Below are 72,089 nucleotides of genomic sequence, written 5' to 3'. Positions count from 1 at the left end.
TTGCTCTTGTTCTTCGCCACCATCTCAGAAAAACAAAGACAAGATTTGGACGGAAATAGCAGGAGATCAAAGGCACAACGGAGCTAGGGTTTTGGCTGAGATTGGGGAATTTTTTACTGCAAAGGCAAGTTAAGCCAACAGTAACAGAGCAGTTATCTTTATACAAGAAAAATACACGGCCCACGAGGCCCAAAATCATGCGGATTGCCCGAAGAGGCCCTTCAAAGTTACCGTTCCACAATTACCGTGCACACAAAACGAAAAGGCAACGGTCCATTCAGACTATAACGGATACATGACGAATTAACACATTCACAAGGAGGCAACCAGGAAAGAATGATGCAACAAGTCAGTCATGACAAAACACCATAGTACAAACATACAAAAGAGCTCGGCCACATCAATAAAAACCTCGGTCACAGAGCAGAAAGGAATATTTTTTCATTTCATCAAAGGTACATTGAGATTACAACAGAATACAAGATCTGATGAATTTGACGAAGAAAGCAAAGGAAATCATTCAGCATGAGGTTGCAACCCTCGAACCAAGATGCGATATTACCAGGCAGGATAAAACAACTCGAACGTACTTTTCTCCAAAGGAAAGGCGCACATCCAAGATTGCTATAGGTCATAGAGAAGGCACCCACAAGTCATCCAAGATTGACAACGACAACCACGTCAATATGGAAGAACCTGGCACCATCTCTCAACATGTGCTGATCTGTATTGGACTGAACCTAAATGGCACAGCAGAAGACTGAATAATGGCTGATCTACAACAGACTGTCAAAGAACAAGCCAGAACACGCACCAATCATCACTGTAAGAAGAACAAAAAAGAAAGGGCAGGCACTAGAAGATGAGGCAACGCAACATGCATCACTCACATCACAAGTCCTACACCATTTGCCTCAATATCCCTTACAGCTAAATACCACCTCGAGACTAGCCTGCTACTAGTCTCTATCACAAGACCTACACCATTTACTAGCAGAAGAAAACAGAAGAAAGAGAATAGGCCCGAGGGCTTGTCGAGCTCCCAAACTATAATATCCATGACTACAAAAAGAAGAAGAAGAAACTGCATAGCAGGGTATCAGCAATAGGCCATATTTATAGCACAACTCAGATGCACATATGCCAGACTCATGGAAGAAAAAAGAACTCCAAAAGGACAACCATGTGAACCACTGTAGAGCCAGGACTTCAGTAAAAAATTAGATGTGACTAGACCATCACAAAGGAACAGTACATACCTAGAACAACCACAGTACAAGATAAAGCATATCCAAGAGAATATTCCACAGCAGCAATACAACCCATGAAGACACATTGAATTCTCCAACAACCAGAATGACAGCAGCAATAAGCAGCCGAACAAACAACTCGGAGACATGTGAAGGATCACATACAAAATTACAGTGTCAAAGGATTACAGTTGAAAAAGAACTCGAACGGAGAAAAATTATAATTCTCATTGATCGAAGACAAATACAAAGGTTACAGACGGCCAAACAGGACCGGATAAACTCAGACATAAGATAGAGACAAGATTCTTAAATATTACAACAAGGAACCTAGTGGCGGCAGCAACGGCAGCTCGGACGCAGAAGAACAGATAGAGCAGCATGATCATTACCAACCAAGCATAAGCCCGGGGGCTGCTCAACCTCACACACCAGCATATCTACGAATGAAGAAAGAATTGAAGAAGAATTTTTCTACTCAAGGCAGAACCACAACCAACAAAGAAGGTATTTATAGCAAACCAGAGGTAAACAAGGCTAAAGATCACAAGAAAGAGAGAGGAAAAGAACAAAAGAGCAAAGCAACAAAGGCGAATAGTGCCCAAAAGCAAGATTCCTGACAAAAAGTAAAAGAAGATGCTCACTCATGGCTATACAAAACCCATCCGTGACCAGCAAAAGACAAAGACCAAAGGAGTACAAATCAAGACCCTTCTTCCGGCTTCTTTTCAACAGAAAAGAACCCGGAGAAGGCTCGGGGGCTGCAAGTACCTACCACAGAAAAACATATTTTCAAATTTTTTGACCCTCCAGCTTTTTTGTACCAAAAAAACAAGAGGCTCGGGGGCTACACTCAATGAGTGGCACTCAAAGCAAAAGTGCACATCAGCCAAAAGAAGAATCAAAGAAGACTATCTCAAGATTTCACTTCAAGAAGGACTCGGATCAAGACTACAACAACTCGGCCCTTGAAGCTCAATCATGAAATGCTCGGGGGCTTGTCGATGGGGAACCCTACGGGCCCCCCATAGACCATACTGCAGGGAGGTAGGCCTTGGTAACAAGGCCTACAGCCCAATCGCCAAGAAGAACGCAAAGCAAAGCAACGTGCAAAACCGAAACTCCAACGCAAACTATATAAGGAAAGGCGCCCAAAGCGTAGCTTAGGACTCTGACCTTGTATCTGAATAGGACACAAACAACGCCTCTCAGCGCCTGGACTATAAAGGGCTGGTGAGGGTACCCATTGTAAGAAGAGAACGCATACCCGATACTCCAAGCAATACAACGCAAACAGGCTAACGCCAAAACTGGACGTAAGGTTATTACTCGACCAAGTCGAGGGCCTGAACCAGTATAGATTGTGAGTCTCTTTGCGTAACCACTGAATTTCGCTATTCGCCAAAGCCCGAACAACTGTCCCAGGTACCCCCATGGCAGGCTATCAGTAGTAAAACATCGACAGTCTATAGAGCTCCCAGAGCCGCTCGGAGCCGATCGAACACGTCCGATCACACCGGACCGGATGCTCCCAGCGTCCGATCAATTATAGCGCTGAAAACCTGAGACTAGCTAGTTCACATCGGACGCGTCCGGTATGGAGACCGGACGCATCCAGTCGCTTTCTGTAATCCTGAATCGGGCTATATCACTTTGACCGGACGTTGAACAGTAACTCGTCAGCATCCGGTCACTCCATTGAGCTAGAGTCCAGTCACTTTCACTTAGTCGCTCACCTTGGGTCCAAATATCGAACGCGTCCAGTAGCCACACCGGACGTGTTCGGTCACTTCTATCGGACTACCCAAAGTCTGGATAAAATACCGAACGCGTCCGGTAGCCACACTAGACGTGTCCGGTCACTCTGTAACCAGCGCGACTAACTCCTTTTCAACTCTATCTTCTTTACCCTTACTCAAATGTACCAACCACCAAGTGTATCACCTTGTGCACATGTGTTAACATATTTTCACAACTGTTTTCAAGAGTGTTAGCACTCCACTAGATCCTAAATGCATATGCACTATTATTCATATATCTTAAATTCTAAATAATCCTAAGATGGAACATTTTTGGTAATTCATTTGTACCTTTGATTGGTGGCATGCTTATTAAGAAGTGAATCTAAGTTCAGAGTACTCTATACTGATGATTTATTTGTGCCTTTGATTGGTGGCATGCTTATTAAGAAGTGAATCTAAGTTCGGCGTACTCTATATTGATGAAAGTGTTACTTCTTCGTGGTAAGGTTAGTCCCAGTCAATGGTGTTATACTCATGTATATAGGTTTCCATGTCAAATGGAGGGTATAAATTTTATGGAAAAGAAAAAATCTACAATGCATAGTATTATGCTACAATATCCAACACTATCAAATTAATTAAACGATTCATATCTTGGCATATGAAAGCTAGGTGCAAACTATTAAATTTAGTACTAAATGGCTGGTTTCATGCTAAAGTTGTATCTCATTCTCTTTCAAAGTTAATGCTCAAAACATCCCTGGGTCATCTATTAAATGTATATGATACTGTCCACTAGGAGTAGCTTGATCCTATATCAATACTATCACCTCATATAACATCACCTTCACCTCTAGTGTTTTAAAAATAATGTTGTGATGTTGTGTCTATGAGAGTGGAGGTTGAACATTCACTTTAGTGCCAAAACATAATATCGTGATAAAACTGTATCTTGCCCATGATATACTTTCATTCTCTCTCTCTCCCCCCTATTTATTTATTTGTCACGTAGAAAATCCTAAATAGCACCTAATTAGTACATATAATACTACCTATTTGGAGTAGCTTTTATTGTTTCTAAGATGCATATTGACATCAAAGCATAGGGTGATATCTCCTTACCATAGCAAGTGTAGCAAATGCGATGCTTGTTCTTATAAGATGCTTTCTCATCTTGCTTCTTGCTTGCCTCCTTGCCAATGATCCTCTTTCTTGATGACATAATAAATCATTCATTCTTTATGTAAGGACATGAGGCAATTTTACGTCCCTTCTCATTGCATCCATCACTTGGATATGAGGATATGAACTGTAGACAACAGGAACTACACCAACTCGTACTGCATATCTCACCCAATTTAGTGGAAACATGCTAAAGATGAAGCTCTTGTCAATCTGGAAGGGCAAAGATCAAACCCAAATGTAGTTTATTTGCCTAATAAACTATATTAAACAAAACCAAAATTGAAAGAGAATAACCCAGTCTGCAAGCTTTGCAATAGCCAATTGGAGATACCCCGCCAACATGTTCGATCGAAAGGAACACACTACATGCAAAACAAGTGCCATTGACGACCAGGTGGATCAACTAGAATCTCTAAACCAAAGAAGATTAATCTATAAATAACTGGTGGAGGAAAAGTTAGAAAAAATAACCACAAAATTTTTGATGATATAGTAATATAGTTTTGATGACGGTATACATATTTGGAAAAAAATGCATAAGACAACTTCTCAACTCAAGCTTTAACCATGAATAACTTGCAAATGTTTAATTTTGCATGCGCACGGTGTTAAACTTTGGGCATGCACATAGACACATGCGTTAAGCTATATTGACATTAGAAGGGCGCTGGGAATCAACACCGGTAGCGGCCGAGATGTGAGTGGGGCAGGGCGGCACCGCTGAGGTTGTGGGAAAGGTCGTCAGTTGGGCGGTGTGTATAGTGGGGATGGCAAATTGCCAGCTAGAGAGGAAGAAGGAGGCTGGGATTTAACAATGATGCTATTTGGTAGATGGTTTACATTGACACTATTATGTTTTTGTACTAATGCGGCGACCACTTCATTTTAGCAAGCATCAATTTGAGAGTTGGCAGGATTTCCATCTTTGACTCTTTGAGAAAAGATAGAAAAATGTACCAAAATTTCATCAACGTGTTACAAATGTAAGTAATTGTAGTTCAATACTTGTGACACTATTTTTCATCTGATTATCATTATAGTGAAAGTGATTATTTTGTTTCTTAAATAGCGCGTACAGATGGTACGTTAAAGAAGGTGGGGTGCATGACCCAGCGAAGAAGAAGATGGATGTTTGTGTAAATCAATGGGTACAATAATTTTCTAACTCAAATAGCTTCTCATATTCCTTATATAAAACAATGTGTTTCACTATATTATTATTTTTGCATGTCACCGACCTGCAGTCCTCGAGGCAGCCTACCGAAAGCGTGTTTTGTGTCTACTATGTACGTCATTGGATGAGAGCCAACGGGACTGTCGACGAAATCTGATCGGTAGTCTACCGAGGGGTATGCCCATGGTAGTAGATGAATCAGTGGAGGTGTGCATGAGAAAACCGAATGGTGACACAGAACGCAAGAGATAGCGATTAGACAGGTTTGGGCCGTTGGCTTGACGTAATGCCCTATGTCCTGTGTCTTTGTGGATTGTATTGCGTGTGTTTAGATGAAAACAAGGGGGGTCCCTACCCACCTTATATAGCCTAGGAGGTAGGGTTACAGATCAGTTGTTTCTATCCTGATCGGTTTACAAGTTAGAAAGTTACAGATATCACGGTAATCTAGCATATCCGAGCAGATTTTGTAGATTGCCAAGAATCATCACATAGTCTTGCAAGGCATGCTGACTTATGCTGTACTTCACGCGGCGTCATCTTGCATGCTAGGCCTCGATTAGCGGCATGGCCCATGTGTGGTCTCATGGGCTGGGCCTCCCCTAGCAGCTCGGCCCATGTGCAACCCTATGGCTATCGGGGGGTTATACCCTCACAGCTAGTCCCCGAGCACCTTGTATCTGCCGAGCAATGTCGTCTTGAGCTTGTCTTAGCAGTCTAGCTAGTCGTCAGTCATAAAAAACAGACGTCTGTCTAGATTGACTGGTAGCCAAGCTATTGAAACAGGCATCCGAGCTATTGAATACGTCATCCGACCTATTGAACATGGTGTTCAAGCTGTAGAAATAGATGTCCAAGTGTTTTAATCTGAGAGCTGAGCTCGGGCTCACTTGAAGCTTTAAGGTTTGCCGGCAGGATGTAAGGAGCTTAAGTAAAAAAATTGAAGTCTCAGCCGGTGAAGTGTACACACTTAAGTGCCTATTGCGATGGCTCTAACGATGTGTTCATCTGGGTAGAGTGGAGGCATCAGATGATAGACTTGACTTAGTCGAAACACCATGGGAAAAAATAGTACATGCACCGCAAGGTGCATTGTACACAATGTAGTCCTCGAGCCTGCTGGAAGATGATGAAGGAATCTTGTAGCAGGGTAAAAGAAAAATATCTAGACCTGGCAATTAGTACATTCACCGCAAGGTGAAGTGTACACACTTAGTCCCCGAGCCTGCTAGAAGATAGTGAAGGAATCTTGTAGTAGGGTCATAAAATATCTTGACTCCGTTGAAACGACGTGTAGCATTGGACTCTATTTCTTCACTCCATGTTCAACGCAGTTTGACGTAGCAGCCAATAAGGCCCACTCGACCACCCAATGACGCGTGGAGGTTTCGGGGGAGAATGTGGGGGTCCCAAAAACCCTTTCCTTCGCCACTTCAGCTTCTTCCTTGAGCCCACACCGCATCACTCGGTAACTGCTCCGCCATCAAGGTAACCATAGGCTCATAGTCTCCTTCTAGGCCACAGATCTACTAGATGGCGCCCAAAAGAAACCACAGCAGCTTGAGTAGGGCATCGCACAAGCTCAACCATGCCAAGGAATGGGTGAGCTTCATGAGCAACGAGGCGGCGCTCAACCAGTTGGTGGTGGACGGCGTGCTACCGATAGGGTGACGGTGGGATGGCATTCGGCTCATGGTGAGAGCTTTCCTACCCCCCGCGGTGATGAATTAGTGGTTTTTGAAGATTACTTTTATCGTGGATTTGGCTTTCCGATCCATCCATTCCTTCGTGGGTTGATAGACTATTATGGGATTAGTCTCTATAATCGGGACCCAAATTCCATCTTTCATGTCTCTGTCTTTATCCATTTCTGCGAAGCCTATCTTGGCATTCTTCCACATTTTAATCTCTTCCGCCACTTCTTCTATTTGAAAGCTCGAGGGGGATCTGGATCTAGGATAGTAGGAAGCGCATACTTGCAGCTTCAGGATGGGATGGTTGGCCAGTACATATCTACCCTGTTGAACACAAACATGAAGTATTGGGCGCAGCGAATTTCTACATGCCATAGGGGGAACACCATGTGGCATGTGACATTGATCAAATTCCCGTGAGCAACGCCAAGTGGTCGGAGAGACTTGGTGTCAATGGAATGGAGCAAGTGAGAGAGCTATTGACATTGGTCGACTAGAGAAGGGTGGATGGGGTTATAGTAGCGATGAATTTCACTTTTTGGCGATGCCAGCCCATCAAGGAGAGGGCACATCCTGCATATGAATTCCATAGGGATATTGATGGGACCCGAGAGGTGCCCGAGCCAATTGACCGAGATGAAGTCATGCGATGGGTTGGGTGTTGTTTAACCTCATGGGTCCCCGTAAGATTGACGACCAGCAGCGAGCCTTTAGTGTAGGGAACCTCCCACCATGGGTAAAAGTCTTGTTTCTAGTTTTGTTTGATTCTTTTTTTGTTGTAGCATAGTCATTCGTGCTCTTGAAGATTCATGGGTAGGACCAGGCGGTGTACTTTTTGGCAGTGCCGTCAGCCGACTGGCTGAGGGGTGTTGATGCTCGGTCGAGTAGTCCCCAGCATTGAGCCAGCTCTGAAGCTAGTGGGGACAGCTTAGATGATCACGATGATAGAGATGGAGGTGAGCAGACATCGCATGTCCATGAGAAACTCTAGGGGAAGCGGCCTGTAGGCGAGAAGCCATCCCCAAAGAGAAGGAAAACGGGAGGGTCATCCCAACAAGAAGAGCAGTTGATGAGCATCGTCACTCCCACTCAGCACTAGAGGCGGCAAATGGTGGTTTCGAGCTCGTCAGATGACGATGGGCCGGTGGCACCACCTTCACCGAGGGTTGGGACACCCCCGCCAGCATGCTAGCTGGAGCAACAACTTGTGTGCACTAGGGCCAACTACCCGAGTGGCTGCTAGACACCCCAAGACCACAATTACGCCCCAAGTGGAAGCAGCACGGGTGACCACCGTAGTCTCCAAGACCACCCGGGCGGTTTCGATGGCGGCGGTGGAGATGCCGAGCGATTTGGTTGCTGGACAGACTAGTTCTAGGTAGGGGCGTTGATTCTGGTCTGCACAGCGGGAGTCCCAATTGTAAGTGTCTTATCTTGTTTGACGTATTTCTTCAGCGCAGTGGTTTATTTCTTGATGAATTTTTGTTTGTTGATGCACAGAATCGATGGAGGACCTATAGCCATCAGCTCCCCACGCTAAGGCAGAGCATGCCAAAATGGATTCAGCTGCCCCCACCACGAAGCAACCGATGATTGCAAGGCCGACAACACCTGCTATGGAGGAGCCCTCAATAACTAGATCGACCTCACCTAGCGGCGAATTGTATGTCGAGAGCGATCCTAGTGTGGAGGAGGTGTGGGGTGTGGCAGCGACATCAAGTGGCCTTGCCAGAGCAAGTACAGAGACTGTAGGTGATGCATCGACTAGTGTGATGTGAGGCCCACCTATCGTTGCTGAACAAGTGGCGGCGATGGCGGAGGCAGCACTCGAACACCCTATCCGAGCATGGCAGCAGCCGAGGAGGGCGCCTTTGCTAGTGGCCGCCATTGAGGTCGAAGAGATTGTGCGGGAGCCCACCCCACCTCCCCAACTTCTTCGCACTGTCATTCAGCATGGCGAAGAGTTTGAGGTGCTGGAGGAGGGGGAGGTGAGCGCGGAAACAAAGAAGCTAAGGGCCAATCTGACATCAATGATTGGACGTATTGAGGTAAGCTTGAAGAGATCTTTTTTGTCCCTTGAAGAACGCAGTCTGCTAATCCACTTGTCCTCTGCAGAATGTGATGAAGGTGTTTGAGCAGCGCCAATGGCAGCTGGAGGAGATGACTCTAGTACTAGAGGAGAATAAGAGTCTACAAGCGTCGGTGAATGACCTCCAGGCACGCCTGCTCCGAGAGCACCACCGTAGCGAGGATCTGGAGGTGAAGGTTCTGGCATTGGAGAAGGAGCATCAGCAAATGGAGGTGGAGAGCTAGTCGATGGCCGAACAACTTAGCCATAGCACTGATCGGTAGAAAGGTATGTCTCATAACTTTGCTTTGCTGGTAGTCAGCGTTGTGAAATGTCTATTGATTATATGCGGCACTAGAGATGGAGCTCAGCCTTTCCTAGGAAGCCTTCGGCTAGCTTCTAGAGGTGAAGGAGAAAACAGAGGAGAAAGCTAAGAAAGCCATTGAGGATCTTCAACGTGAGTATTTTTCAAGCTATTTTGACTTGTGTGGTGTTAGGCGCATGCTTAGCATACAGTTGTATTGTTTGTAGAGTATCGACACCAATCCCAGGCATAGTTCTAGGTGCTCGTGGAACAAGTGAAGGCATGTGATGATAAGCTAGAGACAATGATCATAGGAATCTAGCCCATGCTGGATTGCGTCGGTCCTGAGCAACCCGAGGGGGGACGCCTGCCCGGTGATGGGCCATACCGATCGACCGTGGATCATTGCTGGACAGCGTGGATAGACTTCAAGGAGTTCACACGCAGCGTGACCCATGGGGCCATCGTCCACACGCTCACGCGGCTGAGGTCACACTACCCTTCGATGAATCTCCAACGAGTGGTGACTGAATATGCGTAGGGCATGAACGCGGAGAAGATTGCTAGGCTAGAAGACGATGCAGAGGAGCCAGCGAAGAGGTTGGCCAAAGATGTTGAGCTATTTGTTGAGGGGGAGAGCAGTGCTCCGTAGATTAGGAAAAACTAGTGTTGGGTACATGGCAATTTTTGTTGAACACTTGTAGCTATGGTATGTTTATGTTTATATTTGATATAAAGTATCCAATCAGTGGTGTGTAGCTGAGTCCCTAGCCCTAGCTAGCTTGTTAACCATAACACGAGCCACTAGGGCCATGTGTGTGTGGGAAGAACAAGGCATCACTAAGGAATCGCTGCCGACCACCCATGACACAGAGGGCAGACGCTCATACACGTGCAGGGAGAAGTCGGAGATAGGGTCATTTCTAGAGGCGTTCGAGCATCAACATGTTTGATTGGGTATTTGCATTAGGCGTAGTTGCCGTGTCATCTTTGAGATGTTGTACATAGAATTAGAATCACTTAGCAGAAATGAAGAAACATCAGTGTAAGAAACTTTATTGAATACTTAAATATGAAAGGTACATATCTTTGAAGTGGACGCTTCAGGGGTAGAAATGTCTAAGCATGTCAATGTGCTAAGAGTTTGTGACGTCTCTTTCATCCATATCACATAGTCTATAAGACCATGGTCGAGTGACCGCCTTGACGATGAAGGGGCCCTCCCAAGGTGAGGAGAGCTTGTGCATCTCGTTTGTCTTCTGTTTTCTACAGAGTACTAAGTCTCCGACCACAAAGAATCGGTCATTGACATTATGGTTGTAGTATCTTCGTAAGCCGTCGAGGTATTTTGCCATCCGAACACAGGTGACCAGATGTACCTCTTCTAAGCTATCCACTTCAACGAGTCGAGCTTGGTCAGAGTTCTCCACATTGTAATTCTCCAGCCTGGGTGCTCGGAAGGCGATGTTAGCTGGCAATACAGCCTAAGAGTCAAAAACCATGAAGTACGGGGAGACGTCGGTGTTACGACTAGGCTAGGTCCTTAGTCCCCAGACTACAGCTGGTAGTTCCTTGACCCACTTGCCTAGGTGTTTTTGTTCCTTCTCATAGAGCTGTTTCTTCAATGCATCTAGGATCATACCGTTGGCGCGCTTGACTTGGCCGTTGGCCCTTGGGTGTGCCATAGAGACATACTTGACTGAGATGCATCTTTTGTCATAGAAATCCCAAAAGTCACTACCAATGAACGTGGACCCTAGGTCGATGATGTGCTATTCGGCAGGCTGAATCGGTGGATTATGTCATCGAGCAGCTCAACTGCTTTCTTCGTTGTAGCTTGGACCAGGGGTTTGTATTCGATCCACTTGGAGAATTTGTCAATGTAGACGTAGACCCAGCAGAAACCTCCTAGCGCGGGCTTGAACAGCTCGATCATATCCAGTCCCTAGCATGCAAAGGGCCATGATGCAGGGATCATTTGCAAGACCTGAGCTAGGACGTGGATTTGTTTGGTGAAAAACTGGCAGTCCTCACATCGGCAAATAAGTGCTTCAGCATCAGCTATGGCTGAGGGCCAATAGAAACCAGCTTAGAAAGCCTTTCTGACTAGTGGTCTAGAGGCAGCATGGTTGCCGCAGGTGCCTGTGTGGATCTCCTTGAGTATCTTCTCGCCTTCTTCCACGGAGACGCACTTCTGGAGTAGCTCCCCTTTTGTGTTTTTGCGGTACAACTTTCCTTCAACTAGGATGTAATGCTTACTGCGGTGAGTAAGGTGTTCTCTCTCCATATTGTCAGCCGGGACATCTACAGTGGTGAGGTATTTTATGAAGGGTTCCCTCCAATCATTGCTTGGCCTAGGGACCGCTGCAACAATTTGCTCGACAGGTGTTTTTTCTTCAATGCCTTCTTGTTGCTTAATGGAAGGGGCCACAAGGTCATGGATGAACACTCTAGCTAGAACTTTAGTCCGGGTTGATCCTATCTTTGATAGCTCCTTGGCTGCTTGATTATTAGCCCAGACCACATGGTGGTATTCGATGTCATAGAATTTGTCATCTAACTTTCTTATCGCAGCACAGTAAGCGTCCATTTTCTCGTTGGTGTAATTCTAATCCTTATTGAGCTAATTGATTACGAGTGTGGAGTTGTCGTACACCTAGAGGCATTTAACACCGAGCTCGATAGCTATACAGAGACCATGAAGTGCCTCCTCGTATTCAGTGGTATTATTGGATGCTCAAAAGTGTAGGCGGAGGACATAGCGAAGCTTATCCCCTGATGGCAAGATGAAATACACACCTGCCCCAGCACCATCAAAGTTGAGCAACCCATCGAAGTACATGGTCCAGTGCTTGGGGTAGTCGACTGGGACAGGAGTCTACATGTCCGTCCACTCGGTGATGAAATCAGCGGGCGCCTACGACTTGATCGTGTGGCGGGGCCTAAAGTCAATGGTATAGGTGCCGAGTTTGACCGCCCATTTAATGATGCAGCTGCTGGCTTCCTTGTTACGGAGGATGTCACCGAGCAGGTACTCAGTGACTACTGCTATGTGGTAGGCATCAAAGTAGTGGCAAAGCTTTGTAGTTGCCTCTAGATCCCCTATAGAGGTAGGGACCTCTGGCCACAGGTCAGGGGCCATCGGCACCATGTTATTGGCTTCCTCCATCACGGCGAGAGCAGCGACAATGAGCTGACATGGTGGAGTAAGATGGGGCATTGTTTTAGAACTCGTTGACTTGGACTTGCGTAGCTATGATATGTCCTCAGACCTTCTCGACCTCTGGAGTGTGAGGGAGTTTGTCGAGCTCATTGAAACTGATGTCTAGATTGGAGCTCAGCGTCTGGTAAACTGGCTAGTCGCCCACCATGTCGAATGCTTCTTCTAGATTATGTTGATGGCGGGATGGGCTGTGACCAACCTCGTCGGCTGCTTGGGCTACTTCTGCATCTCGGCGACGTTGGCGATCGGTGTTCTTCTCCAGACAAGCTTCACGCTCTTCAGTGGTTTCGCCATCCTTGGTGATGTTGTCATGGCTGATGTGGAAAATCATGCCCACAAACCCTGGAGGGAAAGTAGGGTAGCTCGACACGGTCTAGGTTGAGCCCTCAGAATAATCATCAGGGGTTTCATCCAGAATGTTGTGGAGAGACTTAGTTAGAAGATTGGAATCATCTGAAAGCTAGCAAATAGCCACCATGTTGACCATGGGCGTAGGCTGACCGAAGTCAGTTGGGTCGATCATGTAGGGATCGGTAGCGTGGTTGCGCTCAACGTGGTCGACAAAGATTTGGTGGCTGGCATGTAGCAGGAAGTTCTCTGTGAGTTCTTCGTTAGGGCCTCATAGTCAGCCAAGCGTAGGCCAGTAGCGAGAAGTGGTTGGAGCCACACCGTGCGCCCCTCTAGAGTAGCTATGGTCACCAGATCAGAGTCTGGTCGCCTCAAATGGTGTGGCCAAGTAGGTTGCTCGATTGCAGCGGCTTGGTGATCTTGGAGTGCAGGAAAGTCGTCACCCGCTCTAGATCGGTCTAGGACTGAATCCATGAGAAGCTGACATTCCGCTAGGCGATCAGTGACCCGATCGATGGATGCGATCAGATCATCACTGCTGATAGATCTCCTAACCCAGCGGTGGGGCATTGAGATCAGAGATGTCATTACAGATGTCGGTGCCATCGGTGTAGGGTGATCCTGCACCACCTCCATGATCCTCCCGTTGTCGTCAAGACCGATGACCTAAGTCATGGATCTGATCATGAAGATCTGGCCTGGCTTGGGAAGGGCAATGGAGCTCAAAAAGGTAACCATCTGGTTGGCCATGAATTCAGCATGCACACCCCCTACCTGGCGCACCACTGTCGATGAAATCTGGTCGGCAGTCTACCGAGGGGTATGCCCATGGTAGTAGATGAATCAGTAGAGGTGTGCGTGAGCAAACCGGATGGTGACATAAAATGCAAGAGACAGCGATTAGATAGGTTCGGGTCATCGGCTTAACTTAATACCCTACGTCATGTGTCTTTGTGGATTGTATTGCATGTGTTCAGATGAAAAACAAGGGGGTCCCTACCCACCTTATATAGCTAGGGGTAGGGTTACAGATCGATTGTTTCTATCTTGATTGGTTTACAAGATAGGAAGTTACAGATATCACAACAATCTATCACGACAATCTAGCATATCTGAGCAGATTTTGTAGATCGCCGAGGATCATCACATAGTCTTGCGAGGCATGCTGACTTACATCGTACTCCACGCGGCGGCGTCTTGCACGCTGGGCCTCGACTATCGGCGCGGCCCCTGCATGGTCTCATGGGATTGGCCTCCCCTAGCAGCTCGGCCCATGTGTAGTCCTATGGGTATCGAGGGTTATACCCCCACAGGGACTTACCGTAATAACCCTGAAGACGTAAGTTGCTCTATCAAACCATATCATATGCATATGTTAATTAATATGAATCTAGCTAATTTGTTCCTTTTTTGTGTACCATGAAGTAACGAGGCCAAACGAAGTAATTACCCAAAACGATGTTCAACTTGTTTAAGAAGATTTCTGGAAGTTCATGGTGTGGGAGGTTCTTAATCCGAAGGGCTTATTCTATGATCATGGCTCAAAGTTTGCAACACATCCCAAGTTTAAGTCCCTTCGCCTAAAATGCATGTATCCCTTCTTTTCATTCTTTGGACAGGAGCACAATTAATGTTGAATTGTAATTTGTAATGTACAAATACTTTGTTGATCATGTGTGTATAACTAGTGCACTATTGTGTATTTATGAAGTTAATTTGAAGCATTTACAACCGGGTCTGAAATTTGGTGGGAAAGCGCGATTTCAAATTTGGCGGAAAATTTCAAATTCAAAAATTTAAAACTGGTTTTCAGAGGCGGTTGATAACACTGTCCCTGAAAATACATTTTCAGAGGTGGTTGCATTGCCACAACTGTCCTTGAAAAACATTTTCAGGGATGATTCCATTGCCGCAGCCGCCCTTGGTGATGCATTTTCAGGGGCGGTTCATGTATTGAAACTGCCCCTGAAAAAGCATTTTTAGAGACGGTTTGCCTACTGCAACCGCCCCTGAAAATACACTATCAGAGGCGGTTCTCCTAATAGAACTGCCCCCCAAAAATACCATTTTCAGGGGCAGAGATCCTAACAAAACCGCCCCTAAAAATGTATTTTCAGGGACGGTTAAAAGCCCGTCGCTAGAGACGCCCCATCTTCACAATCGGTGACATTATAGCGGTTGGGCTGACTGTAACAACCCAAAAATCCACATACCAAAAATCACAACAACAAAATTTTTGTTTAACCCTATGTGATGTTGAGTGACACATGTAGAAGCCCAACCCTAGTTTTGGATTGGATGTGACCCAACTAGGTTAAGATCATAAGCATAGTTTGGTTTTATGCCACATGTGTAATTAAATTCCTAAATAAATAAATCATGCATGCATCCTTAGACCCACTTGTGATTTGGATTCTTTTGCCTTATGTGATGTTTAACTAACTTACTTAATATTTATGATAAACCCTAACCAAATTGGCAACAAATAAAAGAGGAAGGAAAGAAGAGGGAGCAGCAGCAGCCCAGGCCTGCTCAGGCTTGCGAACTGGCCCAGCTAGCTCAGCCGAGCCGAGCCTACCCTTCCACACACGTAGCCCATGAAGCCAGCCCAGCATCGCCGCCCGTAAGCGCACAGCCGTTGACAAGCCGAGCCCGCTCGTCAGCCATCACGCGTAGCACGCAACCACATTGCGCCAAGCGCCTGACGACCCAACCCCGCATGTCAGCACAGTAGCATCTTCTTCCTCCCCACGCCAACCTCTCCCATGCGACCGGGAGCCAACCAGTGTCATAGGCGTGGGCCCAGGGTCACACAAATCGCATGACCTTGTTCCCCCTTGCGCCGCGCCTATGCAACCGCACGAGAGCCGTTGGATGCACCACACGTATCACCACCACCCGATCGCCGCCCACCATTGGAGCCCTTGGAGCTTGGCTATAAAAGCCAACATCCGTGAGCCCTAACCCTCAGCCCGTTCACCGCCGCCACTGGTGGCACAGCACCACATAGCGTCAAGCCAAGAGAGAGGGAGGAGGGAGAAGCAAGGAGGAGAAGGAAGCCATGGCGGGGAGGACCTCGCCAAAGCCAGGAGCACCGCCCCGATCAGCTACAGCGATGTAGCTGCTCGGCATGGCACTGCATCACCTCATCACGGCCTCGCCTCGCCACCGCACCGCCATCCTACCGCCATGAACCCTACGGTGAGCCATCTTGCTGAGACCACCTCCCTAGCCAAATGGAACGTGCACCACCATGATCGAAACCTTGCTAAAGCTTTGAGCACCGGCCTAGCCCAACTGGTTAGCTAGGGAGACCGCCATGGCCACGCTTGCCGAGGCCCAAGACGCGTCGTGCGCGCTGTCATCAGCCAAAAGGAGGACCCCAGCCATGACGTTGTACATCGGAGCAGGAGCGCACATGCACGGACACGCTCACCATGGCCGAGAGCACAACCATGTCGAGAGACACACTGCGCTCACCTTAGCCAAGGAAGAAGCCCACCGGAGCCCTCTGTTGCCGCACCGCACCTCGTCGGAGCGCCACCACCTCTACTTTGCCCCCATCACCATGACCGAAGCCACTGGGAGTACCAGGAGCTCCTCCAACATGCTCACCGTGGCCATAGAAGCACCGTGGAGCTCACATGCTCCTCCAACTGGGCTCTCGCTACCACTGCAACCCTGTCCATGCACACCGATGAACCCACGCCGCCGTTCACCGTGCTGAGACCCTATGAAGCCCTAGCCGCCACCTTGAACCCACCGTTGCACTCACCGAGGCATGGGGAAACTATTGCCTACCCTAATCGGACGCTAGCGCCGCCGTGGGAGCTCGTCGGTGACCACACCGCCGGCGGGAGCCCCATCGGGGAAGAGAAGGGGATTTTCCCATCACCGAGCTCCGACCACGACCTCGCCGACCATGACCATGCTGACCATGTCCCGAGCAGCTCCGACCACGACCTCGCCAACCACGACCACGCCGACCATGTCCCGAGCAGCTCTGCCGAGCTCCGACCACGACCACGTCGTGCACGTGAACCAAACCCTAGGAAGGAGTAAGTGGACCAAGTCTTTCATAGACTGGCTCTGCGGTCTATGGACCAACACAAGCGGGTTCACCATGAACCATGCCTCACCTGCGCCCATGGATCATGGCCCGTTAGTGGCCCAGTAAGACGACATGGCCGCACCAGCACGCGCCACGTGGTAGGCCAAAGCCCAGCCCGTATCTAGGCCCAACCAGCCCAGTCAAGGCCCGGCCTGTATTGACCATTGACTGGTCAACACTGACCGATGATTGGGGCCACCTATCAGTGACTATGATCCGTTGATCGTTGACTCATATGATTGGCTTGACGATGACTTAGACCAGACCCACAAGTCAGCGACATAGAGCCGCTGGACCCACTTGTCATTGAGTGACGTCATGCGGGACCCCACCTGTCAGTACCAGAACCGAGACGATGACGTCATGCTGACATCAGCATGCCACGTGGACCAGTCATAGTGTGACACGTGTCAGCCCTGAATTAATCAGCCTTTTCCCTAATTTTAGAAATGATTAAAACTTCAAAAATTCATAACTAATTCATACGACCTCAGAAAAATACGAAACTAGGACCAAAATTCATCTAAAATCGAGCCTTACGCAATGAACCCATGTTTGAGTGCATTTGACTCTTTTGAATTTTCATTGCTTCTTTGTGCTATTCTATAGACGTCGCTAACGCGACTATAATGCAATCGTTTGCAGACTCGGAGGAGAACCAGATGGACGAGGACCGAGAGTACCGTGAGGAGTACGGAGACGACTACACTGAAGGTGCCACATCCCACCCAATCTCGTAGCACCTATTTACGTATGGCTAATGTAGAACTGCTATTGTTTTACTTTACTGTTATAATCATACTGTGATAGGACTTACATGGTAGTATGCTTACTTGATGGCCTTTACCTTGACGCAACCTTACCCCTGCATACCCTAATATTAGGCTAGACACACGCTTACTGCTATATTTCATTGCTTATACTTCTACTACGCTTATACTACGTTAATGCGTGGTGGAAACTGGTGTTATCTAGACTATGGGGAGAGTGTTGCGTGTGTGACTTGGGTGTGTGGAGGGTGAGGGTTGTGTCGACCAAGTTGGAGTATACGATAAGCCTAGGGCGAGTCTTGCCATGTGGTGCTACCTGGGCACTTGGATATGGAATATCTGTGGCGGGTAAATAGTAATTGGAGGTGTCCTTGCGTGTGAACCTCGGAGAGGTGGAGCCCAGGGTAGAGGTGCTATGGTGGAACGTAAAATGGAAACCCTAATGAAGACATTCTGGCTTGGTCAATCCCTAAGGACTTACTAGTACTCAGACTCATCGGGAATCCTTTACATCCCACTCGCCCTATATGGTGCGGGATGGTCGGACTACTTGGTAGAACAATGCCACTACTGCTAGGCGAACGTGTGCAAGGAGGTACGGGGCGCGTGGTTTCCCCCACACCCTTCCGAGACTTTAGGAGGCCTTGTGGACCTAGCTCTTGACATTCGGAGGGCCCCGGCTCTGTCTATGACTCACAGTATCAGTCATCCCAGACTAGACTTGGGATGTTCCAGGGCTGAGAGGTAGAGTGGCATCGTTCTAGGCTAGCAAGCGGCCGGAATCTGCCTAGACAGGGCACCGTCGAGGATGGCTATCTTGTGGGTATGTAAAACCTCTGCAGAGTGTTTGGTTGATCGATCGATACATATGCCGACTTGTCGGCTATGGACCTTTCTTGGATTTCGCTTAAACTAGATAGTGAGATGAGTCCTTCTCTTCTTCCCCCGTGAGAGAGTGTCGGACGTAGCCAGGGGTACGGGCCTTGAAACAGTGCCAAGAGGGAGTTGGCCTGTCGACTGAGCGATGGTATGGTGATGGTGTGGATGGTGGTATAACGATCCTAGGATCGAAACCTGGCTCTGGAAAGGGAATGGGGTGGAATGTGTGTGGGAATAGTGTTAAAACTTGACCAACTATTATTATATACTTGACATGCTAATACATAGGAAACCCTAGCCTTATAGGTTCCTTTTGATTATATCCAACTTGCATCCAATTTCCACAAAGCAATGCTCATAGGGTGGGAGTGGCCAGTACAAATCGTACTAATAAATTTTGGCACACAGGTTCTGCTGAGGAGTATAGCTCCGAGGAGTTTGACGGTTGAGGGGTTCGTGTCTACACTCGAGTTTGGCGATCTTATCCTCAAGCTGTTCTGAATGAATGCTACTTTTGATTTCGCCAATGCGGTGATGTAATAATTTATGTAATTCCGCACTATTTGTACTCTGATATTATCGTTGTATGGGTATGGTATTCGACTGGAAATCTGGGTAATATGATCTACAACGGTCTTATTACACTTCGACTCTGCGGATTTCCCTTCGTAAAAATCAGATCGCTTCACTGACCGCCCCTGAAAACCTATTTTACCTGCCTCTAAAGATGTTTACTGTAATAGTAAAGTTTCAATTCTAGAATTTTACGCGCCATGCATTCCTAAATCCATATATTCCTTTATGTTCTCCTTGCATAAGTAGGTGATGGGTTCTTTTTTCTCAAATATTCTTCCTTTTAACTCAAACTTTTCTCACCTGATTGATTCCAGTGACCTACTCTACAGTTGTGCCGCTTGATGATAAGGCATCTGGCCACTATATATCTTTATTTATTATTTATTGATTAGTTAACTCCATGGCCCAAACTTTGTAAAATAGATCATATTCTGCGAAAGCTAATTACGGGTACATGAAGATGATAACTACTACCAAATCTAGAAGATATTCTTCAGGAGAGAAAAGAAGATAAGAATACATGCTGCTTTTGCTATCATCTTTAATCTGTTTAGAAAATTTTAGAAAGTCATTTATATTTTAGATGGAGGGAGTATCTAGCATGCGCAGGTCCCCAATCGTCGTGGCGTCATTGGAAGTAGAGAGTCCAGACTCGAGAAAACCAATCGTTTTCCCTCCCGTGGGCTGTGGCAAGGTGCAGCCTTTTCCCTCCCGGGCCTGGGCCCTAGGCGATCGCCGGCCCAAGGTGTTGTGCCGTCAGAACAGATAGTACGTACTATATTATTCGAACGAACAGAACATACTTTGTTGATGGTGACGTCCCATCTGACGGCTGACGGCTTGACGTTGCTATAAAAAAGAAAGAGTAAAGTGCACCGATGTTCCCTAAACTTGTACCGTTATGTTATTTTGGTCTCTAAACTCGCAAATCGACTGTTTAGGTCCTCAAACTTGTTCATCTGTGTCATCTCGGTCCCTAAACTTGTTCGGCTATATCATCCCGGTCCCTAAACTTGCAAATCACCCATTTAGGTCCTCAAACTTGTTCAGTTGTGTCATCCCGATCCCTAAACTTGGTTTTGAGTCTCATCTGGGTCAAAACAGGGTGATCTAAAAATTTTATATCAAAAAATAATTCATAACTTTTTTATATAAACTCGAATGAATACAAACTTTATATCAAAATTGAAGCCCTCGACGCGATCTACGACTTTGTAGTTGAAAAGTTTTTGAATTAAAACTGTTTAGTGTCCTAAAATATTATTGTATGTTTCTAGATTTTGAAAATTAAAATTTAAAATTAAATTTTAGGACACTAAATGACTTCGAATAAAAACTTTTCAACTACAAAGTTGTAGATCGTATTAAGAACTATAACTTTCATATAGACCTTAACAATATTCAAGATTGTTTAACAATCTCCCTTCAACAGAGAGATTGTCGCCGCTGTCGCCTTAAGGTCTGGAGGCTGGAGCGAAGAGTACAGATACGGGTATAGGAAGGAGTGGACGAGAAGGTTGCGGATTTTTTTCTTTTTTTATTTACCGAGCGGCACTTCTGGAGTTCCCGTGCATGAGCATAGAAGATGGAAAAAGACTCTTTTTTACAAGTGGGTCCATGTATTCTAACTTTAGCATTGTTTTTTGAGAAAAATTTTGAACCTTAGGATTGCAGTCTTTTTTGACAGAGGGAGTACTATTACACTTCGACTCTGGGGATTTCCCTTCATGGAAATCAGGTCGCTTCAGTTGGTGTCAGAGACATACTTGACCATAGGACGAAATCCTCAGAAATGGACGATGGAATAGGACGTGAACAGCCCTTCTTTCGGTTATATACCGACCCTGCATTTACTTTTATGCAAGGCTTATCTATTATGGACCTGCTAACACCTGTTCCTTAAAACATGCAGATGGCAACGAACGACGACTGGCCACCTCTAAGACCGCTACCTCTGGACCACGCCAAGCTTACCTTCGACCTACGTGAGCTTGGGGGTTTTGCACAGACCCTCTGCCGAGTTCTCGTCACTTTAGGAGTCTCTAACGAGCTTGTCAAGGTCACCTGCACCGGGAAGCCAGCTCAGGAAGGAGGAATCGAAGGACCGATTGTCACCTCAGTCAAGTTCCCAGCTAGCACTACCTTACCTTCTATCTCAGCTTTCACCGAGTTGACTATAGAGGACACAGTCGAGGAGGGACTGCGAGCTATCTCACACAAGGCACTTCGTAGAGTGATGAGGGACCACTATGATCACCTGAAGATGACCGAGTTCCATCTACTTCCCCAGGCCCTCGACCTCAGCCTTACCCCCAGTGAGCAGAGTTTCGCAGCCGGCAGAGTTATCTTTGCTGAGGAGGACAGATGCCTTCACGTCTCAGCTATTCACCTACTAGAGCAGGACAGGTACATGACCCAGCTGGAGCAAAGGAGACATCAGGACCAGGCCCTTCTATGGGAGTACCAGGAGCGAGACTCACAGGGAGCACAGGAGCGAGCTAGTCTTCTTGAGACAGTTGCCAAGCTACAGGACGAGCTCAACCATTGTGAAGAAGTCCATAGAACCGAGGTTGCAGACTTACAGGACAAAGCCGCCGACCTAGGCAACAGGAACTGCTACCTCGACAGCAAGGTCGTGGAGTTGTAGAGAGAGTTGGACGACAAGAAGGCTAAGTTCAACCGTAGAGGAGACAAAGAGAGGTCCAAGGGGATTGATATGCTGAAAATTCAATCTTGGAACAAGACCATAACTCAGGATCTAGAGGAGTTTAGGAAGAAGACTGTTCACAACCAGGGTCACCTGATCGAGGCACTCAGGCAAAACGAGTACCTACAGGATAAGTGTGAGAGGGCATGGCAGGCTTGGCAGAAGTCTGACAGGAAGCGCCTCAGGGAGATGAAGGGTATGTAGGATCAGCTACCCAAGGAGATTCGTAACAAGACGAAGCCTAGGATAGAGGAGTTTGAGTTAGCCCTGACTCACCTCAACCTAGACGTCTGCCCTACCCTATCTGGAGCCAAGCCTACTGAGGAGCTCGCCGAGGCCTTGAAGTACGTGTCCCGACTTCACAAGTCTGACGAGGAGATCGAGATCGAGAACAGTCATATCCTAGCTGCGGTGTACGAGTTAGAGTAGATGACCCTGCGTGGTCAAGAGTCATGCCAGTGGCTTCCATAAGTTGTACCCCATGATGTACCCCTTATGAGATGTAATATGAGACACTATGCGTAGTACGATTCTCGCGAGTCTCCAAGTGTAGCTACTGGAGATGATGCTATGTAATAAAACCCATGTAATGAATGTTTTGGATCTTATTGCATTTTATGGACCTTATTGCTTCTTTGTAATGAGTGTTGGATAGAATAAATGTTTTTCTTTAAATCGTCAAAATCATGTAATCATACTAAATTACAAGCACTTATGGCACAAACACCAAAATTCCTATGATCCGTGTTGCAGATACCAAACCGCCAATCTAATCGCCTAATGAACCGAGGACGTGCGCCCACCTCCAAACCAGCCGAACCAAATGGGGGGGCATGGTGGCAACAACCGTGGCCATGGCTATGGCCGTGGACATGGATGGATACCCTTCAACCTAGAGAATACCCCGCCGCCTGAGGAGAACATTCTGCCACCACCACCATCGAACCTGGCAGAAGTAATGGCACAACAGACTCAACTTCTTGTAGCTCTTGTTAACGAAGCAAACCGTCGCCAGGGAGGTCAGCAGAATGACTTCCAAAGGAAGCTGGAAGGATTTTTGAAGCTAAGGCCACCTACCTATGATGGCACTGATCCTGACCCGCTTGTGGCCGATGACTGGCTCAAGGAGATAGAGAAGAAGCTTGACCTCACCACTTTCACCGATGATGAGTGTGTTGGAGCTGCCACACACCAGCTCATAGGTGTAGCACACGCCTAGTGGGATAGCTTTAGTGATTCCCATGAGGACCCTACCAACATCTCGTGGGATGAGTTTACCGAAGCATTCACTGAGTATCACATTCCCAAGGGTATCATGGTGGCCAAAGCTGAGGAGTTCCGCAACATCAAGATGGGAAAGGACAGGGTGACTGAGTACACTACTTGTTTCACCAACCTTCTATGCTATGCACCTTCCTATGTTGTGAACTCTGAGAAGGAGAAGTTGTACTATTACCACAAGGGACTTAACCCGCACATCAAGCTAAAGTTTGACGGTATTGAGAGTAGCATGTTGCGTGCTCTGGTGGATCACTACATTCAGATTGAGAAGGACCGTGCTGAAGCTGGAGAGGAGTATAGGGAGAGGAAGCGTAAGCCTAAGGAGTCCTTTCGTGGCTGTGATCGTAAGAGGTTCCACAGAGATGCGCCATCCAGGGAACGCTCTCTCCACAACAAGGATGACAACCCTAGATCGAGTAGGGGTAGTGGAGGCTACACCACCAAATACTCCTGCCCTGCTTAGGATCGTTACACCCGAAACCATTATGCTCAGGACCGCAACACTCAGGACTGTTTCAACCGTTCTCGCTCTATGAATGAACGCCCAGCATAGAACCGCTCTGCACCTAGCACTAGAAACTAGAAGGCACCAACGCCAACCCCTACAGGTGGTACGCCTTTCACCTGTTTCGCTTGTGGCCAACCAGGTCACAAAGCCGCTGAGTGCCCACAGAACTCAGCTGCTCAGAAGTCTTAGTTCAAGGGATCTGTTACCCGTGGACGTCTCAACTATCTGGACGCTGAGGAAGCACAGGCTGCCCCTGACGTGGTGTATGGTATGTTTTTAGTTAATGGCAATACTGCATCAGTTCTATTTGACTCTGAAGCAACTTGTTCTTACATATCATCCAAGTTTGTACGAGAGCATGACCTACCTATAACCCCACGTGGAAAGCCTATCATCACCAATTCCCCTTTAGGAGACCTAAAGTGCACCCACATCTGTAAGAGAGTGAGTCTTACCATTGAGGGTCTTACCTTTAAAGCCGACCTAACCTTGTTGCCTTCCACTAGCCTAGACGTCATCTTAGGTATGGATTGGCTAACCATTCACCGAGGTATCATATCATGTTCACCTAGATATGTCCAAGTGACCCACCCATCAGGCCAAGTTATTAGATGTGAACCTCAGTCTAGAAAGTCCACTTCTATACTATGTGCCCTTAAAGCCAGTTTAGAATCACAAAAAGAGGAGAAGACAGTTCATGATGTGCCTGTGGTCAGAGACTATCCCGATGTATTCCCTGAAGAATTACCAAGTATGCCACTAGATCATGATGTAGAGTTCATCATTGATCTTTTGCCGGGAACAGGACCCATTGCTAAGAGACCCTATCGCATGTCAGTTGATGAACTAGCCAAGCTCAAGAAACAACTTGATGAGCTCATCTTGAAGGGATATATCAGACCCAGTGCTTCACCCTGGGGATCCCCTGTCCTATTTGTTAAGAAGAAGGATGGCTCGATGAGAATGTGCATTGATTACCAGAACTTGAACGCAGTCACCATCAAGAACAAGTACCCTCTGCCAAGAATCGATGATCAGCTTCGAGGTGCCAAGTATTTCTCCAAGATTGATCTTAGATCTGGCTATCATCAGATGAAGATTCAAGAGAGTGACATCCCAAAGACAGCTTTCGTGACTAGGTATGGGCAGTTTGAGTTCACTGTGGTGTCCTTTGGACTCACGAATGCTCCCGCATACTTCATGAACATGATGAATAAGGTTTTCATGAATGAACTGGATAAGTTCGTGGTAGTATTCATTGATGACATCCTTATCTATTCACCCACCACTGAAGAACATGAACATCATCTGAGAACTGTGCTTGAGAAACTAGCCCAACATCAGCTCTACGTAAAGTTCAGCAAATGCGAGTTTTGGCTATAGAAAGTTGCCTTCTTAGGCCATGTACTATCAACTGAAGGTGTTGCAGTTGACCCAGCCAAGATTGAAGCTGTGAAAGAGTGGGATCAACCCCGTAATGTGATAGAAATCAGAAGTTTCTTAGGATTGGCCGGATATTATTGCCGATTTATCGAAAACTTCTCCAAGATAGCCTGTCCAATGACCAACCTTCTAAAGAAGACTAAGGAGTTTGAATGGACGCCCGAGTGCAAACAAAGCCTCCAGGAATTGAAACAAAAGCTTACCACAACTCTTGTGCTAGCATTGCCTGATATCAGCAAAGATTTTGTGATCTATTGTGATGCATCCCGTCAAGGACTTGGTTGTGTACTGATGCAAGATGGAAGAGTGATAGCATATGCATCTTGACAGTTAAAAGAACACGAGAACCGTTACCCAACCCATGATCTTGAGTTAGCAGTAGTTGTGCATGCCTTGAAGATCTGGAGACACTACTTGATAGGCAACAAGTGCGATATCTATACGGATCATAAGAGCTTGAAGTACTTTTTCACTCAGGAAGATCTAAATATGAGGCAACGCCGATGGCTAGAGTTGATCAAGGACTATGACCTAGAAATTCACTATCATCTAGGAAAAACTAATGTAGTCGCAGATGCTCTTAGTCATAAGAGTTACTGTCACACTTTGATCACTGAATCCGTACCACCTGAGCTCAAGGAAGAGATTGAAGATTTCCAACTTGAGATACTACTGCATGACTTGTTGAATGAGCTCCGCATACAGTATGATCTCACAGATCGCATCCGCTAAGCTCAGAAAAGTTGTGAAGAGATCGAATATCTCCGTAGTCTGATGAAACTAGGCTACAAGACCAACCATCAGGAAGATGAACGAGGAACCATATGGTTCAAGAACAGAATCTGTGTTCCATCTGACCCAGTAATACGAGAGGAAATTCTATCCAAAGCCCATGATTCTAAGTACTGTATCCACCCTGGAGGTTCAAAGATGTATCAAGACTTGAAGAAACACTTTTGGTGGAAAGGCATGAAGACAGACATTGCAGGACATGTGGCACGGTGTGACACCTGTCATAGAGTCAAGGCTGAACATCAAAGGCCTGCAAGATTGTTAAAGCCTCTTGATGTCCCCGAGTGGAAATGGGAGAGCATATCCATGGATTTCATAGTTGGATTGCCCCGTTCACATAAAGGCAATGATTCCATCTGGGTGATTATTGATCGTTTGACCAAGATTGCTCACTTTATACCAGTTAAGACCAAGACCGATGCCGAAAAATTAGCAGATCTATATGTTGAGCATATTCTCAGACTGCATGGAGCTCCCTCTAGTATTGTATCTGATCGTGGTCCTCAGTTTGTGTCCTGATTCTAGGAAGCTCTGCACAAGTCCATTGGAACCAAACTTGATTTCAGTACCGCTTAACACCCGCAGACAGATGGACAGACAGAACGAGTAAATCAGATCTTAGAAGACATACTTCGCACTAGTGTACTGAATTATGGCTCTGATTGGGAGAAATGTCTGCCCTATGCAGAGTTCTCTTACAACAATAGCTACCAAGCTAGTATCAAAGATGTCGCCATTTGAAGCTCTATATGGCAGGCCTTGTAAGACACCTTTGATGTGGTCTAAACCGGGTGAAAGATCGTTCTTTGATTCCGCTAAGATTCAAGATGCCGAAGAAGGAGTTGCCCAAGTAAAGGAGAATTTGAGAATTGCCCAAAGTCGATACAAGAGCTATGCTGACAAAAGAAGAAGAGAACTTGAGTTCAATATCGGAGACTTCGTCTATCTCAAGGTATCCCCGCTACGTGGAACAGTCAGATTCCATGTGAAAGAAAAGCTAGCCCCTAGATTTGTTGGGCCATACAAGATCCGCAAAAGGATTGGAAAGCTCGCTTACAAACTTGAGCTACCTGAAGAATTGGCGGGTGTACATCCCGTGTTTCATATATCCCAGCTACGCAAGTGTTTGAGAGTGCCCGATGAAGTAGTTCCAACTGATACACTTGACATTCAAGATACACTTGAGTATAAAGAACATCCTATCAGAATTCTAGGTAGAGATACCAAAGAGACCCGAAGCAAAACTATTCCTATGTGCAAGATCCAATGGAGCAATCATACTGAGAGAGAAGCAACATGGGAGAAAGAGTCTAACCTCCGGCTACAATATCCTTATCTCTTCGGAGGGTACGATCCGCTTTAATCTTGGGGACGAGATTCTGTTAAGGGGGTAGGACTGTAACAACCCAAAAATCCACACACCAAAAATCACAACAACAAAATTTTTGTTTAACCCTATGTGATGTTGAGTGACACATGTAGAAGCCCAACCCTAGTTTTGGATTGGATGTGACCCAACTAGGTTAAGATCATAAGCATAGTTTGGTTTTATGCCACATGTGTAATTAAATTCCTAAATAAATAAATCATGCATGCATCCTTAGACCCACTTGTGATTTGGATTCTTTTGTCTTATGTGATGTTTAACTAACTTACTTAATATTTATGATAAACCCTAACCAAATTGACAACAAATAAAAGAGGAAGGAAAGAAGAGGGAGCAGCAGCAGCCTAGGCCTGCTCGGGCTTGCGAACCGGCCTAGCTAGCTTAGCCGAGCCTCATCTACCCTTCCACGCGTGTAGCCCATGAAGCCGGCCCAGCATCGCCGCCCGCACGCGCACAACCAATGACAAGCCGAGCCCGCTCGTTAGCCATCACGCGCAGCACGCAACCACATTGCGCCAAGCGCCTGACGACCCGACCTCGCTTGTCAGCATAGTAGCATCTTCTTCCTCCCCACGCCAACCTCTCCCACGTGATCGGGAGCCGACCAGTGTGGCAGGCGCGGGCCCAGGGTCACACAAATCGCATGACCTAGTTCCCCCTTGTGTCGCGCCTATGCAACCACATGAGAGCCGTCGGACGCGCAGCACGTATCACCACCGCCCGATCGCCGTCCACCATTGGAGCCCTTGGAGCTCGGCTATAAAAGCCAACGTCCATGAGCCCTAACCCTCAGCCCGTTTGCTGCCACCGCTGGTGGCACAGCACCACACAGCGTCAAGCCGGGAGAGAGGGAGGAGGGAGAAGCAAGGAGGAGAAGGAAGCCGTGACGGGGAGGACCTCGTCGGAGCTAGGAGCGCCGCCCCAATCAGCTACAGCAACGTAGCTGCTCGGCACGGCACTGCATCGCCTCATCACGGCCTCGCCTTGCCACCGCACCGCCATCCTACCACCATGAACCCTACGGTGAGCCATCTTGCTGAGACCACCTCCCTAGCCAAATGGGACATGCACCGCCATGATCGAAACCTTGCTAAAGCTTCGAGCTTTGGCCTAGCCCAACTGGTTAGCTAGGGAGACCGCCATGGCCACGCTTGCCAAGACCCAGGATGCGCCATGCGCGCTGCCATCAGCCAAAAAGAGGACCCCAGCCATGACGTTGTACATCGGAGCAGGAGCACACATGCACGGACATGCTCACCATGGCCGAGAGCACAACCATGGCGAGATCACCACGTCTTCTACATTGCGGTAAAGGCAACATTGACACCCAACTGGCTCTGCCATGTCGAGAGACACACTGCGCTCACCTTAGCCGAGGAAGAAGCCCACTAGAGCCCTATGTTGCCGCACCGCACCTCGTCGGAGCGCCACCGCCTCTGCTTTGCCCCCATCACCGTGACCGGAGCCACTGGGAGTACCAGGAGCTCCTCCAACACGCTCACCGTGGCCATAGAAGCACCGTGGAGCTCACACACTCCTCCAACTGGGCTCTCGCTACCACTGCAGCCCTGTCCATGCACACTGACAAACCCATGCCGCCGTTCACCATGGCCGGGACCCTATGAAGCCCTAGCCGCCACCTTGACCCCACTGCTGCACTCACCGAGGCATGGGGAAACTATTGCCTACCCTAATCGAACGCTAGCGCCGCCGCAGGAGCTCATCGGTGACCTCACCGCCGACGGGAGCCCCGTCAGGGAAGAGAAGGGGATTTTCCCATCACCGAGCTCCGACCACGACCTCACCGACCACGTCCCGAGCAGCTCCACCGAGTAGCTCCGACCATGACCTCGCCGACCATGACCACACCGACCATGTCCCGAGCAGCTCCGTCGAGCTCCGACCATGACCACGTCGTGCACGTGAACCAAACCCTAGGAAGGAGTAAGTGGACCAAGTCTTTCATAGACCGGCTCTGCGGTCTATGGACCAACACAGGCGGGTTCACCATGAACCACGCCTCACCTACGCCCGTGGATCATGGCTCGTTAGTGGCCCAGTAAGATGACATGGCCGCACCAGCGCGCGCCACGTGGCAGGCCAAAGCCCAGCCCGTATCCAGGCCCAACCAGCCCAGTCGAGGCCCAGCCTGTATTGACCATTGACTGGTCAACACTGACCGATGATCGAGGCCACCTGTCAGTGACTGTGATCCGTTGATCGTTGACTCGCTCGATTGGCTTGACGATGACTTAGACCGGACCCACAAGTCAGTGACATAGAGCCGCTGGACCCACTTGTCATTGAGTGACGTCATGCTGATGTCATGATGGCGTCATGCGGGACCCCACCTGTCAGTACCAGAACCGAGATGATGACATCATGCTGACGTCAGCATGCCACGTGGACCAGTCATAGTGTGACACGTGTCAGCCCTGAATTAATCAGCGTTTTCCCCAATTTTAGAAATGATTAAAACTTCAAAAATTCATAACTAATTCATACGACCTTAGAAAAATACGAAACCAGGACCAAAATTCATCCAAAATCGAGCCTTACGCAATGAACCCATGTTTGAGTGCATTTGACTCTTTTGAATTTTCATTGCTTCTTTGTGCTATTCTATAGACGTCACTAACGCGACTATAATGCGATCGTTTGCAGACTCGAAGGAGAACCAGATGGACGAGGACCGAGAGTACCGTGAGGAGTACGGAGACGACTACACTGAAGGTGCCACATCCCACCCAATCTCGTAGCACCTATTTACGCATGGCTAATGTAGAACTGCTATTGCTTTACTTTACTGTTATAATCATACTATGATAGGACTTACATGGTAGTATGCTTACTTGATGGCCTTTACCTTGACGCAACCTTACCCCTGCATACCCTGCTATTAGGCTAGACACACGCTTACTACTATATTTCATTGCTTATACTTCTACTATGCTTATACTACATTAATGCGTGGTGGAAACTGGTGTTATCTGGACTTGGGTGTGTGGAGGGTGAGGGTTGTGTTGACCAAGTTGGAGTATACGATAAGCCTAGGGTGAGTCTTGCCATGTGGTGCTACCTAGGCACTTGGATATGGAATACCTGTGGTGGGTAAATGGTAATTGGAGGTGTCCTTGGGTGTGAACCTCGGAGAGGTGGAGCCCGGGGTAGAGGTGCTGTGGTGGAACGTAAAATAGAAACCCTAATGAAGACATTCTGGCTTGGTCAATCCCTAAGGACTTGCTAGTACTCAGACTCACCGGGAATCCTTTACATCCCACTTGCCCTATATGGTGCGGGACGGTCGGACTACTTGGTAGAACAATGCCACTACTGCTAGGCGAACGTGTGCAAGGAGGTACGGGGCGCGCGGTTTCCCCCACACCCTTCCGAGACTTTAGGAGGCCTTGTGGACCTAGCTCTTGACATTCGGAGGGTCCCAGCTCTGTCTATGACTCACAGTATTAGCCATCCCAGACTAGACTTGGGATGTTCTAGGGCTGAGAGGTAGGGTGGCATCGTTCTAGGCTAGCAAGCGGCCAAAATCTGCCTAGACAGGGCACCGTCGAGGATGGCTATCTTGTGGGTATGTAAAACCTCTGCAGAGTGTTTGGTTGATCGATCGATACATATGCTGACTTGTCGGCTATGGACCTATCCTGGATTTCGCTTAAACTAGGTAGTGAGATGAGTCCTTCTCTTCTTCCCCCATGAGAGAGTGTCGGACATAGCCAAGGGCTACGGGCCTTGAAATAGTGCCAAGAGGGAGTTGGCCTGTCGACTGAGCGATTGTATGATGATGGTGTGGATGGTGGTATAATGATCCCATGATCGAAACTTGGCTCTGGAAAGGGAATAGGGTGGAATGTGTGTGGGAATGGTGTTAAAACTTGACCAACTATTATTATATACTTGACATGCTAATACATAGGAAACCCCAGCCTTATAGGTTCCTTTTGATTATATCCAACTTGCATCCAATTTCCACAAAGCAATGCTCATAGGGTGGGAGTGGCTAGTACAAATCGTACTGATAAATTTTGGCACACAGGTTCTGCTGAGGAGTATAGCTCCGAGGAGTTTGACGGTTGAGGGGTTCGTGCCTACGCTCGAGTTTGGCGATCTTATCCTCAAGCTGTTCTGAATGAATGCTACTTTTGATTCCGCCAATGCGGCGATGTAATAAATTATGTAATTCCACACTATTTGTACTCTGATATTATCGTTGTATGGGTGTGGTATTCGACTGGAAATCTAGGTAATATGATTTACAACGGTCTTATTACACTTCGACTCTGTGGATTTACGTTCGTGAAAATCAGGTCGCTTCACTGACCGCCCCTGAAAACCTATTTTACCTGCCTCTAAAGATGTTTATTGTAATAGTAAAGTTTCAATTCTAGAATTTTACACGCCATGCATTCCTAAATCCTGATATTCCTTTATGTTCTCCTTGCATAAGTAGGTGATGGGTTCTTTTTTCTCAAATATTCTTCCTTTTAACTCAAACTTTTCTCACCTGATTGATTCCAGTGACCTACTCTACAGTTGTGCCGCATGATGATAAGGCATCTGGCCACTATATATCTTTATTTATTATTTATTGATTAGTTAACTCCATGGCCCAAACTTAGTAAAATAGATCATATTCTGCGAAAGCTAATTACGGGTACATGAAGATGATAACTACTACCAAATCTAGAAGATATTCTTCGGGAGAGAAAAGAAGATAAGAATACATGCTGCTTTTGCTATCATCTTTAATCTGTTTAGAAAATTTTAGAAAGTCATTTATATTTTAGATGGAGGGAGTATCTAGCATGCGCAGGTCCCCAATCGTCGTGGCGTCATTGGAAGTAGAGAGTCCAGACTCGAGAAAACCAATCGTTTTCCCTCCCGTGGGCTGTGGCAAGGTGCTGCCTTTTCCCTCCCATGGGCTGATGTCCCCCTCCAGGCCTGGGCCCTAGGTGATCGCCGGCCCAAGGTGTTGTGCCGTCAGAACAGATAGTACGTACTATTATTCGAACGAACAGAACATACTTAGTTGATGGTGACGTCCCATCAGACGTGATGTTGCTATAAAAAAGAAAAATGAGACGGCTTGATCGCAACGAAGGCTGGAGCACAGTTGCACGGAACACACAAACAAGCCTAGTCGCCGTCCAGAGTGCACCACCATACGGATGTTTCTTTCTTTATTGAGCCGCGCACTTGGCCATGAGAGACACTTCAAGAACGTCTGGCGTAAATCGCCGATGAAATTATACTACTTATATTTACTAATACAATTAAATAAATATCATAATACATGTTAGAGGATGATTTTTATTATTCTGATGTGAACAACTAAATATGTTAGTAAATGATGTGGTTTGCTAATGTGAATAGCTTGAATAAAGACATAATGAGATGTGTTAGTGGATACTGATGTGGACACTTTACATGGCGAGATAGTTGAATATGCTAGTGAGATGTTCTAGTGGATGCTGATGTAGGCACTTTGCATAAGATAAATTGTCAGCGGGGATTACCTTTATAAGAGATACTCCCTTTGGTCCATTTTATGTGGCGCAAGTCATAATGATATGGTCTCCTCGATTACACTTTGATTATTTATTTACTTTATATTATATTTTTTATATTTATAAACTTATAATTATGGGATAGTATAATTTTTTATAAATCTAATCGTATAAACTTTTATTATAATAGTTAAAAAGTATTAGCCTAATTGTTTTATAGTTTAAATTGTGCGTCAGATAAAATAGATTCCCCTCGTCCTCCGCCGGCCGCCGCCGAAACCCATCCGTTGCCCGGCGGCCCCGTTGATCTAACGGTCTGTTCGCTTGCTCGTATATGATCGTGGATTATAAGTTAGAATAGTATTTTTCTCTCACACTAAACCAACCAGTAGTAAATAATTCACAATCGTTTACGACGAAACGAATAGGCCGTGAGTCGTTCCCACGCGGATTAGTAAACCCGGTTCAGTTCCACCCTCACCCACGTCAAGCCCGCTGCTAGTAAGCTGGTGGGTGGGGGACACCGGGACGGCGACGCCGAACGGTTCCGGCGGCTGCCTGACCCGCCCGGGAACCCTCTTGCGCGCCTTTTTCACGGCTGCTTCCTGCAAATAGCCTGTAGCTTTTGTTTCGGTTGGGACTGGGGGACTCTGGGAGGGCCGTTGGGTTCGTTGGTGGTCCATCCATCCTCTGTCAAAAGCGTTGACACTCGAGTACAGTCTCCACGCAGACTCTGGACTCGGCACTCGGCAGGGTTTCATTTGCCACTGGACCTCCGTCCGCTCATAGCGTTCAAGTCACGCCTTCAGGGCCGCAATTTATATAGGCTTAAAAAAATTACTAATTGCACAGCTCGTGACTAATTTACGAGACGAATCTTTTAAGCCTAATAAATCCGTGATTTGATAATGTGGCGCTATAGTAGCACGTGTGCTAATGACGAATTAATTAGGCTTAATAAATTCGTCTCGTGAATTACTGACAAATTCTGTAATTTTTTTTTATTAATATCCGAACACCTCATGCAACATCCGATGTGACACCTTAAAATTTTACACCCTTGAATTAAACCAGGCCTAACAATTGTACCCATCATGGATTCTAGAACGTGCAATGACACGCCATATGAGACGGGAAAGAAAGATTGTATTAAAAGTAAATGAATTATTTCTGCACGTAGATAGAATACGAAAAGAAGAATTCGTCGGTCTTAAATCGTCCTTCAAATGAGACTGCTGTGTGAACGTACGCAAGTACTCCTACAACGCAGGAATTGCGTGGAGCGAGTTTTTCCTCGCAACGGCCAGCCATCTGGACTCTGGAGGACGGCCCAACCACTCTGGCCGGGTGGGTAACTTTCCTGATGGAAGCAGAACCCTACCCTTCTTCGCAGTTGGCACCCAAATGCCATGCCACTATTCCGTCCATCATAGACAATTTCAGACGTCACATCGGATATTATATTGGGGTATCGTATTGGGGTGTTTAATACTAATAAAAAAACAAATTACATAATTCATCAGTAAACCACGAGACGAATTTATTAAGCCTAATTAATCTATCATTGACACATGTGTTACTATAGCACTTTATTGCCAAATTATAGACTAATTAGGCTTAAAAAATTTCTCCCACAAATTAGTCATAAACTATGCAATTATTTATTTTTTTAGTCTATATTTAATACTTCGTGCATGTGTCCAAATATTTGATGTGACATGATATAAAATTTTGTGGTGGAAACTAAAAAGTGTCATTCACCTGTATTTTGTGCGTGAGAGCAGTAGCTGCCATTCACCTGTTTCTTGTGTGAGCGCAGTAGCAGAGCCTGGGACCAAACCGACGCCGAAAAAGAAATGGCAGTGACACAAGACTCGCATTGTCAATGTTCTAGGCCTCTAGCATCGTTTTCTTCCTGTTCGGCGCATCGACTCCAGGGATGTGACATAAGAGTACTGGACGATGTTGATGCCCAAAGCTAGAATACGTGCCTAACAGAAAACCAGAGCTCAACTCAAGAAAATACTAGCATTTTATCATCAGTCATATAAATTTACAGACATTTTCTTGCAGATCGCAGGTTACATACACACCACAAGGTATTTCTTCCCTTTTCTTTCTTTATTAATTTCTGCTAGTACGTACACAGACATATACATACATACACTGTCTGTACATGTACAGATTAAGCTCCTATAAGGAGGAGGAGATTACCAAAAACGTTTAGCTTCGCACCACAACGCTAATAAACGCATTGGGTGGTGGAGGCAAGCAGCCAAATACTACAAACACCGAGATAGATACATGATGCTAGCTTGTTCCTTCTCACATATCAATCTCGACTACTACTACTAGCCAACCTAATAAAATCCAAACCCTACCTATGTTTCTATCTCCTTTCAGATTGTCTACACATACTGACAACCTTTGTCAAATATACTGGCATGTACAGATATCTTTCGCCTACATTATTGTGTTGTGTATGCATGCATGTATACAGCTATATATGTAACAGGCTATATAGCTAAACATATATATACTTAGCTATATATGGTGACCTACTACCAGTAGCAGAAGATTTTGTATCACTTCACTGCTCACACCTGAGTGGCACACAGCATCGTGCTGGCTGAAGATGGAGTATTTATTTTAAAGCTTGATTGATGGCTGCGTGTTGCATTGCATTCCACTGGAGCTTAGACTAGCTAACCGTAGAACGGGGCGCGGTGGGGGATGCCCTTCCTCCTGGACGGCCGGCACCGGTTGATCGGCGGCGTCCCGGGCGTGAAGGGCCCGTTGTTGGACCTGCTACCCTCGTCGTCGGACCACCGGATGCCCGGCCGCTCGAAGCGGCCGAGGTCGAACCCGGCCATCCGCCGGGGCTTCTTGGGGCTGAACGAGTCGTCGGAGCCGGACCCGTCGTCGACGGAGCCCTGCCCGCGCTTCGGCCGTATGGCGAACGTCAGGCTCGGGTCCCACTGCATCCCTCCCAGCTGTAAATTATACAAATTAATCACACGTCCATCCATCGATGAGGGAATGAATATATATAGCTGGTTTATCAGTGCAGCACAAAGAAGAAGAAATGAGAATGAAATTTCCATGGCCACAAGAGTAGCTGTCCAAGGAATCGGTGAAGTGAGCTGATGAGGACGTGTGAAAAAGAGAAAGAAAAGGAAACCCTCCATGATGGAGCGTGTTATTATTATCCCCGTGGATCTGTCGTCATTGCACTAAGTGCGAACAGGGAGCACAGCAGTATATGCAATTCCTTGTCCAACACTCCAACTGACGTTGATTAGCCTTCATATAATCTTTCTAAAGCTTGCAAACTGAACTGCATATTTACTTATTAGTTAGATGACCTCTTTCAATAGGTGTATTGCTGCGCATGTTTTTACACATGGCTTCACGCACTGATGAGATCATGAGATCGACAATTGGACATTACCCCTTACTACTCCCTCCATTCAAAATTATAAGTTATTCCAACTTTTTTGGAGAGTTAAAGCATCTCAAGTGTTATATATAGGAATAATTAGGTATTCCGCGACCTAATTGGCTAATTAATCATGACCATCAGCCTAAAACCACACTTTCTAGGCAATAGGCATAGCATAAATGAACAATATCTGAAACTAAAGGATCGTCATTTTCTCTTTGTTTGATCCCATTAAAATTTGCAAGGATCAACATAACCATACTTGATAGCTCAATATATATACCCAAACCCGACAAGCAAACAAGGTGATTCGGTAGAACATCGCTGCCAGGGAAGTCAACTTTATCTAGATAACGCACACTCTTTCTATCCTTTCTAAGTGATAGAAGGTTAACTGGATGATTCGGTCTGCTGAAAAAAGAAAACGAAAAAGAAGTGCATTCGCGATAGGAAGATCCTAAACACATGATGTATCAAGTCTACCTACTCTGCTGAAAGCAGCTTTATCCTAAACTAGAACAGTGAGAGCTTCAACTCCCTAGGGAAACTTTATACATAGTGTGTGCCTAGTGCAACAGTTAGACAGATACAGTATATAGCTTAAATTATCAAGGCAAGATTAGTTTCTTACTTGCTGCATTTGGGTAAGAACCGTGGTTAATCATTTTTTTTGTTGTGATTGTGATTTGAGCTCCATTGTGGTGTTTGTCGAAGTATAACTGAAAGTCTTTCTCTGTCTTGGGTTGAACTGGTCCGAATATTTAGGGCCAAAAGATATGATGTCTCAAGTTGAGATCCTGGAAGACGCAATCGGATAAAATAATTGCAGTCGACTCATATTTCCATGTTTGAGGCCTAATATATAGTTTGTGCATGTGTTGAAGTATAAGTAAATTTCCCACATTTTCCTATCAACTTAAGCGTTTTGGTTCAAACATTCGAGCAAACGCGATGTGCGTTTGGATCCTTAGCAAGGAAAACTCTAACCTCGCTAGGCTAGGCTAGGTGTTTGGAACCGTAAAAAAAATCTTGCTTTGGGGGGGCTACATTGCTGCGCTGGGCCAGAAAAAATATTGCTTTTTGAGGGAGAGCCAATAATTCCGCTAACATTCAGCTGCAAAATAGCACCCGCGCAGAAAAGACAAGCAGTCTGTTCGCTTGCTCGTAAACGATCGTAAATTTCCAGCCAGGAACAGTATTTTTCTCTCACACCAAACCAGCCAGCAGTAAATAATCCACGATCGTTTACGGCCTCCCGAACAGGCTGAAGAGCTGGACAACAGAACCAAACTGTGCTGCAGTTGCAAGCCGGGCATAGCTGAAATCAGCAAGACACAGAAAGGAGCTATTGCTCACCTCAACAAAGCTTCCAAATGGTCTCTATTTGGAGCAACAATCTTGATGGAAATGGGCTATAAAATGGGAGATATCTGGACCCATTCAATTTGGCTGCATTTAACGGCAGCACACGTACCAACGCACCCACCCAAAGTTCAAAGGGCAATAATTGAGACATATCCCTAGGATGCCACAGAAAATAAGGAGAAGAAACTTACCGTATCCATGAACATGACATGGTGAGGAACACAATAACTTTTTGGAAACCAAGAATTTTCAAGGCAAAACAATTCGAGAATGCAGATATATGGAGCCAAAATGTGATCACATCAATTGCTACCATTTGTGGAGGGGACCACAAACAAGTGTTAGGCCGCCTCGATCGAGTGTCTTTATTAGTTCCTAATAAGGCTAGATGGTGTGAGAAAGATACCGGTTGTATCTTCCCAGCACGCAGGGGCGGAGCTAGCCTTTGTCATCGGGGTCGAGCGACCCCGATAAATTTCTACAAATCCTATAGAGAATTATTGATAATCACTGTTCACCACTACGGTTGATCCCACTGTGTAACACCTAAGACCCCAGTAGCCATGGTGGCTGGCTTCGCCTCTGCCAGCACGAATTAATGTAGCATCTAAGGACCCGATGCTTTGCTGTGGAATATAATAAGTGCGTGCTTGATTAGCTATCTTCATTAATTTCCAGTGAATTTTTTGTGTTTTAAAACTCAATTTTGCATCGAATTCGCATCCGCCAAAGCGTCCAACTAAAATGTGCCACGGCATTCGATCTTGATGGTTCCATTCCAGGTTCTTCCTTTCGGTCGTCATGCAATGCAGGTAGCCATCGGTGGTTATCCGAGGTAGAGGCCAATGCTTAAAAAAATGGCGGGTGTCAAGAGCTTGATGCTTGGCAACAACCCCAACATAATAGACCATGCATAGTCCGCTTGCTTCCGCGGTAGGATTCGTCTGCTTTCCGATGCCTAGGACGCGCACGAGCTGCCGTATGTTGCTGTGCGGTGGGGTGCCGTCCGATCCCCTGTTGGCGTTGGCCCATACCGAGCCTCGGACAAAAATGCCGCTAGCCCGCTACTCGTACTACTACAGCCTTTGAGAGAGAGAAAGGTAGCGAGAGAGAGGAACAAAAAAGAAAGAACAAAGAGAACGTGTGTGTCGTCGTCCGTGGCTGGAACGAACGAACTGGAAGAGAGAAGAGAAGCTAGCGATCGAGGAAGAAGACGGACCTTGCATCCGAGGGAGCAGAAGCGGAAGGAGTCCGGGAGGCTCCGGCAGCAGATCTCGCAGGTGTTGGTGACGCCCTTGCCGGGCCTGGCCTGCGGCCGGCCGTTGAGGAACACGATCTTGGCGCTGTTGATCACGTACGTCTGCACGTGGGAGATGTCGATCAGCTTCCCCACCTCCGACACCCGGATCACGTTGTGGTACGACGAACGCCGGATCTGCATGCCCATATTTCATATATGTCATGAATCATGTTGTGTGCGTCTCTGTGTCAGCGGCGGCGGCGGCGGCGGCTGCGCGAAGGAGAAGTGCACCACCACACCACCATATATCTCTTGTAGTAGAGTCGCTGACTGACCTGGACGACGTGGTGGTCGCGGTGCGCCGGTAGGCAGTAGGCGCAGAGGGCGTCGCCGGTGCAGCCGAGGCAGAAGAGGTTGCACTCGTTCTTGCTCAGCTCCGGGTGCAGCCGGCACGGCACGAAGAAGTTCGTGCCCAGCAGCGGCCGCAGCCACGGCGGGCCCAGGTCCTCCTCCGACCGCACCATCGGGCTCGGGCTCGCCACGCTCACCATCACCTGCACCACCACCGACCACCACAATCCATCCATCAATCACCACCATCGCCGTCGCCTGACGTCGTCTCCTCCAAATCAAATGCAAGTTCGTTCTGATCTGTCTCTATATGCATACTACTACTACATGTGTACAAACTGCTACACCTATGTGTACTGATGGTGATCAGCAGCTCGATCATCAATCTCGTCGATCTACACCTATACGCATGCAAAAAAGCATATGGCAAATCAACAAGCATCAATTGCAAAAATGAAGAGAATTTTACTTTACCATTGGTATAGGTTCCTCCAGAGCTACAACTGATGTACGTCTCTCCTCTCTCTATATCCCTTGACTTGAGCTGGTGCAACTCAACCCCGTCCTGCAGAACAGATTGCAAAAGGCATCTTTCAACAAGGAAAGAGAAGAAGCAACACGGCCAGGGAAGATGAATGCAGGAAGCTGATCGATCGATCGAGATAAACCTTCCACGATATCGATGTGATGGAAGGGAGAAGAGAGGGCCCCCGGCCCGGCCCGGCCCAGGCGGTTAATAACAGTATCAACGGATTATCTATCCTATCATATATATCAATCGTTACCTGCTTCACAGGAGGCCGGGTAGGAGTAGGACGGCGACGGAGGAGGGGAAGGGGAACGAAGAAGAATTCAGCGGCTGGTCCGGATCGTCGATAAGGGAGGAGAGGAGGACGACGGCTGGACGGGGAGATGAGGAGGGGATGGATGATTCGCCGATTCGGGGCTTCTGGAAATCCAAGAATTCTCGGCCCGCGGCGTCGTCTCGTCTCAAAGTATATATCGCAGCAGCGAAAGCGAAAATTATATATATATACATATAGCGATATATATAAATATAATATCTCTTTTTCCTTAACACACAGGGCGATCGAGAGAGAGAGAGATGGGAGGAAGAAATTTGCGGATGGATGGAACGGTGGCCGCCGGTGTAAGGCGGTTTGGTTTGCGTAGGAGACGTGTCGACGCCTCTTTCCTGCGATAGCTAAAGCTCCCCAAAAGAAATATCTTTTTCGCAGCCCCACGCCCATCCTTTGACGTAATTGCTGAATTCTCCCATCTGAATTCCTTTTCGTTTCCTCATAAATGAAATGAAATTATTCCCCGGCCAGCTAGCGGCCAGGGCAGGCGCACACACACTGATGCATGGGACAAATCAAAATCCTTGTTCTATATATAATAATGTGATTTCTGTAATTTATTATACTATATACTCTGGATGTATATAGTAGTAGAAATTTATATCTGGAGGTGTATGCGTATCTTGAACGCCTGTGAATGAATTATGCATGTAATGTGAAGTACAGGAGCTAGCAGGGTCTGTTTTATAATATGAGGACTCTGTAGAGGTTTATTCCAGAAAAAGGAATAAAACGGAACGGGAAGGCGGAGAAAAAGAAGTGGAAAAGGGATTCCCACGCACGCCGAGCAATACAGACCGTCCGATAGGGACACTGTAGCTTGTGGAAGATGGCCACCTGGGGTGACGACCGACGAGGACCGTAGTAGTGCTTAATGACGAAGGCGCCTCCTGTTTCATCATATCTTACCTTTCTTTTCCAAAAATAATAATAGGAGAGTGGGTTCTTTTCTTCGGCTTGTATCTTTTTCCTTGCCACGGACATGCATGAACTCCATGCGTTTTGGATAATCTCTTGTGATTTATTTATTTAATTAATCTCCACCATGATAATGATGGTTGCGCAATAGCAGCTTGGGCCCCAAGTACAGTTCGTCAAGTGGATTTGATGGATGTGTGGTAACCATGCCTATTTTCTAACACGTACTCAACAGGTGTACCGTCACATATATATTATGACACTTAGTCTAGAAAGCAGAAGCATGTGTTGTTGGCTTTCAAACATGCTGTATATGGCTCACACTGTTCCAATTTCCACAGCATGCATGTGTATGTCATGAGAGCTATTTTATTCAACAACAAAAATTCTTTGACTTAAGCATTTTTCATATAGGACAATGGCCATGTTCGCGTCTCTTATAATCCATACTTTTCAGCTTGTTTTTTTTAGCCGGAACAGTATTTCAACTTGTTTTTTTTTCAGCGAAGCGAATAGGGCCAATGTAGTACTCACGATGCACATTAATTTCTACATGGTCCAAGATGCATTCACCTGATTTTTTTTTTTTGTGATTACCGATTATACGATTTTTTTATGTGTGGCATGAGAATTTGCGCTTTGTCTCTTGGGGCTTTTGTGTTGCATATATATACATCATTTTTGTATGGTTCGCCTCCTCTTCTTCCTTTCTTTCTCTCGTGTATTGGCCCAAATGCATTAGTTAGTTGTATAAGATACTGCGATGCCATTTTGGAGCCGAATATGTACCAATCTGTACCGTAAACGCAAACCTGTTAATGAAGTGTAGAATGGAGATGATCAACTGGATGATTTGCATTGATCGTATACGGTAGGAAGAAGCCCTCACGATTCCGGCGAACGCTGATGCCGAGAAAGTGATGGACTTGTCCCATGTCCTTCACGGCGAATGCGTCGTGAAGCCGCGCGATGACATGCTGAAGTAGGCGTGTCGACGAGGCTGAGAGGATCATGTCATCGACGTAGAGCAGGAGATATGACGTCTCGCCGTTGCGGTGGTATACGAAGAGCGATGAGTCAGCCTTCGATTGGGCGAAGCCCAGCGATGTCACATGGGCGACGAAGCGCTTGAACCACGTCCATGGTGCTTGTCAGAGCCCGTAGAGCAACCTGGAGAGGAGGCAGACGTCGTCGGGGCGTTGTGGGTCGACGAACCCGGTGGGCTGCTGACTGTACACCTGTTCCTGTAAATTGCCGTGAAGAAAGGCGTTGGAAACATCAAGTTGGTGAGCCGGCCAGTTGTTCGTGGCCACCAGCGTCAGCACTGTACGAATGGTGGCTGGCTTGACCACCGGGGAGAAGGTCTCTCCAAAGTGGACGCCAGGTCGCTGATTGAACCCACGAACGACCCATTGAGCTTTGTAGCGCTCGAGGGTGCCGTCGGGATTCATCTTGTGCTTGAAGACCCATTTGCCAGTGATGATCCGAGCACCTGGAGGTCGCGGCACAAGAGTCCATGTCCGGTTGGTCTACAACGCATCAAACTCTTGTTTCATTGCAGCGTACCAGTTTGGATCCTTCACGGCGGTGCGGACGCTCCGAGGGATCGGTGAGATGATGGCTACCGCCGCCAGTGCGTATTTCAGATTGGGCTTGGGGATCCCGGCGCGCGCCCGAGTCACCATCGGATGGCCAGTATGGCCGGCGTCGTTGGAGGGCGTGCTGGGCGATGCCACAGCAGGTGAGGATGCAGACGATGCAGAGGGGTCCGCGATGCTATGCGCAACAGATGTTGTTGATGTCGCTGTAGTGCCGGGAGCTGAAGATGTGCAATGCCGACGCACGGTGCGTGCATGTGTCGGGTGAGGCATGAGCTCGACGACGAGGCGGGGCGATGACTGCGCCAGCGAGACATGCACGACGCTCCGGAGAAGAGCTTGGTGGTGGTCTCCGTGGAAGCCCGCAAGAAGCTTGTGCGGCGCTCCGGAGAAGAGCTTGTGAGGGGCATTGTGCTCGCCCCACGGGAGTCGCGAAGAGCAACTTTAGTAAAGCGTGTCATTGAGCTACCCTCACCTTCGAGGTAGGTTCTTGCGGCGCTCAACGTGCGGGCTTAGCGGGTGATGCTAATTAGCCGCCGAACCACCAAGTGAGTGGTCGACACAACGGGGACTAGCGTGTTGGCAAACACGTGAACCTTGGGAGAAAAATCATCGTGTCAACCTTGTTCTTCCCGTTGGTTTACATCCCCATTACACAAGCTTGCAATTACTTTTATACATATTAAGCTTGTGTAGTTGCTCTTATAATTAGTTAGCTTGTGTAGCTTACTAGTTACCTTCTTGCTTGTGTAGCATAGAAGTAGCTCCCTTGCGTGGCTAATTTGGTTTACGTAACCTTGTTAGTCACATTGCTTAGTTTGTGTAGCTAAGTAATTGCGCTCTCTAATTTGGCATTGGTTGCCTTGTTATTGAGCATTGCTAGTGAGTTTAATTGGCTTTGTGCTTTTGCTTACTAGCATGTGTAGGAGCTCCCTTGTCGCTTAAAGTACTAGTGGCATAGGTTTGTGTGACCTTGCTTCTAGAATTGGTTAGGAGAGCTCTAGCTAGCCCAGCACCTTTATTGCTTAATTAGTATCTTTGAAAGGTGCTAGTGAATATAGATAGAGGGGTATAGTTTTGGCTAGACCGATAGTTATAATTCCGCACTTGTTTCGGTTAGCCGACGTGATTAAGTTTTAGAAAAGACTATTCACCCCCACCCTCTAGTCGCCATCTCGACCCTTTCAATTGGTATCGGAGCTAGGTCTCTCATTTGTGGTCTTCACCGACCCGAGAGGATGGCGTCTAATGGGCTAGATGATTGTCCATACATTTTTTATGGCACACACTTTGCACGATGGAAAAATTGGATGATATGTAATTTTAAGTATGTATGCCCTCAAATGTGGTGGATGGTAGATGTAGGTTTTTCGCATGTGTTGGATGAAGATAATCAAACTCAAGCACAAGAGAAATGCCTAGATCTTGACATCCATGCTACTAACATCATGTATAGATCTTTGCATGATTGCATATTTGGAGAGATCATGGACATGAAGACCACCCATGAGATTTGGAGTTATCTCAATGAGAAATATGGGACGGTCTCCGATGATGATGATGAGCCCAAGGAGGAGGCACATGAGTGTGTTGAGCACAACCACAATTTGGTGATTGTGGAAGATTGCTCCACCTCATGGTCAAGTGATGATGATGATGATCGATCCACTACAAGTTCACTTGACAAGGTTGATGATGATGCCACAAGTGTTGCAAGTGATGATGCTACCCCATGCACACTTGATGGTGATGATGGTTCATGATCAAGCCATGATGAAGACGCTACTACATGCTCTCCAACTACACCACATTGTCTCATGTCACAAGGTGACACCAAGGTATCAAATGATAATGCGGTTGATCATGTTGATTCATATGATGAGCTTGTTAGTAGACTTGCTAGCATGACCATGCCTTTAGAAAATGAGAAAGCTAAAACATTGAAATTAGAAAATGAAAACTCATTTCTAAAGAATTCTTGTGAAGAACATAAGAAATTACTTGATGCTTATAAATCTTCACATGATGAGCTTAAATTGAATCATGAGACACTACTTGCATCTCATGATGAATTATTAGAACAACATGCTTCTCTCATTAAAATATTTACCAAGAAACTTAAAAATAATGAGAGTTCATCACATGGGTCAATTAATCAATCATATATTATTGCTAACCCTTGTGATGTAGGCAAGAAGCATGTATCCACCTCTTGTAATGATTTATTAGATATGCCATGCTCTTCACATATAGATGCTTGTTCTACTTCTATATCTTGTGAGACTAACCTTTTGAAGGAGAACAATGAGCTTAATGAACAAGTGAAGAAATTGAGCAACAAGTTAGAGAGGTGCTACAACTCTCAAGTCACCTTTGAGCATATGTTGAAGACTCAAAGAAACTATGGTGACAAGTGTGGCCTTGGCTTCAAGAAGAAGATGACAAAGGGTGAAAGAAAGAGAGAGAGAGAAAGATAAAGAAGCTACAACAAAGAAAGCTCTCTCATACCATGTGCTACCGGTGTCATGAAGCGGGACACCTTGCAAATGGTTGCCCTAACATTGAGAAGCTCAAGAATATAAAAGAAGAAGAGAGGCTAAAGCATGTCAAGTGCTTCAAGTGCCGCACTTGGGGTCATCTTACCTTAATGTGCCCAACCAAGCAATTGGTGAAGCAACAAGTGAAGCCTCAACCAAAGCCACAAGTTGAGCAAGAGAAGACACCCCAAGTTCAAATCAAGATCAACCATAAAGATGGTGGTGATTTGATGATAAAGAAGAAAAAAACAAGAAGTGGTGGAAAGGCAAGGTATCAAATGCAAACTCAAGATGCCAAGATGATGAGCAAGAATGAAGATGAGAAGAAAGTCTATGCTCACATCAAGTGCTTCAAGTGTGGAAGTGTGGGACACTTTGCCTCTAAGTGTCCTACCAAGCTTGAGAAGAAGGCTCAAGCAATCCATGAGAGGTAAGGCAATGAGAAGCACCATATGAGCAAAGAAGAGAAGGCTCAAGCAAAGAAAAAGTGCTACTCATGCCGGGAAAGAGGACACATGGCACATTCATGTCCCCTAGGTGACATTTCTAAGTCTATTTCAATTGTTTATAATAATGTGCTTAGAAAGGATGGTAATGGTACCTCTATGGTTGCTATTGCAAAACATCCCGCTACTCATACTAAGGCGTTGCCTAAGTATGTTGCTCCTAACTTGAGAGGATCCAAACTTGTTTGGGTACCATCAAAAAGCGGATAATTGTTTGTAGGTACCATCGGCATTGGAGGCTTGGTTTAAATGATATTCATCTTGTTAATCATGTAGTTGAGCCAAGTATCGCTAAGTGATGATCACTATCCCAATGCCATGACAAATTGAGTGAAGTCCAAGTGTGCTACAATATACAAGTGTCAAATTCAAGTTGCTGGTGATTCATTGATTATATTTGATGGTTTGCAAATAATTAAGTTGAAGCTTGCTAGTTGGATGATCATGAGCTAACCAATGTATATCTCTTGTTGATCATTTCATTTGGGTGCATATGAGTTGATTGAATTGGATAAATATGCAATGTCGCTTGCTATAAGATGTTTGAATGGATAAATTAATTAGCAATCAAGTTTGGATTGATTTGAGTTGGATAAATTCATGAGATAACACTTAGTAAGTGATTTGAATGGATATATGTCTTATGGAAGTATTCAAACAAGTTAGTTTCAAGTTTGATTCACATTTGATGAAGTATAGCTCAATTGTTGAAATCTGTCCTATATTGAAAATCTGAGTGAGCTGTGATCTTAGACATGTTTGAGTAATCAAAACTTATTGGATTGGCATAAAAATTGGTGCACATGCTCTAGACTTATGATATAAGGTGCTGTACAATTTTCATGAGAATTGGATAAGAAATGCTTCAGTATTGGAGTGGATCTTGTCAGCTATAGTGCAGCAGTTTTCAGCATATAGCAGTGGTGGAAGAATTGAAATATGGCAGCAATCTAGAAGTCAAATGAAGCTCAATTTTTTACAGCTGCTAGATAACTTAGTAAAGAACATCTCCACCAAATTTCGTAGTATTTGGATTTGTACTTTGGAAGATATGCTCATTCCTTTGAAGGGTACAAAATCTGTTAGAAAAGTGACAAATATTGGATTGATCTAGAGTACTGTTCGCCTAAACGGTCATTTAGCCCGTTTAAACACCGTGTAAACGCTACACGGTGGTGCGTTGTTTCCGTTTAATCACCCGTTTACCCTATTTAATTGGCCATTTAGCCCATTTAATGAGACGTTTTGCTCGTATAATGGCTAAACGGTAGGTGACCGACTGTTTACCGTTTAGCGTTTAGGAAAACACTGATCTAGAGTCACTTTGATTGAAAGGTTCTCAAGTTGGAAACATGTTTACAAGTGTTTGAGGTACCTAAGTTTGGTTTTGAGATGATCTAAAAGCATGACAAGCAAAGAGTACAAGGCTATTTGATTGAGGAGTGTACTTTGCACACATTTGGTACTCAAGATCAAGATCAAGATCAAACTCAAGATGAAGTTGAAGTTTAAGTTCTAGTGACTATTGGAAATCATTTAATAGAAAGAAAAGGACTTAAACAAGAAGAAAGAAAAGGACTTAAAGAAGAAATCAAGGTTACTCATCAAGTTAAGTCAATCACTTGAATCAATCAATCAAGTTATTTCAGGTGAGTATCAAGAATGATTCTTGGAGAGAGGTCACTTCTCCCTAGTGTAGGGGCTTTCCGCCTATGTGTAGGTGAACCAAGTATGGTACTTAGAAGGCTAACATAGAAGTGGTGATCTGAGGAACATTTGAGATGCTTAGTTGAAGCAATCAAAAGGGTTGATCATGAAAAGCAAGCAACACCCAAAAGAGAGCTAGTCATAATATTTCAAGTGGTATTCTCATGTTGATGCTCTCATGCAAGCATAGATCAAAAGACAAAGCAAGTCAACCACAACAAAAAAGTGCACTTGATCATAAGTGGTATTCATTTCATATGGGTGAAGAATGAAATTCAACATGGTATCTATTGGTCTTCACCAAGCTTATAATTAGACTTCACATTGTTATTGGAGTAATGAATTGGAATCTATGTGACTATCCTCTACTCCAACATAGCAAATGTATTATTGTAATGTGCATGATCATTTCATCCCTTACTAGCATGCGGTTAGTGCATATAGTACATGCTTCATAGGATCATGCATAACAAATGAAATGCTTAAATTCATAGCCTACCACTATTATTTGAATGATTACTTGATCTAGTGGTTAGTACATGAATTTGTTCATGGGCTAGTGAACCCAAGTACTTGACTCAATTTGGATTGCTAATAAGTGACAAGTACAACATTGGCAAGATAACCCTTGCAAGAGGTGTGAAGAAGCTTGTCATTGGTTCAAACCGGACTTGAAAGCTTAGGCAAATCAATTTAGTTCAAGTCAATCATACAAGCTCATGATAGTGATAAGAGTACAAGCACAAGACAACAATGCAAATAGATATCTAGTTTGTTTGTATCAAATAGTATCTAGACTCAAGTATTTCATCAAGAATCTACAAGTTATGTCTAGATCAACTCACAAGTGATATCATATAAGTGGTACTCATGAAGATAGCAAATGTTCAAGAAGTGGTTTTTATTGATAAATCTAACAAGTGGTTGTATACTAGAAGATTCTTTTAAGTGATATCACATCTACACATAATATCAATCATGCAAGAAAATGGTTCCACAAGTGATCCTCAACTTTAAGTGATCATCAAATGAAGAATGCATCCCTCACCTACAAGAGCTCAAGTGTATCAATTGGATGACCCATGCTATCACAAAGGGGAGGTGTACCACAAATTGATATCAAGATCAACGATCCTATGTGTGGTATCTCAAGAAGCCCTACACAAGATACAAGTGGTATCTACAAATGGTGTCATTCCAACAATCAAGTGATGTCCATCAAAAATACAAGACTCAAGCCTCAACCATCTACCCCAAAATGCATACCCTTGCATCAATAAAAAACTCACCTTTTATGGAAATTGATGACAAAGGGGGAGAGATTGTACAAAGATATGAAAGCTTTGAGATTGAAATTATACAAGGAGGAGAGATAAGATATAAAAGCTCAAAGAAGTAGAGGTTGGACATGGACATGGACAAAGAGGGAGCAACATTGAAGAAAAGATATGGATCAAAATTCTTGGACAAGAGAAGCACACAAGTAGGGGGAGCAAGCTCATGAACTTTGATTGATTGCATTTGATATGTGCATATTCATGTGCTTGCTTGCATTGCATAAGCTTTCAAATTCAATATGCATGCTTGTGTGGTGTATGCTAGTTGTAAAACTTGAATGATGATTTGATAACTAGCATGCATAGGATGATAGCTAGACACTTGGTATGCTTTTCAAGTAATGCTAGCACCTTGCTTTTAATGTTGATCTCACAAGGTATCTAGAGCTTTTTATTTCCAAGTGATATCTAGCTAACCATGGTGCTAAGGATGAACTTAAAGGTGCAACTCCGATTGGCACACGCTTCAACGGTGCGTGCATGTGTCGGGTGAGGCGTGAGCTCGGCAATGAGGCGGGGCGATGACTGCGCCAGCGAGACATGCACGACGCCGTGAGTTGGTGAAAGGTCCCTATGTGGTTTTGGTAATTGAGTGACAACCTAGGTGGACTAATTGTGTTTATGTGAGATACACAGGTGATTAGTCCATAGGTACATATGTGTGAGAAACATATACCATGAAGGTGAAAATGGCTTGGAGATGTTGCAAAGCTCGCACATGTGATGATGAAGGAGCTCATTGCACATGAGACATGACATTGAGTCATGTGATCAAGGTGGAGAAGATCAAGACAAGACTTGGCTTGATGGACTGGTTGCAAGCGTGAAGGGCAAGTTGGAGGCTTTGGAGCGATGGACCGTGTGGCGGTGAAGCTTGAGCAAGACTTGGCACCGATGGACGAAGGCAACGGTGAAAAGCAAGTGATGTCAAGATCGATGAACCAATATGATCACGTGATGATATGAAGTAGATCATATCATTGTTGATCATGTTGGTGCATGTGTTGCATCAACATTGGAGGAGATGGAATGGAATGCGCAAGGCAAAGGTATAACCTAGGGCATTTTATTTTACCGGTCATAGGTGTGTAGAGAAGTTGATGACCGGGTTTAGGATAGATGGCCGTACTATCAAGAGGGGCAAACTTGTTTGCATATCGGTCATCTAAGTGCCACTCGAGTGATCTAACTTTGCATCGTCGATTGAGTGGCGTGACAAGTTGAGTGGCTAACCCTTTGGGAAATGATTGTGAAAAGCTAACACACATACACATAGTGGTATACACTTGTTGGTGTTGGCACATTTACAAAGGAGATGAAGTTGGAGTTGATGTGGATCAACTCGGTGAAGAAATGGAGATGAGAAAGGTCCCACAGAGTGGATCGGACTCTGGTCACGCAGTGACCAGACGCTGAGACTCAGCGTCCGGACAGTTGTGGCAGTCAGCGTGTAGCGTCGGTCTGTCGACTGGACGCTGGCTCTAAAAGTGACTGGGCGCTGGAGGTAGTGTCTGGTCCTGTTGTCGGACGAAGCAGTGTCGCTGGAGAGTGATCGGATGCTGGGGCTGCGTCCGATCACGTCCGACCGGACGCGTCCGATCGGGGTCGGTACCTTACTGTAAACGACCGGACGCTGAGGGTCTAGCGTCCGATCAGTTGAAGTTGTTGCGTCCAGTCTGATGATAACCGTTGAGATCGGAAGAATGCCGTTGAACACAGGTGACACATGGCTGTCATCGGGCAACCGGATGCTGAGGTCCAGCGTCCGGTCAACATGACCGGAGCGTTCGGTTGACCCGACAGTTGCCCAGTGAAGGGGTAACGGCTAGTTTAGCCCTTGGGGCTATAAATAGAAGTGGCCTTCGGCCATGGCTGGGGCTGAGCACCTTGGGGGACTTTGTGTCCGTGCTTGAGAGTGCTTGGGAGCCCTCCATCTTATACATACTTGATAGTGATCATCCGATTGTGTGAGTGAGCGATTCTAGTGCGATTGCATCATGAAGTTGCATCGAGTGGCACTAGGTGATCGAGTTGCAAGCCGGTGGTGCTTGTTACTCTTGGAGGTTGCCACCTCCTAGACGGCTTGGTGGTGGTCTCCGTGGAAGCCCACAAGAAGCTTGTGTGGCGCTCCGAAGAAGAGCTTGTGAGGGGCATTGTGCTCGCCCCGCGGGAGTCGCGAAGAGCAACTTTAGTAAAGCGTGTCATTGAGCTACCCTCACCTTCGGGGTAGGTTCTTGCGGCGCTCGACATGTGGGCTTAGCGGGTGATGCTAATTAGCCGCTGAACCACCAAGTGAGTGGTCGACACAACGGGGACTAGCGTGTTGGCAAACACGTGAACCTCGGGAGAAAAATCATCGTGTCAACCTTGTTCTTCCCGTTGGTTTGCATCCTCATTACACAAGCTTGCAATTACTTTTATACATATTAAGCTTGTGTAGTTGCTCTTGTAATTAGTTAGCTTGTGTAGCTTACTAGTTACCTTCTTGCTTGTGTAGCATAGAAGTAGCTCCCTTGCGTGGCTAATTTGGTTTGCGTAACCTTGTTAGTCACATTGCTTAGTTTGTGTAGCTAAGTAATTGCACTCTCTAATTTGGCATTGGTTGCCTTGTTATTGAGCATTGCTAGTGAGTTTAATTGGCTTTGTGCTTTTGCTTACTAGCATGTGTAGGAGCTCCCTTGTCGCTTAAAGTACTAGTGGCATAGGTTTGTGTGACCTTGCTTCTAGAATTGGTTAGGAGAGCTCTAGCTAGCCCGACACCTTTGTTGCTTAATTAGTATCTTTGAAAGGTGCTAGTGAATATAGATAGAGGGGTATAGTTTTGGCTAGACCGATAGTTATAATTCCGCACTTGTTTCGGTTAGCCGACGTGATTAAGTTTTAGAAAAGACTATTCACCCCCCCCCTCTAGTCACCATCTCGACCCTTTCAGTTGGCGAGGGGGCGGGCGGTTCACACGGCGCGAAGCGCGGTGCGTCGGCGTTGGCCGTGGCGTTGTCGCGGAATGGGAACACTGCTTCATCAAAGACGACGTGCCGTGACATGATGACACGGCCGGTGGCGAGGTTGTAGCAACGGTACCCACGATGATCTGCTGGGTAGCCAATGAAGACGCACGTCGTGGAGCGTTCGGCGAGCTTGTGGCTCGAGGTGGCGATCAGGTTGGGGAAGCATCGGCACCCAAACACGCGAAGCTCGGCATAGGAGGGCGCCACACCGAAGAGCAGGGCGTACGGCATCGTGGAACTGGTGGCTCGGCAGGGACGGCGGTTGATCAGGTACGTCGTCGTAGCAAGCGCCTTAGCCCAGAACGTCAGGGGAGCTGCACTGTGAATGAGCATGGTGCGCAAACAATCGTTAACAGTGCGGAGAATTCTTTTGGCTTTCCCGTTTTGCCGCGACGTATACGGGCAGGAGAGACGTAGCTGGGTGCCAAGAGAAGAAAGCAGGAGACGCATGGCGGTGGAGTCATATTCCCGTCCATTGTCAGTCTGGAAGGCTAGGATGGGTAGGCGAAATTGAGTATGAACATAAGAAATAAATGCTTGAATGGTGGGGAAAACATCATATTTATTGTGAAGTGGAATTGTCCATAGGTAATGCGTGTAATCATCAAGAAAAACAATGTAATATTTATAACCAGAATGACTATGAACGGGTGATGTCCAAACATCTGAATGAACAAGTTGAAAGGGGAAAGTCTGTGAAGTAGATTCAGTAAATGGTAAACGAACATTCTTGCCCAACCGGCAAGAAGAGCATGAGTGAGCATCAGCTTTATTACACTGAAAAGAAAAGCTTTGCAAAACTTGGGAGGTGACTGGATCTCCAGGGTGCCCCAGTCGCTGATGCCACAAGGATGTCACCGAGGAGGCCGTGAGAGCTTGATGATGAGGAAGACGGAGAGGGTAGAGATCGCCGCTGCTCTCACATCGGAGCATCTCCGCTCTGGTAAGAAGATCCTTGATAGAGAAACCAGATGGATCAAATTCAATGGAAACGTTATTATCACGAGTGAGATGGCGAACAGAGATCAAATTCTTGATGAGTGAAGGTGAAATAAGAACATCATTGAGGTGAAGAGGGGAAGTGGCAGTAGGAATGAGTGTCTGTGCCTGGTGGGTGACGGGCATCTGGGCACCATTCCCTACTGTGATGATGGAGTTAGAATGCCGAAGGGTGGAAGGGGGAAAGTTACCAGGAGAAGACAACATGTGCGACGTCGCGCCTGCGTCGAAGTACCAATCCGAGGCACTCGTGGGATGGTGCTAGACGCCGGTGGATTGGATCGCTGCGTAGAGGGCACTGTTGTCGAAGACGTTGGATGGGCCGGCCGGTGAAGGCGGTGGAAGATGGGTGGCCGCCATCGCTTGCTGTGGCTGGAACGGAGGCCGAGGTCCCAGAACACCAGCACCAGGGGCACGGAATGGCATGGGCCAGGCCTGCACCATGCCTTGCCATGGATTGTAGCCTGTGGCCCAAGGCGCGGACGGGTTGTTGGAGGAGCGCGAGGACCCACCGCCATTGCCGCGGCCGCGTCGCCGATCGGAGCGGTTGTTGGATCAGTTGCCGCCGCCGTTATTGGAGCGGTTGTTGGAGCGCGACAAGTTCGACGCTGGAGAGCCGTCGTTGGTGCCGGCTGCGGCAGAACTGGAGGAGCCGTTGGATCGCTCGCCATGGGTCGCGGTGAGAGCTTGTCCAGCTTCGGCGTTAGTGTCGTGCTGGAAACTGAGTTCCTCAAGGAGGAAGGAGCGGGTGCTCATGAAGTTGTGCGGCGGGGACTTGGAGGTGATCACTGGCTTGACGTAGCGGTACCGGGGATTGAGGCCGCGGAGAAGATTAAGCACCTGACTGGCTCAGAGACGGGGTGGCCGATGTCGCGCAGCTGATCGGCGAGCCACTTCAACTTGGTGCAGTAGTCGTTGATCGACATGTCCCCCTGCTGCAGAGAACGCAGCTCGGCTTCCAGGTACACGGCGCGCTGCAGCTCATTGTCCTAGAAGAGGCCCTCGATGGCGTGCCAGAGGGAGAAGGCGGTGTTCCGGTCGCAGCGAACGATGTCGAAGACGCCCTTGGAGACGGTGGTGAGGATCCAGTTGGTGACGCATGAATCCACCATGCGCCATTCACCATTGCTCTCATCAGACGGGGTGGGCGAGCGAACGTGGCTCTCAAGGCCGAACTTGCCGAGAGTCGAGTCGAAGAAGAGACGCCACTGGCCGTAGTTCCCCTCGTCCATGTCGAGGGTGACTGGAACGTGGTGGCGGATGGAGATTGTCTAGATGACAGAGGCAGGGGCGGGGGCGACGAAGGAGCCATCGTCAGAGGAAGAGTCAGAGTGAATTGAGGAAGGCGCCATTGGTGCGGAAGGAGAGTTCGGCAATGGAGTTCTGGAGGATCGAAGAGGAGGCTGATACCATGTAGAATGAAGATGATCAACTGGATGATTTGCATTGATCGTATATGGCATACATATATATTACAATGGCCTTTGGCCATGACTACACACACAACACACGCATGAGTGGGCGAGCGCCCAGCGCGGAGCGTGGGCGCTGTGAAGACCGGGCGCGCGTGTGTGCGCGGCAGAGCGCGCTCTCCGGAGGCAGTTGGTGCGGCGAGCGATCGGGAGCGCAGGACGTGGGCGACGCATCAGGAGAGCCGAATGAGCTCTAGCCGTTGGAGACGTTGATCCGCTGACATGAAGGTCTCTTACAATTAATCAACGAAGAAGATGAAGCATAGGTACCATGTTATGTTTCCACATTGCACTACTTTTGCACAATTATAGTTACTTAATTAGGACCGATTTTAGCTTTCTACTAACCAAAAAAAAAGTCTGGATGCTCTCTATACTCGTTTCTTTTCAGGTATGAATCGCAGAAACTTCATGAAAGTTGTCTGTAGAGCAGCATTCTAAAGTTTCGGCAAAAGACAACCGAACCGAGGATGGTGGCGCTTTGCAAGTTGCTCCGGGAAAAAGCTTGGCATCATAAATTCAGTGTGCACAGAAGCAAACGCTGAAAAAAAGAAGAGGTAGATTTTTCCACCCACGAGACGCAGTGTGAGTCCGTTTCACGAACCTGGAATCTCGCTCGCTCACCCCCCGGTTCCTTTTTGCCCGTTGTCAGGCAAGCAAAGGAGGTTAAGTTGAAGCGTCTGGAGCTGCTCAGTGATTTGCATGGATTCCTCGATCCATCTCTAGATTCTTGCTGCTTCGGCACTTCTCTGGTCCACACGTAAATGGCACATAAATAAGTAATACATCTATTTTGCACTGATGAAGAGAAGCACAGTAGTTGACTCTGCCCATTGCACAAATGGGACGGAAAGGACCATGCCTGACTGACCCTGTTCTGTTCATCGACAGGCAGGCATGTCCCGGCCGCCGGCCGGCCGGAGAAAGCGATGGACCGTCAGGTCAGGCCCTGGACGACGACGAAGCGTCAGGAGGGAGGGTGCGCGCGACGGCGACGGCGACGGTGATGCGATCCGCCTTTTAATCCAGGGCAGGGCAGGGTACTTGCAGCCGTTTAACTCCCGGAAAGTAACGCGTATCCGCCGCCGGCCGGCCGGCCACTATCTGCTCTCGGATTAGTCGTGACCGCCAAGTTAAATCGCTCGCTGCTCATTCATGTTGGCTGGGTTCACTTCACCTTCTAGTTCTAGCTAGCTGGGCTCTGAAAGAGACGGGCAGCGACGCCGATGGGCCTGCAATGTGTTGCCTCGCAGGCCTAACAAGACCTCCATCCAAAAGTTTGCAAAGCCCACTGCGAGACGTGGCCAAGCGTGACGGCGACTTGCGGTCGCTGACTCTTTGCCTCTGAGGCCCTGTTTATATCCCACCCAAAATCTAAAATTTTTCAAGATTTCCCGTCACATCAAATCTTGCGGCACATGCATGGAGCATTAAATGTAGGTAAAGAGAATAACTAATTATACAGTTTGTCCGTAATTGGCGAGACGAATCTTTGAAGCCTGAATAGTTCATAATTAAACAATTTTTGTCAAATATAAACGAAAATGCTACAGTAGTCACAAGCCAAAATTTTTCACATCTAAACGGGGCCTGAATGAGAGAGAAGGATAGGTGATGAATGAGCATCGATGGTGAAAACGACCACATTGCACATTCGATTTGATCTGCGAGGAAGGAAGCCAACGCCGGGCAACTGGCCACCTCGTCACCGTCTCCACCAAGCTTCCTTGAGCAAATGGAAACAAAACCTCATCTCAGGGGCAGGGGCAAAAAGAAAAGGTCAAAAAGAACGCCATCAATTTTCGCAGGCACCAGCTTATTTATCCAGAAAGAAAGCTTTGCTGGGGAATTTGCTGCTGTCGTTGTGATCCAGGTCGCCTAGGCAACGCCGTAATCATGGAAGAAAGTGCGAGGCCGGCCGAATTTTTTATTTTTTAGTTTTTTTTAAAAAAATTCACAAATATATCCCTAAAGGTAAGATTTCATAATCTGGACCCTTAGGTCGGCACCATTGCTGTTGACGCCGAGCTTACACTTCTCGGCGTCATCGTTGCTGGCACTGAGGTCTTGGGCTCGACGCAAATGTGACGATGACTTGTCAGGCAGATTGACACCGTAGATCTTGGCGTCAGGATCTATGATGCCGAGGTGGTGTTTGAACCCCGCTCCTAACCTTTCTGCCCGAGCCTTCTTCCTCTTCTTTCTCCTCCCTCTCGGGTTTTTTCTCTTCCCACTTCGTCATACCTCACGAATCGGCATATTGGACCTTGAAAACTTTGATTTAATCCATAGATCTTCGAAAGCAAGGTATCCTCGCTCCCCTCCTAGTTTTTTTCGTATCAATTTGGTATATATTAGTCGAATTTTTTAACCTAAGAATCGTCATTACTTAGGGTTTCATGCAATTTTTAATATTTGTATTATACAACCATAGGATGCCAAGGCATGAAAAAACTAGCAAACCAAGTTAACCGCAACGCATGTTGTTATGTTATGGGTTTGTTGTTGTGCATCAAATGGAAAACCCTAGGTTTAGGGTTTAATGTTAATTGCTTCTGGTTCTTAGAACGAAATTGGTTGTATTGTAGTTATGATCGGATGATCGGAAATACATTCGACCCATTGCCTCTGTCTAGTGATGTTCCAGTGCCCATGTGCTTTTGCGGCGATGCTTGCAAGGTAGCCAAGTCTGATGAAGAAGACACGTATAGGCAGATGTATTGGATGTGTTTCAATTTTATGTTTGAGCCTACACTTCGTCAGCGCCGCATTAGCAAGATGGTGAGAAATTAATGTTTGTGTCATATGACATCTTGCATGATTTTTTTTTGTTTGGTAACAATTGCATTTTTTGCAGACCCCTCCACCGCTCTGTGATTTTGAGCAGTGGATCGACACTGAGATCAAGCCTGAAGACAAGGAATAGAGACAGAAAATGTTGCGGTGGAAGGTAGAGGACAAGAAGATGATGAAGAAGAGACGTGGAGAGGAGGCTGCAAAAAAAAAAGAACAAGGAAGAGGAGGAAAGGAAGCATGTTGCTACGTACAGGGAGGAGAGGGAGAAGAAGCTTGAGCGTGCACGCTGAGCGAAAGCAGCGATGGAGGAGAATCCCGATACCCTAAGGAAGGAAAAGTGGCCTCGTTGCACTCAATAGTCTACATGACTTGCTAGTTCTATGGTTTATTCATGAATGATGTTGTTTAATGTCGGCACGTACTTCTAGTATTATTGTATTGTTTAATGTGGCATAGTATTGTACTTTTCATTTTGTGGTTGTTTTCATTATTTGTGGTCATAATATTCAGCTTAATATTATGGACATAGTGAAATGTGATCACGTGCTGCAAACAAAACCTAACGAAGTAGGGCATTATATAATTCAACATACAAAACACATGAAATGGCATGTGAAAACATGTACCGAATTAGGGTACAGAGTTCCTTCGACTAAATCTAATATGCCTTAGGTAATTAAACCAAACAACAAACACATAGATGTGACATGTGAATAAGATAAAGTCGTCCTAATAGTGTGGCCACATAGCAAATTGTGTTGCACCTTCTCCACAATAGCCTCCCATTGTTGGTGGCGGTGGTGGCGGGGGTGATGGCGGAGGCCCCTTATTCTTGTGGTTAGGGCAGGTGCAATATGGATCATTGTAGAGTGCCTCCTATGAATCGGCACCATTGTTGTTGTCGTCCTATCCTTCGTCCTTGTAACCACTGCTAACTCCCTTTCTAGATCGAAGATACGGTTCTACAGGTAGTAGATGTACTCCACATACGGATAAATAGGTTGATGATCGACCTACCTAGTGAACCCATAATTTTCTTCGGCCAAGGAAGACTACAATAAGTATGTCATGTAAGTTGTATAAAAGAGGAACATATTGAAGAAACAAATAGTAATAGCAATTACCCATGCTCACGGGCATTTGAAGAAACGATGACCTTCATCTATTTCCTCGGTGAACATCTGCACTAGGCAGTCCTCACCATGCATGCATTTTGGCCACTCTTCTTTCCGTTCATCTTATCTTCTCAGTGGTGCCTCTTTGATGAAATCACGTTTGCTCTCAACTGGAAACATCTCATAAAGAGCTTCCTCAAAGAAATCGGGACCAAGAGAACCCTCCCGCACAATGATAGTTCCCTTCCCCTTTTCTCTCCCTCTGAACGATCCTCCAGACATTGGTACTGCAACGAAAGAAAATACTAGTTAGGAAGTAAGTAGCAATGCATCCAGCATTGCGTATATATAGACAGAGGCAAGTTTAGTTGCCGTTTCAATGTGTTTGTGTTTTAACTGGTCACAAGAAGCCTAATTAGTTTCACTGAATAGCCTATTTCAATGGACACTGAAAAGCCTAGATTCGTTTCCTGAAAAAGTCTATTCGTCGTTGACATGATAAATCACTGAAAAGCCTAGATGCTATAGGTGTACTATGTAAGTGAAGTGATATATCATTGCTGTCATCGTACTCCTTGTCCTTGTAACTAAAAAGTCTATTTTCATTGTCTGAAGAGACTAGATTCGTTCGCTATTACTGAAAAGCCTAGATGCTATAGGTGTACTATGTAAGTGAAGTGATAAATCGCTGTTGTCATTGTACTCATAATATATGGTCAACATATCCATAGCAATCGCATTCAACGGTGCCTCCATGATATATGGTCACTAGGTTGTCTATCTAGTTCAAACACATAACGAAACACATGTCCTTTAGTCCAAATTAGACGATAGATAGTACCTAACAAGTACTTTCTAACTACAAACTAAGTAAATAAGATAATAGCTACGTATATATATACAGTGTACTCACAAAATAGCTATGTCTATGTACCTATGTATCTATGTTTCTATCTATCTACATATCTAACTATATCTATGTACATATGTATCTATGTTTCTATCTATCTCACTAGATCATTAACTAAATTAACTACCTAAGTCATCACATTAACTAGTAAATAACAAATAATCGAACTACTATATTACAATCAAAGCCAACTAAACACCTATGTTGCATATTCACAATTTTTACCTGGCGCGGACGGCCGCCGAGGGCGTGGGCGTGACCGGGGACGCCCGGCGTGGGCATGGGGTCGCCGCGGCCGCGGGCGGGGACGGCCAACGCGGGCACGGGCGTGGCACGGCGAGGCAGGGGACTGCCGGCACAGGCACGGGGCCGGTGTGGCCGAGGGCGTGGGCGGGGACGGCCACCGAGGACGAGGGCATGAGCAAGGACGGCCGTCGAGGGCGAGGGCGCGGCCGGGGATGGCAGGCGCAGGCGGTGACGGCCGTCGAGGGCGAGGGCATGGACGTGGGCAGGGTGGAGCATGCACGCGGGCGAGGACGGTACGACAGCGGTGACTGGCAGTATAGAGAAAGAGAGAGGAAGAGAGAAAGGGATGGAGGCCCCATACGTAAGAGAGGGCTTGGCGCCAGGATTGTTGGCGCCAAGCTCGGCGCCAGGATTGTTGGCGCCGAAGATCTATGGCACCAAGCTCGGCGCCAAGATCCACGGCATCACGATGGCTGCCATGTCAGCGTCCGTGCCACCAACATGGCCCAGAACTCGGTTGAAAGGTCCTAATGGCTAGAGGGGGGTGAATAGCCTATTAAAAATGCAAGCCACCTACCACAATTCTAGTTTATATAGTTTCTATCCACACAATAGCTATGACACTAAACTAAGTTAGTGTGCTCTCAAAAGCTAACTAAAGAGCTACACTAACCAAACTAACAAGCTCTCACAACTAGCTACACTAAAGAGCTTGACAACTAGTTTGCAGTAATGTAAAGAGAGTGAGCAATTTGTTTATACCGCTGTGTCGAAGAAGGAGCCAATCAATCACAAGAATGAATACCAATGAAGACCAATCACCTCGGAATCAAATGATGAACACAATGATTTTTTATCGAGGTTCACTTGTTTGCCAGCAAGCTACTCCTCGTTGTGGCGATTCACTCACTTGGAGGTTCACGCGCTAATTGGCATCACACGCCAAACCCTCGATAGGGTGCCGCACAACCAACATAAGATGAGGATCACACAAGCCACGAGCAATTCACTAGAGTACCTTTTGGCTCTCCATCGGGGAAAGGTCAAGAACCCCTCACAATCACCACGATCGGAGCCAGAGACAATCACCACCCTTCGCTCTACGATCCTCGCTGCTCCAAGCCGTCTAGGAGGTGGCAACCACCAAGAGTAACAAGCGAATCCCATAGCCAAACACGAACACCAAGTGCCTCTAGATGCAAACACTCAAGCAATGCACTTGGATTCTCTCCCAATCTCACAAAGATGATGAATCAATGGTGGAGATGAGTGGGAGGGCTTTGGCTAAGCTCACAAGGTTGATATGTCAATGCAAAAGGCCAAGAGAGTGAGCTTGAGCCAGTCATGGGGCTTAAATAGAAGCTCCCACAAAATAGAGCCGGTGTACCCCTCCACTAGGCACAACACGGGGTGACCGGACGCTCCGATCATATTTACCGGACGCTGGACCTCAGCGTCCGGTCACGCGATGCGTGGCACGTGTCCACTTTCTTCAAATGTTGATCACCCCATCTCAATGGTCAAGTGACAATCGATCACCCTAGCGTCCGATCGATTCCAGTAAGCATCCAGAGATGATTTTTCATGACCGGACACAGCCAGCATCCGGTCACTCGGCGACTCCTCTATGCACGACCATGTCAGTGTGACCGAACACAGCCAGCCAGCGTCCGGTCGTTTTAGCGCCGGTGTCTGGTCGATGACCGACGCTGTGCTTTTTCTGCTGCTACTGACCGGACGTGTCGGTCCTTCAGAGACCAGCGTCTGATGACTTACAGTGACCTCCATCTTTTCTGTCTAGGGCGCCGGTGGCATCGTTGGACTGTCTGCACTCTATGGGCGGACACTCCACCGGTGAAGTTCCTAACCCTTGCTTAAATGTGCCAACCACCAAGTGTATCACCTTGTGCACATGTGTTAGCATATTTTCACAAATGTTTTCAAGGGTGTTAGCACTCCACTAGATCCTAAATGCATATGCAATGAGTTAGAGCATCTAGTGGCACTTTGATAACCACATTTCGATATGAGTTTCACCCCTCTTAATAGTATGGCTATCAAACCTAAATGTGATCACACTCTCTAAGTGTCTTGATCACCAAAACAAAATAGCTCCTACCATTTATACCTTTGCCTTGAGCCTTTTGTTTTTCACTTTCTTCTTTTCAATTCCAAGCACTTGATCATCACCATGGCATCACCATCATCATGTTATGATCTTCATTTGCTTCACCACTTGGAATGTGCTACCTATGTCATGATCACTTGATAAACTAGGTTAGCACTTAGGGTTTCATCAATTCACCAAAACCAAACTAGAGCTTTCCTCGATGCCAGCAACAATGGCGCCGAGCTAAGGGTCCAGATTTTGAAATCAAACCTCCAGGGACATATTTATGAAAAAAATTCAAAAAAAAAGCTAAAAAATAAAAAATTCGGCGAGCCCGACACCTCGGACCGACCTCACCCTGCCTCTGCCATGCAAGTGACAACGATGCCTGTCTAATTTCTGAATATGAATCTGTGTAGCAGAATACTTGTGAAGTAAAGTGGCCCACTTTGAATTACTCTATAGCTTGGTAAAAAGATGGATACTTTCTTCTGCCAAGATTATCAACAGCATTGCGTGATTGCGTCATGGCTGACTGTGCCTTCTCCTGCGTGGCAAATTATTTCCATGGACTTCATTGCAGGGCTGCCGTTGTGTCAATTCTATTCTCGTGGTAGTGGATAAGTATACTAAATTTGCACATTTTGTTCCACCGTGCCATCCATTCACGGCAGCTTCAGTGGCTCCGGTTGTTTATGGATCACATCAATCGATTGCATGGCCTGCTCAAGTCGATTATATCTTATCGTGATCGGATCTTTACAAGTTGTTTTGTGGCAACTCTTATTCAAGATGGCTGGCATTCAATTGCAGATGAGTTCGATGTATCACCCACAGACGGATGGCCAAACATAACAGGTGAAAGCTCTAGTTTGGTTTTGGTTAATTAATGAAACCCTAAGTGCTAACCTAGTATATCAAAGTGATTATGAGATAGGTAGCACTACTCCAAGTAATGAAGCAATGATGAAGATCATGATGATGGTGATGGCATGTTGATGATCAAATGCTTGAACTTGGAAAAGAAGAAAGAGAAAAACAAAAGGCTCAAGGCAAAGGTATAAATAGTAGGAGCCATTTTGTTTTAAGTGATTGAGATACTTAGCGAGTGTGATCACATTTAGGATCGATAGCCGTACTATTAACAGGGGTGAAACTCGTATCGAAATGCGGTTATCAAAGTGCCACTAGATGCTCTAACTCATTGCATATGCATTTAGGATCTAGTGGAGTGCTAACACCCTTGAAAATGTTTGTGAAAATATGCTAACACATGTGCACAAGGTGATACACTTGGTGGTTGGCACATTGGAGCAAGGGTTAGGAACTTCACCGATGGAGTGTCTGCCTGTAGAGTGCGGACAGTCCAACGGTGCCACCGGCGCCCTAGATTGAAAAGACGGAGGTCACTGTAAGTGATCGGACGCTAGTCTTGGTAGGACCGGCATGTTTGGTCAGGTGAAGCATGAAGACGCTGGGGTCGGTCTCTGACCGAACGCTGGGTCACTTAGTGACCGGACGCTGGAAGGTTGCATCTGGTCCTGCTGACATGGCAGCGCATAGGGGAGTTGTTGTGTGACCAAACGCTGGGTGTGTCCGATCGAGCATGACCGGACACATTCGGCCGTGAAAAGTCATCTCTAGATACTTACTGGAAATGACCAGACGCTGGGGTTCAGCGTCTGGTCATTACTGAGATCGGGCGATCAACATTTGAAGAGAGGGGACATGTGGCACGCATCCTATGACCGGACACTGAGGTCCAGCGTCTGGTCGATTTGACTGAAGCATCCGGTCACCCCCTATTGTGCCTAGTGAAGGGGTACAATAGCTATATTTCATGGGGGCTTCTATTTAAGCCCCATAGCCGGCTCAAGCTTATACTCTTGGCCATTTGCATTGACATAGCAACCTTGTGAGCTTAGACAAAGCCCTCCCACTCATCTCCATCATTGATTCATCATCTTTGTGAGATCGGGAGAGAATCCAAGTGCATTGCTTGAGTGATTGCATCTAGAGGCACTTGGTGTTCATGTTTTTGCTGTGGGTTTCGCTTATTGCTCTTGGTGGTTGCCACCACCTAGATGGCTTGGAGTAGCGGAGGAGGATTGGCATGAGTTGGTGATTGTTCATGGCCAGCTCCGATGATTGTGAGGGGATTTGTACCTTCTCGGCGGAGCGCCGAAAGGTAACTCTAGTGGATTGCTCGTGTCATTGAGTTACCTCATTTGTGGGTAGGTTCTTGCAGTGTCCAATTGTGTGGACGAGGTTCGTGCAACACCGCTTAACCATTGAACCACCAAGTGTTGGTCGACACAATGGGGACGTAGCGTGTTGGCAAGCACGTGAACCTCAGGAGAAAATTGGTTGTCTCTTGCCCTTTGATATTCTCCCAGTGATTGATAAAGTATTCATCTTGTGATTGGTTCACTCCTCTATGCGGCGGTATAATCACCTCACTTACTCATTTACATTCCCACAAACTAGCTATATCAAGCTCTTTAGTGTAGCTAGAATTGAGAGCTTGCTTTGTGGATTAAGTTCATCTAGTGGAGCTCTTTAGTGTAGAAATTGTGAGAGCGCTTAGTGAGTAGTGACCTAGTGGATTATGTGCCTAGTGATCATAACAACTAGAATTATTGGATAGGTGGCTTGCAACCCTTGTAGAGCTAGAGCAAGTTTGCATTTCGCTATTTGCTGTACTAATCAAATTGCTCTAGTTGATTTGTAGATTTTAAATAGGCTATTCACCCCCCTCTAGCCATATTAGGACCTTTCAATGGGTCAACCAATGCCTTAAGACCTTCCTTCAGTGCTTCATTCATGCCTGCCCTTCGCGCTAGATTCACTAGTTACCCTTGGCAGAGTATTGGTACAATACAAGCACTCATTCAGCATTGGGTAGAACTCCTTTTGAGGTAATTTATGGATATCCTCCTCACCATTTGGGTGTCGATGTTGCTGATGCTATCCCTGTACCTAACCTACAGAAATGGCTTGAGGACCGTGTCGATGTTTTACCACTGATAGCCTACCACGAGGGTACCCGGGGCAGTTTGTTCGGACTTCAGCGTATGCAGAACTCGACGGTAAACGCAAGAGACAGTCGATTTATCTTGGTTCGGACCCTCGATCGTGATCGAGTAATAGCCCTACGTCTAGTCAGCGTTAGCCTTTGCATTGGATTGATTGTAAAGTGTTGTGTTACCTTCTCTTCTGCTCTCAGGAACTTCTCCCTCCTTTATATAGTCAGGAGGCTAGAGTCCTAGTCGGTTTACAATGAGAGTTCTTAGTAGGATTATAGAATAATACTACTACTAAGATTACATGGAAAGAATCCTAGTTAGACTAGATCTTCTCCCTTCCCTATGGGGTATCCCGTGGGTCCCGTATCGATAAGCCCCCAAGCACTCCATGGTTGAGCTCTGGAAGCCTCATTTTGTTCCTTCAGGTCTTGTCGAGCAGGAACAAGCATCGTTCGAGTGCTTACTTGAGTGAAACCGTGTAGCGCTTCTTGGGATCTTTGAGTGGTATGCACTTTTTTGAAGAAAAAAATACATCCGTCTGGGTGTAGCCCCCGAGCCTCTTGCTATTTGGAATAAGGAGCTGGAGGGTCTTGTCTTGAAATTGTTCTGATTCTTCGTCGAAGGGCTCCCAAGCATATACTCAGGTTATTTATCAAAAAGAACTCAGATATAGCTCGGTCCGGGTTCTTTTTATCGTGAGTCCTTGAAGTGGTTTGTCTTGAAGAAGTCTTCTTGGTGACGTGCGCTTTTTTTGATGAAAAAAGTGCACTCACTGAGTGTAGCCCCCGAGCCTCTTGCTATTTGGAACAAAAAGTTGGAGGGTCTTGAATCTTATGTTGTTTGAAAACTTCTATCTTGAAGAAGTCTTCTGAGTGATGTGCACTTTTTTGAAAAAGTGCACTCACTAAGTGTAGCCCCCGAGCCTCTTGCTATTTGGAACAAAGAGTTGGAGGGTCTTGAATCTGAGTTGTTCAAAGAACTGAAAACCTCTCCTGTTGTAGCCCCCGAGCATATATCTAGGTTCTTTTATTCAGAAAGAACTCAGATGCAGGGTCTTGGCATATTGTCTGGCAGTCTGCTGTTGTCAGATGTAGTTGTGTGGTGGTGGTTGAGTGTAATTGTTGTTTGTTCAGGAGTTGTACAGTGTTGGTATATCATTTCGAATATACTCGTCCTTGAGTGTTGTTCCTTCATGCCTGAGTCCTTTTTCATTGAATTCTATCTTTTCACTGTGTCCTTTGTTAGGTTTGTTCCATTGGTGCTCCCGGTCCATGTGCACCACTTTTTTGGTCTATAAATACCCTCCTAGTGTGCTGTTTTGATTCATTGAGTATTTTGTTGCGTGGTCTAAAATCTCCGTAGTCATAACTATGGTAGTTTCTGAAGTAGAGTAGCCCTCAGGCATATCTTGTAGTTCTTGTATATCTTGTCATAGCTGGAGGGAGTCTTGTGATAGAGATTAGAGGTAGACTAATCTCGCAGCGGCATTGTACCAGGAGGTACGTGGCGGTAGTTGGAGAAAGTCTTGTGATGTGGGATATGTTCCTTCATCCAGCAGTTCTAGGCAGATCCCCCTTGCCTGCCCTGCGACTGTCTAGTGCAGATCAATGCCTGATCCGGTGTCACATCGGACTTGGGTAGATAGATGCCTGGTGGCCTTCCCTAGTCCATGTTGTCCCACCGTGCTGCTGACTTCCACCTCGGATGTACTGCATTCATCCTTTGAAGAAAACAGTGTAGCCGAGTGCGGTTTGTTCTACCGAGTAGCAATTTGGAACACGTAGTCGTTCCAGAGCCTAGTTGTGTCCGGGTTCCTTTTTGCTACCTTGCTCGTCATAGTACCGAGTTCGTTGGGTCTTGTAAGATGTGTAATCTTGTATTTTTTGAAGCCATTTATAATGGAAAGAATCTTGTCTTCTGAGTTATCATTCTTTTTTCTACTGATGTCCTAGTTGTTTATGAGATTTCTGAGTTCTTTCTATAAGAACCAAGTTCTTTTGTTCCTTTTGAGGTAACCCTTCGTTGCTTCATGGTTGATGAGTTCTTTTTGTAGCAATATGATAACTCTGCCGTGGTGCTGGATGGATAAGTCTAAAATCTGCCCGTTGAACTGTACCCTTGTGTAGAAGTGTGTCGTCTATCATTTCAGCTGTGTCAGTTGTGTTGGGAAATGGACCGTTGCGTTCTCATGCCATGTTTAAATGGGCCTAGTGGCCATATTTCTATTGCTGTAAAAATCTATTTAAAGGCCTTCTTTCTTCTTTTTCTTTGCTGCCCTGCTTTTGCCTTGAAACCCTAGTCCTCACTCCACTGTCACCATTGTCACCGTCATCTAAGCGCCGCCGCCTGAGCATCATCTATTCTTAGTGCCTTATTACTTTCGCTGGTATATGGGTAGGAAGAAATCAGCGAGCAAGTCTCAGGCAACTTTTGTAGACGAGGAGGCATCACTTTCCGTGATTGAAAAATCAAGAATTCATGGCCATGAGGGCTGCTCAGAAGGTCTGGCCGGCTCTGACTACAACTGAGGATCAGTTGCGCAAGCTTGTCAGTGATTGCCTAATCCAGGACAAGGAGATTGCTGAATGGAGAGCTCCAGGCCAGCATCGGGTCCCAACTCTAGGCCCTGGTGAGATTGTTCTTTTTGTCTCTATCTGTGCTGGGCTCTGCCTTCCTGCCTCTGCTTTTCTTCATCGCTTTCTCAGTTATTTTGGGATTACCTTGAACCATCTTACTCCCAATGTTCCCTTCATCTTTTTGTTTTTGTTCATCTTTGTGAAACTTTTCTTGGAATTCCTCCTTCTCTTTCTCTCTTTCGTTACTTCTTCCGTCTGAAGCCCCAACCCCACAACGATGACACCCATGTTCTTGGTGGCTATGGGATTCAGTTTCATCAGGGTCGTAAGAGTAAATTCTTTGATTATGACTTGGTTGATTCTGTGAGGGATTAGCGTGCCGACTGGTTTTATGCCGCCAATATGATTCCTCCTCTTGCTGTTCATTCTGGTTCTGGTCCCATGGTTAATGACTGATGAGAAAAGAATCCCCTGACGGTGGATGAGCTCTAGGCAATCAAGCTATTTCTTGAGAGGATATGTGCTCTGAAATAGCAAGGGTTGACCAACTTTGGGATCATCTCTAGTTTTCTTCGCCGCCGTGTTCAACCTCTGAAGGAGCGAGAGAATTATGGTTTTGAATACTCTGGGGCGGATGACCCTTATCATATGGTCCCTGCCCTTGAGTTGACTAGTGAGGAGGTGCTCGAGCGCCTTCAGAAGATGTTGAAAGGAGTAAGCGTCGTCCCACATACTGTCCCTGAGTATTGTGCTAACAACCCACCTCCTGCTATGAGTTGTTTTTCTTATGCGGGTACTTTTCATATTTCCTTTGCTGTCTCCACTTTTCGCTTAATCTTTCTCGTCTGGTTGTTTTACTCTTTCATAGGAATTTTGGTGCAACTTCGTTGATTCGATCCCCCTTGATGACTGCCCTGCCATTGTGGAGACTGGGGAGAATCTTGCTGGGGCATCTTTAACCAGTAAGTTTCAAACCACCATGATGTTTCCTAGTGTTTCTTCTGCAGTTCTTGACACATATGTAGAGTATGTTCCTCGTCCAATTCCTCAAGCTCCTCACAGTGTCGGAAAAAGGGGGCGAGCGGATTGTTCTTCTAGTTTGTCTGCTACCAAGAAGTCTCGCCAATCGAGTACTCGTCCAGGTACTCAAGTTATAGGTAGCGTGCTCCGAGGTGAGCATATTAATATGTTTTGTCTTTTTGTTGTTCGTTTTTGCCTTTAACCGAGTACTTTTCTTCTTTTCCAGATGGCGTTGTGGTTGCCATGTTTGAGAGTGAGGAAGATGAGGATGATGATGATGCAGCCCTTGTTATGCGTCGGTGAGTTGTTTCCTTGTTTTTCTGCTATTGAACACCTCTTTTTGTTCTGACTTTGACCATGTTCTCTTTGTAGTAAGCGGTCATCGACCTCGAGTTCTTCTGGGGCTCCGGTACCAACCACGCCACTCCTGTCGCAGGGTGGTGGTGATATTTTTGCTGCTATAGTTCCCCCTCTAAGGTCTTCTGTTGGTTTTATGAAGAAGATAGCTGAGTGAGTGAATCCTCGTTCTGTTTCTTTGCTTTTGTTTTCCTTTTTTCTGATTCATATTCTTATCATCGAGTTTCCTTATCATCTTGCAGACCCTCGCCTTCCCTTAACCCTCAGTCAACCCCCTATCAGTCTTCTGGTTTGCCCTAGTGTACTGAGTCTTAGGGTCTTGAATGTACGGTCGACGAGGTGGCTGTGAGGGAGACAGGGTTCTCTGGTGATCACGTAGCTGCTGATTTGCTAGCTCCGGAGGTGACCATGGCCGTGGCGATGGAGCCATTTGAGGAGGTAGCCGGGGCTTCCCAGGGTACGGCCCTAGTCTTGTCTTCTTCGCCTCGGCCGGCTTCTCCCTCTGCTCCTCTTGCTAGTGGCGTTTAGCGTTTGGATGATGATGTGGTGCAACAATTCAATGCCACTTATCGGTTGTCAGAGCTGACCACTGCCTGGGGAACCTTTGCGACTTCTTTTGGGGAAAAACTCTAGGTAAGTTTTTTTTTCTGAAGTTCTTTCTTTGGATGTTCATCTTTCTTCTGTTCTTATATCTTGTTTTTCTCTCTCTCCTTTTTTTAGTCTTTTTCTCGAGACCATACCGTCTTCTTTTTCTCATCTGAAACCGAGAAAAAGTTGTCTTCTGAGGTTAGTGCCCTAAAAACAGAGCTTGACCTCTGTTGGGCTAAGATGGAGACTGAGCGCCAAACGCACCAAAGGGAGGAAAAAGCTCTCTGTGCCCAGGTGGTTGAGGTAGAAAAGCGAAGGGATGCTATTGTGCAGGAGGCCTTGAAGAGTGTGGAGGCCATGAAGAATGAGTGCAATGGTATTGTGGGTTCTTTTTGTTTCCTTTTGTATTCAAATTTCCCTTTCTGCTGACTTGTTTTTTGATGCCTGGTCTAGCTCTCCGAGTTGAAAAGCAGAAGCTCTCGGAGGGTATTGAGGAGATAAAGACACTTGCTCGTAATAGTCACAATAGGGCTGAAGAGGTAATTACTCATGCTAAGGAAGAACTCGTGCTTGCCAAGTTGATTAGGTGTGGAGCTGACAGGGATCTTGTGCAGGTCCAAAAAACTATTGAAGTCTTGACTGGTAAGTTGGCGATGGCTACCGAGAACTGGAATGCTTTGTGAAAATCCTTTCGGTCAGTAGCTGACCTTCTCCGGACTCCAGCAGATGATGGTCAATCTTGGGCTTAGTTTATTCCCCAAGTTCTGACCTATTTCTAGGAGTTCGTGAAGTGGTGCGCCCAACTTTGTACCAGAAATGTTCTTGCCCAGGTCTGGGTTCTTGCTCCGGAGATGCCTTTGTCCAAGATTGCAGAGGAAGCCGAGAGTCAAGAGTATCTGGATGCCGTTGAAAAGGTGGAGCCTGAGGTCAAAGATTTAGCCAGGACGATTGTAGATAATCTTAATATTGATATTTCTTCTCCTGATGACGACGCTTGATGTAATTGACCTTTGTACTCTAGCCTCTGTAATGGGATATTATACTTCTTTTTGAATGAAGATCCTTTATTTTTGTTGATGTCTTCTTTGCCTGGATGTCTTTGATTTTGACAAGTACTTGTCATGCTTTCGTCTACGCCATGTAAACAACTCGGTATTTGTAGATCGTTGTCTTGACAAACTTTCTTGATTTGTCGAGTGCTTATTTGGCTTTCGTCTGCTCCATGTAAACAACTCGGTATTTGTAGTTCATTGTCTTGACAAACTTTCTTGATTTTGTCAAGTGCTTGTCAAGCTTTCGTCTGTACCGTGTAAACAACTCGGTATTTGTAGATCGTTATCTTGACAAACTTTCTTGATTTTATCAAGTGCTTGTCAAGCTTTCGTCTGTACTGTGTAAACAACTCGGTATTTGTAGATCGTTGTCTTGACAAACTTTTTGGATTTGTCGAGTGCTTGTCTGGCTGTCGTGTAAACAACTCAGGGTAAGTAGATCTTTGTCTTTACAACCTTTTTGTTCTTATTAGTACTAAAAAGACTTGGAACCAGCGATCTCAAGCATCTTCAGCTTCTTCTTTTTAGCTTTTTTGCTTAACTCGAGATGTGGCCAGCATCTGGCTCTTTCCCTGGTTGTAAAAACATCTTAGGATCAGTTTGGGTTTTAGCTTATTAGCTACCCTCATCGGTGGGCTCAAGCATTTTTTTTAGCTCTTTTGCTCTCAGTCGGTATGCTCAGGCATAATTTCAGCCATTTTGCTTCTTGTTTTGGGTGTTAGCTTATTAGCTACCCTCATCGGTGGGCTCAAGCATCTTTTCAACTCTTTTGCTCTTAGCTGGTATGCTCAGGCATAATTTCAGCCATTTTGCTTTTTGGTTCGGGTGTTAGCTTATTAGCTACCCTCATCGGCGGGCTCAAGCATCTTTTCAGCTCTTTTGCTCTCAGCCGGTATGCTCAGGCATAATTTCAGCCATTTTGCTTTTTGGTTTGGGTGTTAGCTTATTAGCTACCCTCATCGGTGGGCTCAAGCATCTTTTTAGCTCTTTTTCTCTCAGCCGGTATGCTCAGGCATAATTTCAGCCATTTTGCTTCTTATTTTGGGTGTTAGCTTATTAGCTACTCTCATTGGCGGGCTCAATCATCTTTTCAGCTCTTTTGCTCTCGACCGGTATGCTCAGGCATAATTTCAACCATTTTGCTTTTTGGTTTGGGTGTTAGCTTCTTAGCTACCGTCATTGGCGGGCTCAAGCATCTTTTCAGCTCTTTTGCTCTCAGCCGGTATGCTTAGGCATAATTTCAGCCATTTTGCTTCTTGTTTCGGGTGTTAACTTATTAGCTACCCTCATCGGTGGGCTCAAGCATCTTTTCAACTCTTTTACTCTCGGCCGGTATGCTCAGGCATAATTTCAGTCATTTTGCTTTTTGGTTTGGGTGTTAGCTTATTAGCTACCCTCATCGGCGGGCTCAAGCATCTTTTCAGCTCTTTTGCTCTCGGCCGGTATGCTTAGGCATAATTTTAGCCATTTTGCTTTTTGGTTCGGGTATTAGCTTATTAGCTACCCTCATCGGCGGGCTCAAGCATCTTTTCAGCTCTTTTGCTCTCAGCCGGTATGCTCAGTGAAAACAACTCAGAAAAAGTCATAATAAGACATATGTTGTCGAGGAACACCATCTTTATTGATCATGAATGTTTACATGCTTAGTGAAAACAATTAGGGGAAAGCCATAATAAGACATATGTTGTCGAGGAACACCATCTTTATTGATCATGAACGTTGATCTCTTGTGGCTTGTATACATATTCTTCCCTGAGTAGTTTTCATGCGTAGAATCTTCTTAGTTGGTTGATGTGCCATGTATTGTTGACTTCTTTTCCATCTTCAGTTATCAACTTATACGTGCCTGGTCCGGTGACTTTTGTGACAATAAAAGGACCTTCCAATGGACTGAGTAGTTTATGGCATCTGTTAGTTTTTTGTATTCTTCTTAGTACTAGGTCTACGATTTGGAGTGATCGAGGCTGGGTATTCTTATTGTAGTGGTGT

At 46.2% G+C, this 72,089-nt stretch overlaps 1 protein-coding gene and 1 pseudogene across 2 annotated transcripts; both read right to left on the bottom strand.

Moving 5' to 3' along the window:
- Positions 1-35,050: 35,050 nt before the first annotated feature.
- On the bottom strand, positions 35,051-40,327 carry LOC136527606 (protein RGF1 INDUCIBLE TRANSCRIPTION FACTOR 1-like). 2 transcript variants are annotated; one of them, XM_066520391.1, is made up of 5 exons: positions 40,031-40,327; positions 39,837-39,927; positions 39,347-39,565; positions 38,991-39,206; positions 35,051-35,957 (listed from the first exon to the last, which is right to left on the bottom strand). In XM_066520391.1, exons 2-5 carry the CDS (start codon positions 39,837-39,839, stop codon positions 35,670-35,672), a joined length of 726 nt encoding a protein of 241 aa, XP_066376488.1. In that variant the 5' UTR covers positions 39,840-39,927; positions 40,031-40,327; the 3' UTR covers positions 35,051-35,669. The 2 variants fall into 2 exon arrangements, with proteins under 2 accessions (XP_066376488.1, XP_066376489.1); XM_066520392.1 differs by having other exon boundaries at positions 40,148-40,327.
- A 13,060-nt stretch (positions 40,328-53,387) lies between these two features.
- Positions 53,388-54,184, bottom strand: LOC136526310 (uncharacterized; annotated as a pseudogene).
- Between the last annotated feature and the right edge of the window lie 17,905 nt (positions 54,185-72,089).

Source organism: Miscanthus floridulus, chromosome 19 (genome assembly GCF_019320115.1).
Source record: "Miscanthus floridulus cultivar M001 chromosome 19, ASM1932011v1, whole genome shotgun sequence".
NCBI lineage: Eukaryota > Viridiplantae > Streptophyta > Magnoliopsida > Poales > Poaceae > Miscanthus > Miscanthus floridulus.
This window is presented reverse-complemented; position numbering and strand designations above follow the sequence as displayed.

Coding starts and splice junctions, on each gene's coding strand:
- LOC136527606 (XM_066520391.1), bottom strand. Junction 39,207..39,346: donor GCGACCACCACGTCGTCCAG/GTCAGTCAGCGA, acceptor ATGGGCATGCAG/ATCCGGCGTTCGTCGTACCA. Junction 35,958..38,990: donor TCTGCTCCCTCGGATGCAAG/GTCCGTCTTCTT, acceptor TATAATTTACAG/CTGGGAGGGATGCAGTGGGA.